The 72089-nt window shown below is 39.2% G+C and overlaps 4 protein-coding genes and 1 non-coding gene across 9 annotated transcripts in view; 1 reads left to right on the top strand and 4 right to left on the bottom strand.

Annotated features, from left to right (window-relative positions):
• Positions 1-249: 249 nt before the first annotated feature.
• LOC148854803 (AT-rich interactive domain protein) lies at positions 250-5219 on the bottom strand. Its single transcript, XM_088984617.1, has 2 exons — positions 4600-5219; positions 250-633 (listed from the first exon to the last, which is right to left on the bottom strand). The coding sequence occupies exons 1-2, from the start codon at positions 5023-5025 to the stop codon at positions 460-462; spliced, it is 600 nt and encodes a 199-aa protein (XP_088840743.1). The 5' UTR covers positions 5026-5219; the 3' UTR covers positions 250-459.
• Positions 5220-12405: 7186 nt separating this feature from the next.
• LOC148854804 (Glycolipid transfer protein (GLTP) family protein) lies at positions 12406-40938 on the bottom strand. 2 transcript variants are annotated; one of them, XM_088984395.1, is made up of 5 exons: positions 40446-40860; positions 39905-39995; positions 35139-35311; positions 14689-14834; positions 12406-12664 (listed from the first exon to the last, which is right to left on the bottom strand). In XM_088984395.1, exons 1-5 carry the CDS (start codon positions 40550-40552, stop codon positions 12558-12560), a joined length of 624 nt encoding a protein of 207 aa, XP_088840521.1. In that variant the 5' UTR covers positions 40553-40860; the 3' UTR covers positions 12406-12557. The 2 variants fall into 2 exon arrangements, with proteins under 2 accessions (XP_088840521.1, XP_088840520.1); XM_088984394.1 differs by lacking the exon at positions 39905-39995 and having other exon boundaries at positions 40446-40938.
• Positions 40939-41038: 100 nt separating this feature from the next.
• Positions 41039-41110, top strand: TRNAC-GCA (transfer RNA cysteine (anticodon GCA)). The gene has a single exon. It is a non-coding gene; the product is annotated as a tRNA-Cys (tRNA).
• A 530-nt stretch (positions 41111-41640) lies between these two features.
• LOC148854806 (protein NRT1/ PTR FAMILY 3.1-like) lies at positions 41641-46184 on the bottom strand. Of its 4 annotated transcripts, none has more exons than XM_088984391.1 (4): positions 46029-46184; positions 45676-45893; positions 44575-45095; positions 41641-42698 (listed from the first exon to the last, which is right to left on the bottom strand). In XM_088984391.1, the coding sequence occupies exons 1-4, from the start codon at positions 46093-46095 to the stop codon at positions 41810-41812; spliced, it is 1695 nt and encodes a 564-aa protein (XP_088840517.1). In that variant the 5' UTR covers positions 46096-46184; the 3' UTR covers positions 41641-41809. The 4 variants fall into 4 exon arrangements, with proteins under 4 accessions (XP_088840517.1, XP_088840516.1, XP_088840518.1 ...); XM_088984390.1 differs by having other exon boundaries at positions 44575-45134; XM_088984392.1 differs by having other exon boundaries at positions 44575-45134; positions 45566-45893; positions 46029-46124.
• A 25049-nt stretch (positions 46185-71233) lies between these two features.
• LOC148854807 (ubiquitin receptor RAD23c-like) overlaps positions 71234-72089 on the bottom strand; it is a 16951-nt gene continuing 16095 nt past the window's right edge. The window contains exon 12 of the mRNA XM_088984619.1: positions 71234-71573. Coding sequence (XP_088840745.1) covers positions 71457-71573 — 117 coding nt within the window. The 3' untranslated portion in view covers positions 71234-71456. The remainder of the gene's footprint in view (positions 71574-72089) is intronic.

Genomic DNA, 72089 nt, shown 5'->3' on the forward strand with positions numbered 1-72089 from the left:
CCCATAGGTAGTGGTATGAGCACCTTTGCATGTAAACCAAATATAGGGCACGATAGGTCAGATATCAGAGCCCTAGATGTAGGGGTGCAAGTTAGGTACTCAATTTTAAGAATTTTTACATTGCATTGGTCTCAGGCTTTTAGACCGCACCCCCTCAAATTGTAACAACTTCCCAACCCAAGCCCATCCAAGTTGCACCCCAACTTGGATGTCCTGATATACCTAACCACCTATTCTGAGATCCATCGCTACATTCAAATGCTCATAAAGAAATATATTCTGTATCGAGAACTCATACAATAAAATACAAATAACAAAAAAAAAGGAGAAAATTACAGTGTGAAACAGTGTAATTACCTTACTGAACGTGGGACACATTGCATGTCAATCTTCTGGTTTAAAAATATAGTCATGATCTGGTGGTAAACGCCCTGTTCTTGCCCAGACAACTTAAAGTGGCTATTCCAAACTAGGAGCCTCTTCAGTTGGATTGGCCTCAAATACATCTGAATTGGATGCTTCAGGTTCTTCCAACAATTCTCGAGACTGGATTGATTCCTTATACACGGGAGTCTGCTTAAAATCTGTTGCCCCTTCATTATATGTAGCCACGGCAATGCCACATGCAATTAGCTGAAAAGAAAAAAGGAAATTATTAATCACAAATCCATTCTGTAGGACACCATTTTTATATTGCCTGTTCAAATGTAAATTGATGGGATGAACCTAAAAAACATTCATGCAGCAATATACAGAATTGGAGCCTACCTTCAAGAATCTAAATTAAGAAAAATGTATAAACATATACCCATGAACATTATCCTTTTCAATACAAAAAGGCAAAAAGTTAAATTCATATAAGCCATGAGGGGCAATGATGGTAATCTAATAATACCTATTAAATTCATGGACGTTGGCCTGCAAAAAAAGTTTGATGTCATATTGACTTGGAAAAAAAATCAGCCTTGGTGAGTATCATGCCAGTGGGACTAAAAGGTGTCATGTTTTCTATCAAACAGTTTTGAATGAAGCACACTGCTTAAATATAAGGCACCAACATAGAGGCTCAAAGTGCAACATCAACTAGAAAATCTAGCACTAAATCAAGAAACTAGCAATAAAAGAGTCCTCCATGAGAATATATTGAATCCAAGGTGTTGAATAATCATTTTGTTCTTCGTGCTTCTTCCTTAGTCAGACAACCATCTTCTCATCCATTGTAGTTCCTCTCTCCCTCTTTATGGTGGCACTTCAAGTTCATTAGATGCTAATAGTTAGTCCTTATGATCTGGAGTCCTGTTCAAGCTTGGCCAGAAAAAGGTTACAACAGAGGAGGGAAAATTGCATGGAATTTGCTATTTTTTCTGTATGCTGGTGTATATGGAAAGAATAACATTTTTTATGGAATATAGCATGGGCCTCAGGTAATCACTGGAGTCAATGTGTCAATTTTTGGGGCTTTGAAAAGGCTCTGTTTTTCTCATTTTTGTGATAGGTGGAATGCCATCATCCTTGACATGTAGGGAGAAGTTGGTATTTGGAATGTGCTTCTTTTCTTTTACTCTTTGAATAAAATCTTTCTTTAATTATTAACAAATAAAATAAAATAAATTTTCAGAGTTACACTCTAGAACAAATGGAACCATGGAGGACCACCAATGCTTGGAAATAGGGAGTGCTACACTATGAATATTTTTGTTTTCATTTGTTTTTGAAATTGCCACATCAGCAAAAAACATGTTTTTGAACTTTTTCTTTTTGTTTTGAACATGTTATTGAATAACCAGATGAAAACATGTTCTTTAAACCAGAAAATGAAGAACACATTAAACAAAAAACACATACAACCAGGAACATGTTTTCTGTGTTTTTTTTAAGAACCAATTTGTTTCAAAACAGATGGTTTCGATTTGTTTTTTTTTTTTTGGAACTCACAACAAGAAAAACAATACACATTGGAGAACACCCCTGAACCCTGTTGTATATGCTGACATAGCCACCTAACCCCAGCCCCTACATCACTAGGTCATTACATGTCCCCAAAACAGTTGTTCTCTGTTTACTTCTTGTCTTGACAATGCATCAATTGTTGGCTGATCTGCATACCCATTTGCATTCTATGATTCTATGCCTCCCTAAATCCTGTATTTCTTTCATAGTGTTTCAGTGCTGCCAAAGGGATCTGATTTCCGCAATTCAGCCATCCCACCACAACTCTTGAATCATCTTCCACTACCAAATTGTTGAAGTTTAATGGTTTTTCTAGCCTTGACTCTTTAAGTACATCTTCCAGCCATGCTTTGGTAGAGTCATGTCCCATTAGGCCCAAGTAGAGACCAACTATTGTTCCATAACAGTCTCTAAATACCCTTTCAAAACCAAAAGGACCTGCATAATCTATGCTGCTTCCATCAAATTTCAGTTTGAAGTGATGTATTTCATGTGGCTTCCGTTGTGGAGCTGTGCTCTGTCTATGCATTGAGGATATGTGGGACTTCTGTTGTTAATGATATTCAGGCCACATCTCTTATCAAAGTCTACCCAGATCTACTATTTATGCTGCCTAATGACTTTATTTAATATGAAATTTTGTTCTGTTTTTCCTATCTTGTTTGCTCTTGCTATAATTTTTTATTTATATGGAATTTCCTAAAAATTTCTCATTGTCATATGGTAGTAGGTAATAAGTAGGATATTGCTCAAGTGATTTCATGTCTGTAGTGAGGACATGGTAGTGATGATCAAGGTTTATACAGAATCATGATAATGGGCATCTTGGTCATTAGGCATGTTTGGGAATTGGGATGGTTTCTGTCTTAAACCTTCTGCCCTAATCAATGCATGATCAGTCCCCTTACCTTGTGAGTCAGTAAATAGGAGAAACCATTGATGCTGCTGATGAGTGGTGATAACATCCAGCATTAAGTTGTCTCAGTGCGACCCTCTAAGCGAGGTTTGAAAGTCCATTGTGCTGAGATGGGTGCAGAGAAACCAAATAAGCACTTAACAGAACTGGAACCGAGCTATGTAATATCCAGCCCTGAACCCACTAGGATTTACCACCTTACTTTGAGACATATCTCCATCTCTCCAATCAAGCCTGTCTTCTCTAAATCCCCTAGTGAGGCTTGTGCAACAATAGCACACATTTAATAGGGCACTACTTGCAGCTGTTGTTGGAATTTGTCTTGTTTTGTTTAACTTCCAAAAAGGAAAATTGTGGTGTTATGGGGTTTCCAAAGGCAGTTTCCTACAATATTTAGAACAGGAATATAGTATCATATATATAGAAGGCTAAAACTAATGTGGTGGAGCAGTGGAGGTGGACAGTCTTGTAGGATGGTCATTGTTCAATGAAAGATTGAACCATTGAACTGTGCAAGGATATTTCATATAAGGTAGCAGGGATTAGTTTGCCTAAGTGGTATTATACGGTTTTGGGTTTTTGGAGGCATGTTTTTTGATGCTTGAGAGAGATAAGGGTTAGGAGTTGGTTTATGGATTAAAACCACATGGAATCTTGCACTATTCTCTATTCTCTGTGTTCCTCTACTTCTTGGTATTTTTCTTTGTTGTGGTTCTCTCAAGAGATAAAATTGAAGCTGGTGGGTTCCCACAATTGGTGTCAGAGCTCATTTCTGCACACAATATCCTTCATGGAACACCTTACGAACCACTTATATCATTGTTTTCTCTGTGCTTCTCTATTTTCTTGGTATTTTTCTTTGTTGTGGTTTTCTGCGGAGAAAATATACTCCCCACAATTGGTATCAGAGGTCATTGATGCATACAACATCCTTCATGGAACTCCTTACGAACCACTGAAATCACTGTTTTCTCTGTGCTTCTCTACTTTCTATTTGGTTCTCTGCAGTGATTTATTCGAAGCTGATAGACACCCAAGATTGGTATTAGAACTCATGGTTGCGCACGACAACCTTCATGGAACACCTTTTTAAGTAAAAGGAATATTTTCAGGATCACAATGCTCATACAATTCTCGGCACTGGCACGGGCTGGTGTACAGTTCAGCCACAGAGCTTTTGTTAACAATGGGGCTCTGCGATGCTCACATGACTGCTTATGTTGTCACGGCCCAAGAATGTAATTCCCAAACTGAAGAATCTTTCAACACCATAGCCTGCAATATTGACACGAAAGAAATATAATGGCCAAAATGACTCTTGTCATGGCCAAACCCACTAGGATGGACCTTGTGTAATTGGCAATCATACCGAAATGAATATCTATGGTTTCATTAAGAGGAGAATTATATTTTTAATTTTTATATGCATTAAGAAAGCTAGTGCTGACATTGTTCATTTATGTTTCTAAGATCATTCATTCAGTCCACATAAAGATTAACATCAACATCAAAATCGACAAGGTAGCAGAAGTAGAAATAGGAGAGACAGATTCAACTCATAAATTCTCAGACAGAACCATGCCAATTCAGTAAAACTCTCCGGAATCACAGCACCTAATGAGCTACTTTACAGAAAAACCATAAATCTATCAAGTTAGCTCTACTACAAACAGACAAATAAATCATTCATGAACTAATAAATTGAAAGAGGAAAACATATTGAAGAGAAATACCGCGAAAACGATACCGAAAGCCCACATATACTGAACGAAGAAGCCAAGAGCATCCCACTGAGGTCCCTCCCAGAAATCGGGCTTATCGCCCGGAAGCTCCGGCAAAAAGTACCCATCATCGACATCCACCGTACTGTTGCTGGTGGTATCGTCAACATCATCTTCAATCACCCCACCTTCTTTTTTCTGTCCAACGTCTTCTTCTCTAGTGGTGGTGAGTCCGCCGCTCTTCTTGTTTTTGCTATCGAACCTTCCCGTGCGGGAGGAGATCTTTCTGGCACAGACTATGTGAGCGTTTCTCTTCCTCCTAGAGGAGGAAGAGTATGAGATGTTAGACGGAAATGGGAGAAGCGTCTTACGCTGAAAAGGTAGGCCGGTAGTGGTGCCGCTGCGGCATACACCACCAGTGCCGATGCACAGAGCCATGGATGGATGGTACGCTTCGCTTTGCCTCAAAACACGCGCCGTCCCATCAAATCATTTAAAGATAAGGAGAGAGAGAGAGAGAGAGAGAGAGAGAGAGAGAGAGAGAATAGTACTGCCAATCGTTGTTGCCTTGTTGGTAAGCTGGTTGTGCGAAACGTGTAGTAACGAGCAAACCGGAGATACACGTACTGTCCAATTATTTACGGGTTTCGATCCGTTTATAATTGGATCGAATAGAGATCCACCCCTATCCGATCCGATAATGGTTTCAAGTTTTTACTTTGTAAGTTTCATGGAAGTTATTTTCAATTCATTTTCTTAATGAAATATGATATTAAAGTCAATTTATTTCATTTTATTGATGATATAGTATCTTAGTTATTTTTATTTTATTTTATTAATAATATTCAATATTCAATTATAATCCGAATTGGATTTCGTTTTGATATAAATTCAATGGATTATATCTGATTCGAATTTAAATATAAACAATGGAATTTGGATTTTCCTATATTTGATTTGATTCGATCCGTTTAAACCCTGACTTTGGTTTTAGAGGATATTTGTTTCTAAGGCCGAGTTTGGAAGGACTATAAATACAAATTTGTAGAGTGAAAAACTTTACATTTTGTATTATTTCATATGTATTTGTATAATATATATTTGTATTTACACTCCTTTCAAATTGAGCCCCTAGATTTGGAAGGAGTATAATATGTAGAATACAAAATCTTATATTGTGTATATATTTGCACTCTATATTTTTGTATTTGTATTCTTTCAAAACTGATTCTAAGGTTGAATTTGGAAGGAGTATAAATATAAATACATAGAATGCAAAACCTTGTAGTTTGTATTATTTTGTATGTATTTATACTGCAGATATTTGCATTTTACTCCTTGTAAACTCAGCTAAATGTTCAATTTGGAAGGAGTACAAATACAAATATGTACAGTGCAAAACCTTGTAATTTGAATTATTTTGTGTGTATTTACACTTTACATATTTGTATTTGTACTCTTTTCAAGCTCAGCTTAGAAGGAATACAAATACAAATTTGTAGAGTGCAAAACCTTGCATTTTGTATGTATTTGTATGGTACATATTTATATTTTACTCCTTCCAAACTAAGAGGCTAATATTAAAAAAATGTGTGTTATTCCTTAAGAAGGCTTTCATTTCACCAATTCTTCAAGAAAAGTCAAAGTAGGTTTCATGACAATGAAATTGGGCATGAAGCTTGTGTTTGGTTTGGAGGAAAAAGTAGGGAAAGGAAGGAAAACCTATACAAGGAAAAAGTATAGGTTTCCCTACCTTTTCCTTCAAACCAAACATAGCCTGAATGTCTAAGGCCTTAAATACATGGGCTTCTAATAATCTCTTGTGTAACAATATCGATTAGTGCATGGCTAGTTATGATCACGGCATTTGGCTTATAATAATCTCTGTTATGATCTAGCATGTGTTTGTTTTGTTTTTTTTTTTGTTTTTTTTTGTTTTTTTTTTTTTTCATAATTTGGACACAACATCAACCATGACTATTACTCAAGTAAGGCATCGACCTTACCGTATGTTCTAGCCTCACATTGGGAACATCTCCCGTACTTATGTTAATTAGTAATTAAGCACGTGCATTACATGTTTGATTTTTTTTTTCATATTAATTACTTGAATTTGAGATATATCATAGTTAAGATATAAATTGAAAATTAATAAAAATAACAATATTACTAAAAATAAACTTAAATACTTGTACTAAATGTGCACATGTAGAAAATTTAAATTACAATTACTACTACTACTACTACTACTACTACTACTACTAAATTTCGTGTTTCATTTTTGTCTTAAATAAAAATAATTTTTATTTTAACAATTATTTTTATTTAATATGATGATTATACAACATTAGAAATGCTCTGAAATGCCTTTAACAAAATTCTGTATTTTTTTTTTGTGTTCAATCTTTTTTTGAATATTTATTATTCAATTATGACATTATGAATTTATTTGAAAAGTTGGACCTTTGACCCATCATTTAGATAAGAAAGTAGTGCTTTCGGATTAGTTTTAAATTATATATATCATCAACATTATATAAATAATTTTTACTTGTCACACTTAATTTTTGTTTGACATAATTAATATATAATTTTTTATATATTCTTTTGATTACTTGTACATTTTTATTACTTTTTAAATATTTATTATTTAACTATCATATCATCAATTAATCCATTTGACCTATACCACTAACCCAAGACCCCAAAAAAGTTTGATTTCTAGGTTAGCATTAAATTTTATATTACATTTCCATTATTGATAAAATTATACCTTATATATAATATTTATTTTTCTTCAATATAATAAATGTATAATAGTATACATGTACCCCATATTTTATTTTTTATAAATATATAACATTATATCTTATGTACAAAATTTATTTTTGTGATTCTTTGTTTTTTCTGTCTTTACAAATTTAATTATTTGATTATGACATCATTTCATTTTTAGGTTGATTTTAATTTTGGCATTCCATTTTCATCATTTATAAAAGTACTTCTTACATATTATTTAATTATGGCAATATTAATTAATGCATTTGGCCCCAAATGGTTGAATTGCTTACCCACCACTGAGAGGGAAGAAAATGGTTTTGTTATCAAATTATTTTTCAAAATATTTATTTTTACATTATTAAAATTAATGTTATGGATTTAATTAGTTGAATTTAATAATGAGAAAAATATATCTTAAATATAGGATTTAATAAGAGAATATACCTTAGATATGCGATTTAATGAGAGATAATAGGAAAATAGTTTTACTTCCAATTGGTTTTAAATTTTACATTCCATTTCCATCATTAATAAAAAAACATTTATTATTTATCACCAATGTTTTTCAACCTATTGGTGACCTGGCTGATTGAACTGTTCAAATAGTCACTCGGCCTTGATCTTGGGTTTGGTTCTGTTGAAACTCCCCATTTCAGTTAAAAACCGTCTAACCCGAGCAATTCAACCATTGCCATGTTCAATCCAATATCTAGGTTGCAAGTTGCACACTTAATTATGTGCAAAATTTTGAAAGCCATAACTTTGCACTCTGATGTCTAATTGAGGTTATCTTTTTTTTTTTTTGAGTAATTTTCAAGATCTATACGTCCTAAGGGCCTTAGGCGTCTTGCCTTGCTATTTTCGCAAAAAAACCCCTTTTTTGGCTCCAAATTGCAATTCTAATATTTTTTATAAATAAAAAATTTTAAATTAAAATTAAAAAACATAAATAAATATTACATAATACATATATTATATGTAATATATGTAAAACATAATTATAAAATATACATACAACATAATTGTAAAATATATGTAAAACATAACTATAATATATATCAAACATATTATACTAATTATTGATAAAATATGTATTTTTACACACACACACACAGTGTTGATGCAGACATCGTAGAGTGGTTTGACTCATTTGACCTTGATATTCAAACCGGTTACCTATGACTCGAAGGCAAAAGTGGGTATACTTATTATTGTTTTATATGTCAAGTATATGATGTTAAAGATGTTCCCATTTTTTTTAATTTCTATACTTTTTGCATTTTATATATTTTTGAATTTTGTTATTTAATTGTGCAACATGGATTGGTCCATTTGACCCAAATGGTTTAATTTCTTACCACCACTTAGATGAAAACACTATTTTTTTTCTAGGTAGATATTAAAATTATAAGTGTTTATGTTATTGAAATTATTAATTTATTATGTATGGATTTAATTATAGAATTTAATGATGAGAAAAACAAAAAAAAAAAATCCTTAAATTAATGATTCAATGAAGGTGAATGCAAATTAATACCTTAAGGCTGCATTTAGAAACAATGCAAATAAGTGTGAATGCAAATATGTGAAGTGTAAAACAGTTCATATAAATTGCAAAGTTGGGTTAGTTTTGCACTAACAAATTTACCTTTTTACCAAACAGACTTTTAGCTGTAATGGAGGCAAACATGAATTTCAATAAAGCATATGCTTCTTTTTTTTTTTTTTATTAAAAGCCCACTTTAATGCAAATTTATTTCTTTTTTATTGATGTACTTTTACATCTAATTATCAATGTAAATATGCATTGGTCTGTCATTTGTCAATGCATAAATGTAATGTTGCCAAATACAAGCAAAAGTGAACTAGATTATAAATTTACCTTGAACCGGGATTTACACTCCATTTGCATCATTTCCAAACACAGCCTAAATGTTGCATTTAATGAGAGAGAATTGAATGTATTGAAAATCTTAAAATTAACTCTTTTTAACTCATTTAAAGTAGTACATATATGTTATTATTGAGGCTATTTATATTTTTTTAAAGTAGTATAGATATGTTATTATTGAAGGGACATGTTTTTAATACACAATGAGATGTGACTGTGAGGAACACAGATCCTAAATCCTAAATGAAGACTCTAGTCAGTAGCCTGCCAGTAGTCTTTGCGGCTGTAATGAGCAATCTCTCTCTCTCCTCTCTGTTCAGGTTCTTTTTGTTCTAGTTTTTGTAGATTGATGCAATATCAAGGACTCGACTAGTATCTATTAATCTGATGAAAAGTAAGAAACGGTTTAAATGTTCATAATTTAACAATTAATATGACACAAAATATGGTGAAACCGAATTTTTGTAACCAACCCCACATGGTTTTTAATGAACAGAACATAAGTAGGTCAGGCCTTAAATGATGATGATAATGTCCATGAATATTTGAATGTTAACTTTTATACAAGCTTTAATTTGATGTCCTTGAATAGAGAAGAGAGAAGGGTAAACTATATTCAATCAGAAAAAGTAAAGTCGAATTTTTGTAGGAAAACCGCTAGTTTTTGTTTATAGGTTTTCTTAGAGAAAAGGTAAGTAGGTAATATGAGTAATGTGTGAGATTATATCGATGATACATGCCACTCCAAAACTTGCTAGCCATTCGTCCCAGCAGATCCGACCTCTTATTATCACGTTAATATTTATATTGTCAACTATTAATTCAAAATACTTGTGATATTAGTTCTCATGAGTCAGGACTATCGTTTTTCACTTTGGCTCAGTTTGAGAAGTGTGTACTTTTTTTTATAAAGAGAAGAGTGTATTCTTTCCAAAGTGAGATTTTATAATTAGATATTAGTGGGGCCCGTGCAATGTATGGGGTGGGGCAGGTTCGGGGTAAGGCACTCATTTCTTGTTAGAAATGGGTAATTCTTAAATTTTTCTCACCCTAAGGCAATCATCTAAAAAAATCTAATTTATGGATATTTTACAAATAAGATTATAGGAATTTGGGGGTATTTTAGGAATTGGATTATGACAATTTGGGGGTATTTTACAAATGAAACTATGGGATCCTAGGATTATAAAAATATAAGAAAAATTTAGATATATTTTAAAAATCAATATTAAATCTATAGATATTTTACTAATTTACCATCGGGTTTGGGGAATTATATGCAAATCCCATCCCTAATTTGAGACAAAAATATTTTCCTTGTCCCCACCTTGTCTTTACCCCATCCCATTTAAGATTTGAGAAAACTTGCCCTGTTCAAGGTGGGAAAAGGAGACCTCAGTTTTATAGGGAAAATTGTCATCCTTACAATTCTAATAATTTTATATAACTAATTAATAACAATAAATTATACTATTTTATAATAATTTCTAAAAAATTATTGAAATTTCTATTGATTAGTAGTTATGTATAGTAAATTAATTATTTACAATAACAATAAATTAATGTAAATTATTTACTTTTAAGCCTAATTTACTATTAATAAAAGTAAATGTAATTATAGTAAATCAATGAAATTATGGTAAATTACATTATTTTTAATTAAAAGTAAACCATTTGTTATTAATTAATGTAAAACCAGGTATGATCTCAACCAAGTGGTCTAAATCGGTGTGGGTAGACTTAATAATTTTTCTAAATCATTTAATAATTATCTATTGAAATAATAATAATAATGGATTGTTATTCAACTAATTATGAAACAGTTTTTTATAGATTAATTTCCTAATTTAATTTTTCTAAATTTTTATAATTATTTAGTTGAATAATAATAGGTTATTATTTATATAGTTTTGGAGAATATTTTTTCAATGATTAACTTCTTAATTATTTGATAATTGTTAACTATAATTTTTTATTTTATAGAAATTAATAAATTACACTAATTAGTAATATCTTTTATCAAAAAATTATTATTGTAAAAAATTAATGAAAATTTATTAAATTACAATGATTAATGTAAAACGCTAAACGTTGAAATTTTGAACATTTATTAATAAAAAAATTATTAAATAATGGACTGCTTGTTAATTTTTTGTAGATTATTTAAATTATTTAATATTTGTTAAATAATTGATTATTTCTGAAATAATTATTTCACAATTTTTGGTAGAATATTTTCCATAAAAATTTAATGATTTTCATAACTAATAGATTATTTAACAATAAATTATTATTTTAGAATAGATTGTTTAACAATAATGGAAGTTGCCATGAATATATAGGAAACATAAAATTCCCCTTACTCCCCTCTATTTGAAATCACTCTATAACACACTCGATACGTCGCTAGGGGCGAATCGGGCAAATCGGTACCTTTTTTTTACTTTTTTTTTATACTTTTTTTTTTCAAAACTGGTTCAGGGGGGTGGTTTAAAACTCCTCCACCCCCTGAACCAATCAAACACCCAATACACCCACTGTAGGGGCCAATACATGTCGATACTTTGAACCTTGGATATAAGCATTTTTTGATTTGGAAAAGCAAATCTTAATAAAATATAGCCTACTTTTATGAGAAAGTGAAAAGAATAAAAGGTAATTAGAGATAGAAGTGAAAGAGAGGATAAAACATATATTAAGCTAATTAAGGAGAAAAGTTAGGTTAGAAAAAGTGAGAGACATGAGTTGGGGGGGGGGGGGGGGAACCCAATGGGAAAAGAGAGTTCTGAGAAGAAAAATTGAGAATAATGAGAAGGGGAGGAGAGAGAGTCAAGGAAAATGCAAAGTTGGGGTAATGGAGAAAGGAGAAGCAAGGTAACGTAGACCATTTTGCTATATATACATAGATATTCCTTTTTCTTTTCCTCATAATCACATCTATTGCTTATTAACGATTCACAATAACGGTTATAAATTGCGGGAACAAGACCTCGATTGGTTAGGCCAACTTCAGTTAATGGTGGGTCCTGCATCCTTGTCAATAAATTATATCAACCTAAGTTGGTCATGCCTCGACATGTAGTGTGATTTTCATTGTGGGCAATCAATAACGCAATTTAACATCTTTTGTACACATCTCTGGGGTGTTTCAGACGAACCAAAGAAAGTTGCTCAAGATTCACTAAAATAAGCGTTTCATATATACAACAAAACTAATTACAGAAAAGATGGAACAAGGCTTTGATAGCAACAAAACCTGTGTATGTATAGTGCTAGCTGACCATCTTAACAGATCATGCTACCAGTCTAAAGTGATATTCTTAGAAATGTAAAGGTTATCAATGTATTGTATGACTGGAAGTGAGGCATTAATGTACCTTCTCATTTCCTTCTCTACGGAGTGGTCTGCAACAATAGTAATGGGTATTATAAGTAATCAATGAGACTGCAAAATCAAAATCTAACAAAATACAGTAAAGGTGTGGATGTTAGATGATGTGGAGCAACCCATACTTGAAAACTCCAAGAAGGTAGCAAAGTAGACAAGAATGACGAGAAAAATAAAGGTGGGGCTCATTAAAGCGATGAAGAGTTCCAACGGTAATTAGTTACAACACTAAGTTGTAGGGACTTAGTATTATCTCCTTTTTTAGGTAAAAGAGTATTATCTCTTTTTTTAGGTAAAAGTGAAATAACATCTATACAGGATATGGTCGGAATTCTTTAGGGTACTTGTCAATACACCTCTCTTCGAGGTTCATACCTACCTTCATCCAAATAATAAACATGTTCAGGTCCAGAATTGACCAAATGCCAACTGCACCTATAGGCTGCCACTACGTACTACAGCCAACTGAAAAAGGAACTGCAGAGATCTTAAAAATAGGAATTCTAACGAGTAATGCTAACATCACTTCTGATTTCTGAATACCTACTATTATTATTTATTGCTTTCTGTTTACTATTAAACTTTCTTTGACAGGAGGAAAACTTTATTTTGGTGAAGTTCAAAGTTCGAACCTTATCTATTGATCACTCCCTAGATTTAGTTCACCTTATTAATTAAGTAAAAGAATATCTTATTATAAATGTTACCTATCATCATCATCATCATCTAAGCCTTGCCCAACTATATGGGGTTGGCTACATGAATCCAGTTCTTCCATTCCATTCAATTAGTGCCCCTCAAATCATTTTTTACTACTGTACTACAGCCTATGCCCTTTTCGGTCTTCCCCTACCTCTTCTAGCCACTTCAATTTTTAACAGATCACTTCTTCATCTTAGTATACTTCTCTCATTTGAACACCTATTGGAGATACTCCTACGTTTCTTGAAATAAGTCCATTTTTTACCAAATTCTTCTAGTTTTCCCCCCACATCCACCTCAACATTTGCATTTCCATCACTCATTTTTTGGACATGGGGTTTCTTGTTGTCCTTGTAGTTGTTTTATAAAGTTTTCCTCTCAGCTTAGGTGGTATTCTCTCAAGTCTCATCACATAAGACCCTGGATTACCCCTTCCACTTTGTCCACCTACTCTAATTCTATGAGCAACATTCTCATTAATCTCTCCTTTGCTATCAAAATTTTACTCTACCTTAATGGTAAATATTGGAATAGTAGCCAAATTGAATAATAAGAATATGAATACACATACACTGGGCATGCTAAAGAAAACCGTGAATTGTTAATATAGAAAAGTTGATGTTTCCAATTGTTCCCTACAAATTCACTTTTAAGCACTTGGTAATAAGATATGCATTGAGGAATCCATACCAAATACATATATAGATTACTGAAATGCATTAACATATTTCTGCCTATCAAAAGATGTTTTCACCTTTCTCCCCTATACTTATCATTTCCACTACCACACATTTATCTAGTTTTTTTTTTGAAGAAACACATTTATCTAGTTAAATGTCCTAAAGCATTATCATTATATAAACCTGTACAGATATGGTGGTGTTTCAGTACTTGGGGTTGTGTTCAGTTCATTAAATATGATTTCAAATAAAACCGCAACTTTAAATTAAAATATTCACACAGAAGTTTCTTATTAATATTTTTGAAACTTGACTAGATGGTGAACCCAACAGAAGCTTATGCAATTCAAATGCTGATTTAACCCAAGGTCAATCTGGTGATGTAGCAAAAAATAAAGGGAGAGAGAGAGAGAGAGGTATATATTTAGAATTGGACTTCTATTACCAGAAATCTGTATGGTTCTTGGCTAGGCTACTTATTTTGTCAATTCTTTCACATTTTCATAGTGTCCAACATGTAAACAGACCCATTAGGGGGAAATTCCTGGTCCAACAATCCTGTCTGGCCTTGTTCTTAAAAACATCAATACTCATTTAAAATAACCAACTAGATTGTATTTTTCTAAAAGGGACCTGTATACGCTAGATCACAAGCTTACCGGTTTCTTTTAGCTTGACTATAAGTTGTTCCCTTGTTGGGAGTGCATACATTCCAGCCCCAACTGCTGTCCTGACAGCCCATGTATGGTATGGTGCACATACCTGTGCATAAGCTGTTGAAGCTGCTTCCTTTAAGGAGTAGTCACTGAAAAGCAGAGATTTATATAATACATCATTATAAAAAATAAAAATACAGCAACAATATGCAAAAGTGTGAATTTTGGCATTGTTAGTGTGGTTGACATCCTAATAAAGTAACATACGTAGGAAAAGTAAGAGATCACCGTGAACTCTCCACATACAAGAGAACAAACATTGCTCTTAATTCTTACTTGTCTGTATCCATTTTAAGGGAAAGTCTAACACCTTTTGACCTTAATGCACCTTATTCAATGACCATTAAACGAGGAAAACAAAGAAATGATAATACAAGTAAATAACAAAACGTGGTCTTAAAATACTTAAACTTCACAAAACTGTGGAAAACAAGTTTGGTATAGCATATTGCTACTAGATTTTTATGTATCAGAAAAATTCATATTCATTGCATTAAACAGAATAGAACAAGGAAATAGGATTCAGTAGCTGATCCCTTATAGTTGGGATAAGGCTTGGATGATGATGATGAGAAAAACTCATATTCATTAGGAAAGGACTGTAGCACATCGAGTTGAAGTGTGATGCTAATGTAATCTCTTTCCAAGGTATATAACATTTGTTAAGTGGCCATCTAACTATGTTCTTTGTTCCACCTTATAACAGGAGGCTACTTCGAGGAGTTTTACAAGTGATATAATAGGAACCAACGACCACCCAATGATTTGTGCTTGGTTCAACCAAGTGATGCAATTAGCACAATAACAAAGATTTGTGCTTAAAACCATTGAACCTAATTGAAAGGAAAGGCCATCATATCTCTTTTCTTATTGGAAACGGTAACTTCACTAAAGATCATTTTAGAGTGCAACTGATCAAGGCTACAATCATGGGGTGAAAGGCATTGATTTGTCCTTTTTCTTTGTAGCAAATCCAAAATATTGATTTTTTAAGTGTCACATCCTAGCAAAGAGCCCGAACTTTTGGTGGTACAAGGCTGCACAATACCTCCTTTGTTGGAAAGTTCCCCGCAGAGTTAGAGGACTGAAGGAGGACATTGTAAAAAGAAGAGCAAGTGAAATAACCACAAGGGGAAGGTTTCCAAATTCTACTGTCCAAGCAAGATTGATCTAAGTAGATCACCCCTAAAAAACTAACAAATTCATGAACTATACCGATTTCTGACTCTTGTAACACTCTTCTCAAGCCCAAATCCCAATAGTTATCAGTGAAAACCGAGGATATCACTTTTTGTTTGTTCTTTGAAAGGGAATAAATAGCAGGGAATCTATCTTTTAAGGACAACTCATAAATCCAAACATCTTCCCAAAACAACATTTTGTTTCCAACATTGGCATCAAATTTGAAAAAAAGGAAGAAAGGAAGGCAAAATACCATGTATGGCTTTACAGGGAGAACACTGAAAAGCCCTAAGGTCAAGACCTGCATCCTAGCCATTGTCTACCAATCCATGTATACTAACAATCACTTTATACCGGAGCCTATCCTATTCCAATGGTAATTCTCCATAGCCATTTCCCCAACAAGGCTATATTCCTTAACTTAATATTCTTTATTCCTAGGCCTTCATCATCCTTACTTCTACATATCACCTCCCACTTCACTAGGTCATCCTTCTTGGTGTCCCCCGGTTCCCACAAAAAGTCCCCCATAAACTTCTCTATCTGGTTTGCCACCCTCACTGGTATTTTGAAGGTAGACAAGAAATAAACCGAAAAATTAGCCAGAGTGGACTTGATTAAAGTTATCCTACCCCCCAAGGAAATGTAGTTTCTCTTCTAATTTGCAAGCTTCTTCATAAATCTTTTGATCACTGGGTACCAAAAACTGCTCGCATTTGGATTCCCTCCCAGTAGTGGTCCCAAAAATGGCCATGCCCCTACATCACATCCCAACACTAGCTAAAGTATCCACCTCTTCCCCTTCACAAAAAAGTATGATATCATCTGCAAATTGTAAATGTGTGACCACCATTTCCTCCCAACCCTCCACCCTCCAATCAAATTGTTAGCATCAACCCATAAAATCATTTCACTCAACACATCAACTACTAAAGTAAAAAAGGAAGGGTGACAGAGGTCTCCTTGTTTAAGGCCCCTTTTAGTTGGTAAGAAATCCCTAGCTACTCCATTCACCAAGATAGAAAAATGACATGGAGAAATGAACCTCTGCACTCATCTCAGTGTTTTAAAAGCGCAAGGGCCAATTTGCGCCTAAGGTGCAAGGTGCAAGGCACAAGGTGAGGCATGCAACTTTTTAAGAAAGACACAAAACTACTACAAAAAAAACTAAAAAAAAAAATTCAGAAAATTCAAAAAAATGCCAAAAAAAAAATTAAAAAAGCAAAAAATATTAAACATGATGTTAATAAAAATATAAACATAAATTTTAAAATAAATGTTTTAAAAAACCAATTATCTAAAATTAAAACACATAAACATAACATGTAAAGCGTATTCAAATGAAATTTCAAAAATAAAAGCAAACATATAAAGTATTTTCAAGCATGTAAAACCCACAATCTCTTTTTTTCCTTAATTGCATTGTTTCAAGTGGCTAATGTGATGTAAAACATATTGCATTTTTTATTCTATGAGTCGCCTTTCTACCATGCCCCTCAAGGCAAGCCTGAATAAGTCTATGTTAGGTTTGAAATTCTTATTTCTCACATGAAAAATAATGATTTTATAACTTTAATTGCCTTTTAAGAAGATATTTTTTTGGAATGAATGAATGAACATTAGCAAATAGGGAGTTCTCGGGGCTAAGGCGCATGCCTAGGCGCACCAGGCGTGCGCCTTTTGAAAGGGGTGTGCCTAGGACCTATGCGCCTATGCACGCCTTTTAAATCATTGACCCATCTACACCATCTTTCTCCAATCCACTATATCATAAGCCTTTTTCCAAGTCCAACATACATACCAACCCTTTTTCCTTCTTCGTCCTTTTTGATCTCTACACATTTATTGTAAATGAATATTTGATCCATTATTTGTCTTCCAAAAATAAAGGCCCCTTGATTTGGAAAAATAAGCGAGGGAAGGACCTTTTTTATTCTTAATGCTAGCACTTTACAAATGATTTTATAAATGCTCCCCACTAGACTTATAGTTTTGAAATCTTTAGGTTGTATTGCATTCAACTTCTTTGGAATTAAGGCAATAAAAGTCGCATTTTCTCTTGAATTAAACTTGCCTCACTCAAAAAACTCTTTAAAAAACCTCCATTAAGTCCCTCCCAACTATATCCCAACAATTTTGATAGAAAGCCATAGTAAAAGCATCAAGCCATAGAGCTTTAGAAAAATCCATTGTGAAAATTATACTTTTTACTTCTTGGACCTCAAACCTTCTTTCCGAAGAGTCCAACAAATCTCTATTTCCCACTCTCCACTCCAAATCTTCTAAACTTTCTCTTTTTCTCCCTTGAGAATCATAGATTGATTTGAAATGATCTACAAAAGCTTGTGTTATTTCCTCTTCTCTCATCAACAATTGTCCACCCCAATCCAACATCAAAACAAAGTTCTTCATTTTTCTCCCATTTGCCATCAAATGAAAGAACCTAGTGTTACTATCTCCTTCCCTTAGCCACTTGCATCTAGATTTATGTCTCCAACTCATCTCCTCCTTCCTTAGTCTCTCTTGTAATTCCTACTTTAATCTCTATCTTTCCATCCTATCTTCTACCCTCATGCTTCTTTCAGCTTCGAGGCTATCTAACTCCCCCACCTTGCTAATAAACTCAGTTTTCCTTTCCTCAACTTTTCCAAAGACTTCCTATTCCAAATCTTGATTCTAGTTCACGAGTCAATTCAATTCGGTTGCACTTGATTTTGTCAACTGAACCCAAAAAGTCGGGTTGAATTTGAGACGAACCAAAACCAACCGATAAAGAGAGAACTGATTTTAAATTTAATTTTATTTAACATCGGTTTAATTGGTTTTAGTTAAACTGAACCGAAATTAATGCTTATAGCCTAAAACTGTACCTATATAATCCCTACATTTCTGACGAGTTGCAATTGGCTAGTTGAGTGTTAGTTAGTCCCTATATAGGTCCAGCCTGTACCTACAACTGTGTTTTCACTCCTATGAATAGACTCAACTTTTTACTTTTTTTTGTGTCAGTCCCTATATTTAGCTTTTGATAGTTAAATCATACATGGAGATGACTAGAAAGTAGTGGTTGTCAATCAAAAGTAAAAGAGATGAAAAATATATAAGATATATGAATTACAAAAGGCAAATATGTGTATGTATGCTCGGGTCGGTTTCACATTGGGTTACAAAAAGCATAACCGCAACCAAACCGGGACATCGGGTTTTGCCATTTTTTAAACCGAGGCCGACTAAACCATTTTAGAAACTGACCATCTCAGGTTGAGTCAGTCCGATTTGGTCAGTTTACAACATCTTCTGAACAACCTACTTGATTCTAGCTCTCAACACCTATAGCTTCTTGTAGAACCTATAACCCTTCCACCTGTAATCCACTTGGTCTTCCTTCCACCACTCTTTCACCATTGAAGCAAACTTAGGGTGAAGTAGTCACATGTTTGGCAATCTGAGCGGGCAAGGGCTCCTCCCCAACTTTCTCGGGACAAGCTAATAGGGCAATGGTTTGAAATAGGCCTTGGCAAGGCTTTTACTGCTAAAGCCCTCCATTTTGCCTCCCAATCAGCTATTTAAAAAAAAAATATCTAGTTTACAACAATTAAGGATCTCTTGAAAATTTGAGCAAGTATACTTTGCTTATAGAAGAGGGAGGCCACAACTCAAAAGTTTCCACAAAATTGTTGAACTTCCTCTTACTAGAGGTAATTCTATGACATAGGTTATTTGTTTCACTCAAGAACCTAATTACATTGAAGTCCCCACCCAAACACCAAGGGCCACCCCATAAACCTCTAATTGCTGATAGTTCTTCCTAGAGTCCTTCACTTTCCCTGTAAGAGGTTGGACCAAACACATTGGTTAATACCCATTCCCAACCATTTGCCTCTCTTTGATTTAATGGACACTGAACAATTTCCAATTAACTCGTCATTATCCCAATTTACATTTTTCCACAAAGTGATAATGCCCCCTGAAGCTCCCTAGGATTGTGCAAAGGCCCATCTCAGGTCTCTTGTTGATCAGATACTCCTCACCCATTTCCTGTCCACCTCAATCAGTTGGTTGTAAACATTTATGAAACAAGTTAAAAGGTGCTAGTATTAGTGAATTCAACTTCCATTTGGATCAAGTAAATTAAGAATACCTACGAAATTTTATTTTATTTATTTTATTTTTTGATTAGCAAAGAACATTATTCATAATTAAGATAACAAGTTATAATATTACAGTAAAAGAAAAGACAAAGACATTGCACCACATAGTATTACAATAAAGTCCAAAAAAAAAATTGTTGCATGTAGACTCCCTGTTTGGCTAATGAATCGACCACCCATTTGCAGTCCTCTTGATCCATGTAAAAGAAGCTTGAGTTCCCTTGTTAGGCTTCCAATCTCCCTTGGGAAATGTCTATAAATCCAAGGAGCATATCCCTGGTATTAGTCCATGATATCACTAGTTTTGAGTCCCCTTCAACCTCTAAGTTTTTAAAATCTGCCTGCTTTGCAAGTTTTAGCCTCTGTAGAAGTGCAAATACCTCAACCCTTATTGAGTCACCTACTCCTAAAGGTCATGCATACATTGCCAACGCTTTGCCTGAGGAGTCTCTAAACATACCACCAATCTTGGGTTTCCTATACAACTCTCATCAAAATTCAGCTTGATTTTATTAAGAGTTGGGGGCTTCCATTCCATCACCTTTCTTTCTTTCTTCTTAGAAGAGTGTGCCACTTCATTCCATGCCCTTATTAAATTAGTTGCCGGGAAGCTTTCGAAGAGCTCAAGTGTTTTGACCCAATGTGCAACTCTTATCTATATGGTTTCCGCAAGTTCTTCCTTTGACCTGTACTTCTCATTGAAAATTCTTGCATTACTTTCCTCCCATACACACCACTGCTGCCCTAACTGATTTCCACATAACTCCTCTTTTTGTTGGCTGCCTTAGAAAGTTTGGGTTGAAAAGGCTCACCACATCTTAAGGAGTACACCACTTGCAACCAAAGAGAGAACAAAAAGACTCCAAAATATAGAAAACAATAGGGCAGTGAATCAATAAATGGGGTAGGGATTCATCATTTGCAAGGCAAAGGGAACACACATGAGGGGAGAGGCATTTATGTGGCCACCTCTTTTGAAGCATGTCATAGGTGTTCACCTTTCAAAGAAAAACCTCCCACATAGAGCTTGAATTTTGGGTGGATGGACCTACACCATATCATCTCTTTCACTGAGAAATTTTCTCCCCCAATAGGAGATTGCACAAGAGTATTGGAGAAAGAAGCACATTTAAAGATGCCATCAGATGAGGTAGACCAAAGTCTAGTGTCCTCCATAGATTGAACCAGGAAGGCTGGCTAAAGTTTGTCTAGCAATCAAATAAGGGTCTCACACTCATTATCCCTCAACCCCCTCCTGAAACCAAACTCCCAAGTAGGCCAAAATGAGAAAAAAGACAAATTTTGATATAGGTTGTAACTTGTAGTCAGATGCTGAATAAAGTTTTAGGGAAAAGAGAACATAAAGGAGTATCATCCAACCAAAGATCTACCCAAAAGAGTACACTAGAACCACAACCCACATCAAATCTAATAAGATTAATAAAAATTGGGTATACCTCTTGTATTGCTTTCCAAGGAGAGCTCGAGGTTGAGGAAGGAGCTACCCTTGCACCCCAAACCTTGTTCATCAACATGTGAATACTTTCTATAATCTTGTGCCACAGCCTATCTCCCCAGGCTCCCAAAGAAAATCCCTCATAAATTTCTCTGTCCTGCTATCCTAGCTAGAATTTTAAAGGTGAATAGGACGTAGACTAGTAAGTTTGCTAAGGCTGCTCTAACCAGGGTTATTCTTCCACCTATAGATAAGTAGTTCCTCTTCCACAGGGCTAACTTCTTTGTGAACCTCTGCACCACTGGCTTCCAAAAAACTTTTGATCTTGGGTTCCCGCCCAGTAATAGCCCTAAATACTCCAACGGCCACTGCTTAACCTCACTCCAGAATCTCAGCTAGCACTCACATATTTTCATCTTCTAAATTAATCTCTGCTATACAACTCTTTCCCCAATTTATCTTCAATTTAGAGACCAGTCCAAAGGAACTAATGAGCTTTTTGCAGATTTCCGAAAAGCCACAAAATGGAGAGGGGAGCTACAGATCGAAGCCAAAATGTTTTAGTTTGAGGACTGCAGAAACAACGGGATGAGATCATTGAAGATCAGAGAAGAGAGGAAGGCAACGGTATTCCTCATTGGTGATGCAACAGAGTGGTTGAAAGGATTCCTAGATGGAGCAAGTTATTCTGTCAAGGAAGGTTGGAAGAGTCAACTAGCACTCAATAGGAAGAGCTACTCAACTGAACTAAAACGAAATGGAAAAGGATGGTTTGTTGTAGCCACAGAATGGCTCGCTAATGGTAAAAGCCAGATGCTCTGCATCCCAGAGGGGAAGGAAAACAGAGGCTGGAAATCCTTTACATCAAAGCTCCAAGAATATCTGGTCAAAACTGAAGCACAGCTCACAGTCAAGAAGGGGAAATTGGAAGGAGATACAGAGAAAAGTGGGGAAAAACAGAAGGTGGAAAATCTAGAGGATGAGACGAAACAGAAAGAAGACACAGAAAATGATGAAGACGTAATGTTTGCTGCAAGCAACAGAACTCTGAAGTTGTGGGTGGAAGGCTTTAAAGACAACCTGCAAAATTTCTAGGTGCTGACAGCACAGTGGAAGATACAAGATTGGCAAAGCCTAGGAGAAGAAGTAAAAGGAGTCTTGAAGGTCACAGGAGATGTAAAGGTTTTCCCGTTCGACAACAAAAAAGCCCTGATTGACTTTCAACAAAAACCTAAGGAGGTTGAAGCGATATCTCTAGAAACATCTCCCAGTTGTAACGAAAAGGTGGTGAAGCCACTAAGCAATATAAACATGAGGATTCTAGGGCTGCCGTTTCAACTCTGGTCAGAGGATATCCTCATTAAAATATCTAAACTGGGCGGGGGAGAAATGGAATCATATAGCTTCCCAGATCTCCGGGCGCCTAAGGTGCAACTGGTAGGAGCAGCACCAGAATTGATACCACGTTTAATAGAGATCCAATCTGCAGGTGTGTGGCACAAAGTTTGGATCGCCTCCTCCGTTGAAGCACAGTGGTGATCAGAGAGAGGAGAAGGTGGGGAAGATGATGCTGACGTGGAAAGAGGACAGATGTTAGCTTGAGAAGGAAGCAGTGGAAAAGCTGGCAGGTCATCACAGATTTGGAGAAACAATCACCTGAGCAACGAAAAGAAAAAGAAAGGCCCCCTCTAAAAGGTATCAATTCAAAGTCTGGGATCTAATCCTACAGCCAGCATCAAAAGCTTCGCACAAGTGGTTGCTTGCGGCAGTGAATAAAGGTCAATCCCTCAGCTGGTAGTACCTTCCGTAAAAAGCAATCTACAAAACTTTTTGGGGAAAAGTACGGAAATACATGATGTGGAATTCTGAATTCCAGCCCCCCCTACAACTAGCCCTCTCCCCCCTATAAACCACATCCTGCCCGTGAATTTGGCATCAATTCACGGTCAGGATGCATTCCCCCTGTACTTTGGGCCTAGTAAATTCTGATCTGGGCTGATTGGTACTTCTCCCAACTTTTTGAATGGAAAAGCAGGCCAAGCTGAACCAGGCCCAGTCTCAAAAGGAACGACCCAGGCCCATACTGGTTCACTAAGGGTGCTTTTGGGTGGTAGAAAGGACCCACCTTCTTGTGACTTTTCAAGTAATCACGTGACCTTAGAGAAGGACCTCGTCAGTGACATCTTCCAGTAGACGTCACGTGACCTAGGCTTTTTTTATGATGTATCAATTTTTTGGCTAAGTACCTCGTCAGTGACGTCTACTCCCAAGTGGCCTGTGACTCAGAGGCTGAAATGGAGCTCCCTAGTGGCAAGCTGTCTGGTGGCGAACTGCCTGGTGGTGAGTTGCCTGGTGGCAAACTGCCTTGTGGTGAGCTACCTTGATGAGCTACTTGGTGGTGAGCTAACTGGTGGCGAACTGCCTTGTGGCGAGCTGCCTAGGAGGTGCCGAACTGACCAGGTGCCAAACCGACTAGGTGCCGAGCTGGCCAGGTTAGGTGACGAGCTTCCTTGCTCTTTAGAGTCCTGCAAGGAACCAAATGTCAGAGGACCCAGGGTGGCTAACCCGGCGAGGTCGCTCTGATGCTTAAGTCAGTACTCTCATAGTAGGTTGTGAGCTAAAAATCATAAAGTATGTGAGTTAGAATATGCTTACTTGCTTACTTGCTCTCCTTCCTTTCCCTTGGGGTTGGTGCCTTTATATAGGCATTGTTTGGCGTGGGCTTCACACACCATATCCGAGATTTCTGCGAGGTCGTCTAAGTGGTTCGAGATTCCTGGAGGTAACCGCCATGCACATTGACCACCCTCCTGATCGTTTGACACGTGGGCCAACTTCCAAGGATCATGGGAGTGTTAGGATATGCATGCCGAATTTGTTAGTGAGCACGTCTCGCAGATCGCCAGGTCGGCGCCTGCGCCAGGCCGCCAGGTCACGCCTGGGCCAGGCTGCCAGCTCATGCCTGTGCCAGTTTGCCAGCTCGTGCATGTGCCAGGCTGCCAGCTCGTGCCTGTGCCAAGCTGCCAGCTCGCACTAGGGCCAGGCTGCCAGGTCGCGCCTGTGCTAGGCTACCAACTCGTGCCTATGCCAGGCCGCTAGGCCGTGCCTGTGCCAGGCTGCGCCCGGGCCACCAGGTGGGACACCATCAACTTGGTTAAGGCAAGTTGTTTCCAAAGCGGTTCCGGGTGTCACCTAGTTGTTCTTAGGTGCCACGTGTCACAATATCATTGGAGGGCCAAATCCACCCTCATCAGAAGTGTTGGCTATGAAGGCACTGTAGACCTGCAAGGAGAAGGAATAGCAGTAGGAGAGAAAACCTTTAACTTCAATAAAGGAAATCCAAACTTAAATCCACAACTCGAACAGGTGCTACATGAAGGAATCGACAAGTGGATCTGTAAGTCTGCTAAGACTACCCTAGTTAAGGAAGGGCGAAAAGAAATTCCCAACGGTCAAAGTAAACAAAATAGTGTTATAGCTCCCTTTAGCCACAATACGTCTGTGAGAGCAGGCTTAATCTTACACTTCGAGAAGGATTTTTTTGCTTCAGAAAAGCCTTTCACTACGTTGCAACCCTCCCACTCCCCCCAGGTATGGTAGTCAATTTGGTTTATGGTACTAATAAGGTGTCTGTGCCTTTAGCAGGTGTTCAAGCGTCCAACATTGAAATTGAGTCAAGAGCCTGTGTAAGCAAAGTTGGGACAATAGTGGATGGTGAGGCAATTGGAAATGGTGAAGGAGAAGATGATGAAGAGCAAGAGAGGCTAATTTGGAAGTAATTAAAGAGGAAGGAGGAACAATTGCTACTAGAGATAGGGGGGACAAAGGAAGTGGAGAGGTAGAAAAGGGGAAGGACTTACCAGAATCAGGAAGTTAGGAAGGAGACCCAAGATATAACAGGAGAAGAGATAGAAACTGTAGCAAGATTTGCGAAGAAGTTAGGCTGCAAGCTAAAAAATCCGAATGCTCTAAAGGTCCTCATTAGAAATCCAGATGGTCCTAAAAAAATTAGAAAGAAAAAGTTAAATGAAGTTGAGAGACTGAGACTAGATGTGAAGGGGGATAAGAAATTAGTGAGAGGGGGGAGAGAAGAAAAGGAGCAAGTAAGGTCTTCTAGTCCGGGCTTAATTCAAGGTGATTTCAGATGAAAATACTAAGCTGGAATGTTAGAGGCTTGGGGAGTGCAAGGAAAAGAGCAGTAATAGAGGAGGTTATAAGGAAAGAAAACCCTGACATAGTAATAATTCAGGAATCTAAGCTGGTAGAATTTGATAATAAATGGGCTAGAAGCCTTTGAAGATCTAGAGGTCTGAGCTGGGCTTGGTCACCCTCTTGGGGAGCTTTAGGAGGAATAATAATATTGTGGAGAAATGAGGTAGTTCTAGGCAAGGAGGAACTGATAGGTAGATTCACAATTTCAATTAAATTTTGGCAAGTGGAGGATGACTTTGAATGGGTCTTGACAAATGTTTATGAACCAAATGGTTACAGGGAAAGAAATGAGATGTTGGAAGAATTAGGTGACATAAGAGGTTTATGAGAAGGGCCTTGGTGTATTGGAGGAGATTTTAATGTAATAAGATTCACAGAAGAAACAAATAACCAGAGACAGAGAATTACTACTAGCATGAGGAAGTTTAACCATTTTATCAATACCTTTGAGCTTTAGGAAATTCCTTTAGTACACTATAATTTCACCTGGTCCAATATGCAACTAAACCCAATCTGTTCCAAACTAGATAGGTTCCTGTTTACCTTGGATTGGGAAGAACATTGGGGAGGATTAGTGTCCCAAGCATTACCTAGAGTCATCCCTGACCATTAGCTGATTACCATTTGTAGGGAAGGAAGCTTCAGCCTAGGACCTGCACCCTTTAGGTTTGAGAAAATGTGGTTGTCCCATCCAGGGTTCCTAAAAAAAGTGGAGGAGTGGTGGAGAGAAGGCAGACCTAGAGCCAAATGGAAAGGAGTGAGAGTCCATAGGAAGTTACAAATGCTAAAAGGAAAAATTAAGGAGTGGAACTTGACAGAGTTTGGGAGAATAGAACAGAAGAAACAGGAAGTGATTGACAAAATTGAAGGGCTAGATGTGAAGGAAACTCAAGGCACTTTGGAGTAGAGAGATAGAGGATAGAGAAGGGGATGGGAATACAAAATTTTTTCATGCCTTAGCTAATGGGAGAAGAAGCAAGAATTTTATTTCCAAATTGGAAATTGGAGGGGAAGCCATAGAGGACCAAAGAGAATTTGCAAGGATCTTTGCAGAGCACTTCAAAGTTGTGTTTCAAAGACCCCAAGGAGATAGAAGGTGGTTAGAAGGTTTGAGCTAGCCAACCATTTCAGATGATTGCAAGAGTTGGTTAGAAAGAAGGTTTGAGTTGGAAGAGATCAAGGGGGCAGTGTTCTCTATGGATAGATCAAAAGCATCGGGGTCAGATGGATTCACCATGGCATTCTATCAGGACTGTTGGGACATAGTAAAAGATGACTTAAAAGAAGTTTTTGACGAGTTTTTTGATAGAGAAGTAATAAATCCTGGTATGAATGCCACATTCATTGCCTTGGTGCCAAAAAGAGGTGAAGCGGTCCATTCAAAGAATTTCAGACCCATAAGCCTGGTGAATAGTCTGTATAAAATCTTAGCTAAGGTATTATCTTTGAGGATAAAAAAAGTGCTCCCTTCCATCATCTCACCTAACCAAGGGGCTTTTGTTCGGAATAAACAAATAACAGATCAAGTTCTGATAGCAAATGAGTGCCTTGAAGAAATGAAAAGATCTAGAAGAAAAGGCATAGTCTGTAAATTGGATCTGGAAAAAGCCTATGATATGGTGAATTGGTCATTTCTGATGAAGGTTTTAAGTCACTTTGGCTTTGAGGAATGGTGATGCAAATGGATTTGGGGTTGTATCCAATCATGTCATTATTCGGTGCTTGTAAATGGACCTGTGGTGGATTTTTTCAAAGTAGAGCATGGTATTAGACAAGGAGACCCCCTTTCTCCCTTTCTTTTCACCCTCATTGCAGATGCCTTGAGTAGATTAATAACAAAAGCTGATACAAGACAATTGCTAAGAGGTTGGAGAGTGGGGAGGGATAGGGTGTCGGTTACCCATTTACAATTTGCTGATGATACCCCATTGTTTTGTGAAGGGGATGATGTGATGTGGATTAGAAACCTAAAGCAGACAGTGCAACTCTTTGCAGATTTATCCAAATTAAAAGTCAATTTCGAGAAGAGTTGCATTGCAGGTGTAAACATGGAGGATAGAGAGTTAGAGTTTGTGCTGAAATCTTGGGTTGCAATGTCTCTCAATGGCCTTTAAGCTACCTAGGTTTACCCTTAGGAGCCAACCCGAAGGACTCAAGCTTTTGGAATCCAGTTATAGAAAAGGTGACAAAGAAACTAGCATGTTAGAAAAAGGGTTACATTTCCCTAGGAGGTAGGATAACACTAATAAAGTCGACCCTAGCAAACTTCCCTGTGTACTATATGCCAATCTTCGAAATGCCGACAAGAGTAAGCAAGAGCATTCAGAAATTAATAAGGGACTTCTTATGGGAGCCAGGAGAAGAGAAAAGAAATCACAAGGTGTGCTGGGAGATAGTCAGTAGAGATGCAAAGTTTGGGGGTATTGGAATAGGAAATATTCGAAAAAGAAATTTATCTCTACTAGGGAAGTGGCTATGGAGAATGCCAAAAGAAAGAGAGAAACTATGGGCAAGGGTGGTGGTGAGCATACACGGGCTGTTGGACAATGGATGGGATGCTGGATCACTGCAACGGGCTACCAGAGCTTCACCTTGGAAGGCCATACAAGCAATTCTACCTTGTTTCTTGCCTCTTGTAAGGTATGAACTCAATTCTGGCAACTTAATCAAATTTTGGAATCAAATCTGGTATGGGAACTCCCCCTTGAAAGACTTATACCCCTCTTTGTATTCTTTATCATGTTTCAAGAGTGAGCCCATTTCAACTTTCTTAGTCCCTTCAAACCCAATCAATAGTTTTGATTGGAACTTTGGCTTTAGAAGGGGATTAAGGGATTCAGAAATTGATAGTGTACTCTCTTTAATCCAATACCTTGAAGGAACTTCCTTTGATCCTGATAAGTCTGATGAAATAATTCGGACACCTTTCTCTTCGGGCCTGTTTTCCTGTAACTCCTTCAAAGTGTTAACCCAACCTCCCCTTAGTCCCCCTCAATCTTTTCCTGTTAAGGAGGTATGGTGCAAGCCTATCCCACCTAGGATTGCGGCTTTTTGTTGGGAAGTTGTACACTAAAGAATAAATACTTTTGACTGGCTACAAAGGAAGAGGAAAAAGTGGTGCCCTTCCCCACACTGGTGTGTTCTTTGTAAGGCTAATAGTGAGACTTGCTTTCATTTGTTTATTACTTGTCTGTTTGTTTCTGGTATTTGCGAATGGCTTTTTTCCTTATTTGAATGTAGGTGGACACCTCCGGCTGACATCAAAAGTCTCTTTGATCCAACTTCCTGTCCTTTGCCGAAGAAGATAGGTAACATCATGTGAAAGAGTGCTAGGGTGGCAATGATATGAGTAGTGTGGGAAGAAAGAAATGCCAGAATTTTTAGAGAAAGGGAGAGAACAAAAGAGGCCATGATTGAATCAATTCTGATTAGAGTGGCTCAATGGATGAAATCGTTAGGAAACTTCTCACATATATCCATTGATGATATCATCAGAAACTGGAAGATAGTGGCAGATTCAAATGTCAATAAAAAGCCAGTTATTCCTACCTAGACCCCTCCTGGAAGAGGATTTATAAAGCTTAATTTTGACGGTAGTAGCATGGGAAACCTAGGAAGGTTAGGAAATGGAGATGTATTCAAGGATGAGGAGGGTAAAGTGTGTGCATTATTCTCAAGCCCAGCAGGTGAAGGAGACTCACTAAGAGCGGAAGTAATGGCAGTTATGGAAGGAGTGCAAAGGACTACAACCATGAATGCTAGAAAGCTAATCATTGAAGGGGATTCCAAATTGGTAATGGCTTGGCTACTGGATGAGGAAAGTAGGATGTGGAATGTTAATAATGAGAAGAAAAAATTCAGATGGATCACAAAGGACATGGAGTTGGGAATTCAATGGGTGAAAAGAACAACTAATTCAATGGTCGACGCACTGGCCAAGCAAGGGGTTGGGAGAATTCAAACATTTTGGGCACAACTGTAATTGTAATTATAACTAATGTTAAAGGGGAGAGATAAGAGGGCTTGTCTCTCTCTCACTTTCTCTTGTACATGTTCCTTAAAATTCAATAAAGTAATCAGTTATTCATCAAAAAATAAAATAAAATGATGTTATCTACAAACTGTAGATGTATATTTTTTTTTTATCAATAACTCTGAAAATTTTCATTAATTAAGAAGCTTTTGTTAGACAGTGTATGCCCTTAGCTCCAATCAGATTGATGTACATTATGTCATTTATTGTAAATGAATAGAGTACATAATTGATTCATGTGATTTGGTGTATTTTTGTGTAATACCCTTAAACTGGACACTTATGAGACTCGTGTTAGTTTAGAAGCTTCACAGCCGTTGGATAGATCTGGGGAGATTTATCCTGCCAATGCTGACACTGATATACCGCCAAGTTGGTTGGGGTAGCTTGTCTCAGTTGCTAGGATGAGACCTGAGGTACATGCTGTGTGGGTTTTCTTGAAACCCTGAATTGGACCAAATTCCAGTATTGCCCTGGACCTTGGAGATAGATGGGCAAAACTGGAATGTTGCACTTGACCCCTAGACTCGATTATGATACTGCACTAGGTATCAGATTGGACTGTCTTTGATACGCCAATCAGTGGGATCCTTAAAGGGGGCCAAAACCCGAGTATGTTGGGACAATCCGAGAATTCACCTGAGTGGGTGATCATAGTGACAGGATCAACCCCTTTGTTGGACAAAGTGAATGATTGGGGAATGCACTCTCTCTGATGGAAACCTAAACTGCCGGCAGTTGATTTCAAACATTGAAATTTGTTTTTGCAATATATATATATATTATGATTTCAAAATGTTTGCAAAAGGTTTTAATTTCTAGGATCCATGTGAGTAGAGAGTGCAACATTATACCTTGCAGCTGAGGGAGAGGTTCTCTCTTGTCAGACAGTGTTTGATCATTATGGGTTAAGAGGTTAAGTGTAAGACCATTGAGAGTAATACCTGATGGACTAATCTTGCATCTGCCCACAGTTCTTGGGTTTTCATAAGGTGGCTGGTTCCAAGAACCATTTAGTGTAAATGTTGGGCCCATTAAGAGCCCATGGTGATGGACTCATGGGTTAATTGTCTCCTACAGTGAATTCGGCCAGGCCTTGTAACAAAAGCTGGGCTGAACCCATGTGGCTGATGTGTAGATCAATGTAAGGGTCCCACGCCATACAAAGAGAGTCAACTGGGCAACATGTTAAGGAGTAAGTAAGCACATAAGCTTAATGGGCCTAAAGCCCAATTCAAACTAGCTTAAGTTAGTTAATTAAAAGGGGCAAGATCTGATTTATAATCTGATTAGGATTAGCTGAAGGATAAGATAAGTCTTATCCATTTAAGAGTCCAAATCCAAATATCAAATTTGGATCAAGAAACTCTCTTGTAATTAGATTAGGAGGCTGATCCAAAGAAGACTATAAATAGGGGGCGAATTCCTCAATTTTATACACAACAATCTGCAGAGTTCTCTCATGTTCTTGCCATCCCTACCCTATTCGATCTCCACTTGTGGATTTGATCAAGAAAGGTTCTTGATATTATTTCTTGGCTGAAGAAACAATCTGAAGTCGTGCTCACCAGCCCTTGTTTCATTCTTGCTGAAGAGTCGTCCTGTTGATCATGCTTCACCACACATTGTGTCATCTTCAGTGGAAGGGGGTTTTGGTCTTCTCCTTGGGCGTGAACACTTTTATTGGGAGTTACTGTTACTTCGTATCAGGTATATCCCTCTCTTCCCTTTTGGTTTCAGATCTGGTCTAGTTTTGGATTCAAGAACGAACCTTGAAAATGCAGTTTTCTAAATCAGGGAATGCGATTCCCAGATGGGAGAAAAGAAATTTTTGAAATTTCACCCAACCTTCCTGTAGGGTTTGGCCATCCATATGATGGATCTCCCATCCCTTCAACTTTAATATACAACAAGAAGTTACAAAGAAATCAACATAAAAGCTGACCCAAGACAGAATTACAAAAGTGCCCAAAACATATATGTTCTTTGAATTCCTTTCTCTATGTTTTCGACACTGAAATACCCACATCCACCCTCACAGCATATTTGTGTCCCTCTCCACCAACATCCTACAATTCATTAGACTCAGGGTTAGCTCCCTTGGCAGAGGGGAGAGGAGCTTGCACAGCTTTAGGACCAATTTCTTCACCATTTCTAGTCTTCCCGCAACCTTCATCTTCGAACTCTTCCTTTATAAACAGCAGCTCTGTGTGCAAACTTTCTGTTTCAAGTAGATTATTGTTGCTTTTCAGAGTCACACTTCCCAAACATACAATTTCATCACTATCAGAGTTGTCACTACTATCTTGTTGACTCGACCAGTCTTCGATCTCTATTCTGTTAATCACTATGTTTCAGACATCTTGGATTGTGCCTATCAGGTGAGAGATGGTTCACTATGTTGGAAGGGACCCACTATAAAGAGCTTCGGGACTGAGAATCTTGAGACCTTGCGCCTGATATGTTTGATCGATAGGAGGGATTCGAAGTAGAAGAAGATAGACAATTGTTATCGCCCATCAACTCATCCCCCCTCCCAGTCACGTGAGTACTTAAAAGGGTCCCTTGGCTCATCTATCCTGGATTGGGCCTTGGGCTCGAGCCTTTTAAATGGAGCACCCGAGTTAGTGGACTTTACTTGGGCTGCCATTATCGGCCCAACAGGAATGGAATCCACTCGAATGGGCCCACTTCCTAATTCTTTTCCTCCCATGTGACTTTTTAAGAGGTCACGCCCCCCCTGTTTTAAAAGTCAAACCAGCAACCTTCCCTTTTGAACCAGTCTGAGGTTGTTGGTTCAACCCCCCAACTTTTACTAACTTGAAAATTTTTGTCTTTTTCCCCTGAAGCCAACTGCAAATATGATTTGCCAATTGTCAAAGGATTTCCTTGCTCTCTACGGGTTTGACCTCCCATCTGCTCCAATTCTTTTTGGCTTCCCAGAAGTAGTTGGCCCTTTTTAGTGAAACATTCCTTCCCATTTGAACTAGCCAATCTCGTAAATCCATGTAGAGATTCTTCTTCCTCCTTTTCACCGCCTTCCATGTGAGCCTCCTTCCACAACCTTGCTTCAATGGAGGATGCTAGCCACATAGAGACGGAACTCCCCTCTATTCGTACCTCTACCTTTCGTGGAATATCTTCTGGCTTCACACCACTTAGCAGAATTGCTGCTGAATGAAGCTCACCGCAGAATGCTCCTTCTAAGCGTCCTCCACACATCAATGCTATAGAATTTGCTACTTCTTGTTTCCACAGATGAAATGACAGGCCTACTACACGCACCACCACACAATCTTCAACAAAGAAGTCCTTGGAGTTAGATGTTGGACTCCATTTGAAAACTGTGAATGATCCGAACTCAGCCTAAATATTGAGAGCTGATATTTCCACTTCATTCTCTACTGGATCTAAGAGGGCTTTACAGTTATCGAAGGGGGTTACTATGAAGACTCTTTTCAGCTTTAGACTAGTTGTCAGTAAATCAGCTACCCTCCTCCTTCGTTGTGACCACATATATCTTCTTTCATTCTTCCTTGATTCCTTCCAGGCCTCCAGAGACAGTTTAGGCTCTGCAGACGAGAACCACACTGAGTCAATCAGGTCTGTTCCACTCAACCGTATCCCTGCAATGGCGTCTGAGTTGCAAACTTCTGCCTTCTCTTCCAATTTCTTTTCTAAGACTTCTACATTTCCCCCAGGCCCCTCATTTATCTTACTCAGTTCACCCTTTAAAGGCAGGAAGTGCTGAAAGGCTTCCACTACCTGTTTCCAGTCCACACTTTGTTTACCTTCTAGGATAAAGACCAGCCTTTTCCTTCCAGGATTGAAGAACTCAGTCAGTGTTACGTAGGCTTCACATCTATTCTCCATAACCTCCACCAAGTAAGTGGCATTACCCTCTTTGTAAGAGACTATACAGTTTACATGCCTTTGTGAGTGGATGGCTCCCTCTAGAAAACCTTTGAACCACAACACTTCTTTCCCCTTCAGCAATATTATTGCCTTCAAGTGTTCAATGAATTTCAAGATAACCCCTCTTCTGGTTTTAACCTCTTTGAGAACGATGGTATTGGCCTCAAACCCTGAATTTCTTTCTCCAAACGTTAGCATGAATAAAGCTCCTCTCTGTCTCCATTATCACAGGTCCAGTTTAAGAATGCCTACAAAGTTAACCACAGATTCTAGTGCAGAATTCTAGGGCTCTCAACTGCAGAAAAATTAAAAGACCAAAAAGGCACCAACGAATCAAATACATAGAAGTTCCAAGAATTAATTTTATTTCCACATCTCATTTGGTGGACGATATAACAAGCTTGACAAAAATCAGAATCATCATTGGGTGAAGACCAGGATGAAGCTTCCTAATTCCTATATTCTCTACAGATGACATCCTCAGGGACTGGTTTATATGGCCTTAATGTCCACGAGAAGGGATATAAACACACTGGATAGGTCACTCCCACCATATAACATGTGAAAGCTAACTTTTGATGAAAAGCAGCATTGAAATCCTGGACAATCAGGACTAGGAAGTGCTGTCAAAAATCATAAAAGATATCTTGCTGGATCATTCGGGTCTAACTGGAGAAGGAAACTCAATTAAAGTGGAATTTCTAGTGGTAACTCAAGGATTAAGACTGGCCGATTCAATGGCATGTAGAAATCTGATTGCGGAAGGCAATTGAAAATCAGTAATCAGTTGGCTGAAGGAAGAATCTGCAGGTCGAAGGCATCTACAATATCAGATCAGAGAAGCAAATAATCTTATGGGTGCCAAGGTCAGCAAATAATCTTGCTGATATACTGGCCAGGAAGGGAATTAATGGACAAGAATCAATTTGCGGGCATATCCTTTGAATGAAATTAAGTACTGCTTGTACCTCTGATTCTGTTTGGAGTTGTTGATTAGCTCTATACTGTTAATAACTCATTGTAATTATTTGTATATTATTACTTCTCTATTAATAAAGTTTTCAGTTACTGATGCAAGGTGCCAACCAGCTGGTTGGTAAGACCTGCTTGTCGTAGCGGAGACTTGGGATCGAATCCCGCCTGCACCTGGGTTGGGGGATGGGCTACCCCCCGTTGTGTAGCCCTTCAAAAGACAAAAAAAAATCAGTTACTGATCAAAAGTATTGCTTCTGCAACATTTTATTTGATGACTGAATGGGGTTTTCTCAATTATATGGATCAAGAACATAAGATGTATCACCATATGCAAATATACACACTAAATTCAATCAGTAGTTTATCCAAATTTCAGTTATACCAGTAATGATGGAAGGTGCAGAAACTACAATGATACTTTTAAAAATGAAAAGAAAGAAAACAACTTATAATAGAGAGTAAGACATACTTGGTTGACAAGAAGTTTTGAAATAGAACTCTGATGAGATCAAGACCCTGTCTAACTCTGCGTAAATTACGTGAAAGGCTCCCTGGCTTTTTCACAGTATCATTTTTAACATCGTGATCAAGTACATTCTTTAATGTATCATAAGTTTTTGATGCTTCTGTTAAATCATTTACCTGAATAATCAAAGCATTAGATCCTGCCAGGATGTTTGATTTAGAAATAGGAGAGATTATAAAGCAATGATCAAAACGTGTAGAGAAAAAAAAAATGAAAGAAAGCTTCCATATCATGAATTGCATTGAACTTATTAGTTTAGAAGACAAGCTCAACGAAGAATTCAATCAGAAAGTTTAAATTCCATTCATGTTACAAACTGTATAAAGATAATTGAAATTTCATATCTGCAAATAAGAATAAAAAATGGTCACATTACATGTCAAATATTGTATTTAAACTGGATGGCACTTAATAAAGAGGGATAATGCAAGGTCAAGTCATAAGATTCTCCACCCATAATCTAATCAGAATCTGATGGCAAAGAAAACTGACACATAAAGAGTGAACATAACTGTTCTGCACGGCTGCACCAAAGAATCAATGCTTAAGTGTCATAACAAAAAACAGAAGTACAAAAGTGCCCTTAGCATAATATAATAAAAACATAACTCAACACTCACCCTGGATATATATATATATATATAATAAGTGTGAATGTAATGTGGAACTTTTTTTGGACTAAAATTACCCTCTATTTCTTTGTTTGAGAAAGGGTATAAAAGTTATTTTATTAAAACTTTTTTTTATCAATATATTTTATTATAACTTTAATGTCAGCTTTAATAGCTACTAAGATGCCTATATTTGTGTATTTAATCCATTTCTAATTGTAAGAGTAGAAAATGCCACTTCAATTATTACTTGCCACCTCATTTAATCCCCTCTCCTTAAGTCTCATACTTAAGGTATTAAATCCCATTTCTCTTATTAAATCCTATATTTTTAAGTTATTTTTCACTAACAAATGCTACTAATTATATCTATATCAACATTTTTAACAATATAAACCCATATATTTTAAAACTGACTTAAAAACAAAACCATTTTTTATTCAAGTTGTGGCACAATTAAACCATCCAAATTAAATTAATCAACCTACGAAGTCATAGCAAGGTAATGAAATTTTTAAAATAAAAATAAATATAGAAAATTTCAAAAAAAATGTAGAAAAATAGATACATATAAGATATTTTTATTAACCAAATTAAAAATCAAGTGTAATAAACAAGAATTATTTTTATTGAAAATAAAAATCAAATACATAATTTAGAACTAAACAGAAATGAAAAATAAAAGTTGATAATAAATAGTTTAACTTTTGGGTTAAATGTGTTAACCTTTAATGTCATAAATAAATAATAAAAATTAATAAAATATCAAAACACAGAAATAAAAAATACATAAATTTTGCAAAAATGAATGCAAGCACATGTATAATATCATATATTTATCATATTAAATAAAAAATAAGTGTGATATATTAAATTATTTTTAGACACAAAAATACAAAAAAAAAAAATTGTAGAAAAAATGAACACATCTATAATTCTATATTTACACTACTATTAAAAATATGAACAAGATTGTGAAACTTTCTTTTAACTAAAATACTAATTTTTGAATTTAATCTGTATTTAATTATAAGGCATAAATTGTAAATTGAACTACTACTTTTCACCTCATTCAATTCCCTCTATTTAAATCTTACATTTTTTTGATAAATGAACAAAAGAAAAAATGACACACCAAAAAGATAAAATACTACAAAAAGAATAGTCTAACCAAGCAGGTAGGCCTATCAATGATACATGAAACTTCATAACTCAATCCGATTATCACATATTTGGATGAAGTATTTATGCAATCAGATTTGGCTTTCGCAATTCGCATCCGATTAATAATAAAAAAACATAAAATAAAAAATACATAAAATTTATAGAAAATTTTGGATATATTATTACTATCATTATCATCACCTAGAATTGCCACGTGCAAAGCACGTGCACACTTACTAGAGTGCCTATATTTGTGTATTTAATCCATCTCTAATTGTAAGAGTTGAAAATGTAACTTCAATTATTACTTGCCACTTCATTTAATCCCCTCTCATTAAATCTTATACTTAAGGTATTAAATCATATTTTCTCTTATTAATCCTATATTTTTAAGTTATTTTTCACTAATAAATGCAACTAATTAGATCTACGTCAATATTTTTAACAATATAAACCCATATGTTTTAAAATTGACTCGAAAATAAAACCATTTTTTATCCAAGTGGTGTGTTAAGCAATTCAACCATCTGAATCAAATTAATCAACCTATAAAGTCATAGTTAGGTAATAAAATTTTTAAATATTGTCTCTATGTCAATATTTTGGGTTAAATGTGTTAACCTTTAATGTCATTAATAAATAGTAAAGACTAATAAAATATAAAAATACATAAATTAAAAAAAAAAAACATTCAAGCACATGTACAATATCATATATTTATCATATTAAATAAAAGGTAAATGTGATATATTAGAATTATTTTTACACATAAAAATACAAAAAGAATTGTAGAAAAATTGAACGCATCAATAATTCTATATTTACACTACTATTAAAAATATAAATAAGATTGCGGAACTTTCTTTTGATTAAAATACTCATTTTTGAATTTAGTCCTTATTTAATTGTAAGGCTTAAATTGTAAAGTAAACTACAAGTTCTCACCTCATTCAATTCCCTCTATTTAAATCTTACTTTTTTTGATAAATGAACAAAAGAAAAAAGATATACAAAAAAAAAGACAAAACACTACAAAAAGAAGAGCCTAGCCAAGCAGGTAAGCCTCTCAATATTACTTGAAACTTCACAACTCGATCCGATTATCACATATTTGGATAAGGTGTATGTGTAATCAGATTTAGATTTTGCAATCTACATCTGATTAATAAAAAACAAAAAAAAAACATAAAGTTATAGAAAATTTTGGATATATTATTACTATCATTGTCATCATCTAGAATTTCCATGTGCACGCTTACTATATACATATATATATATATCAAGTCCATCTTGTCACAAAGTTCATTGTGCCACAAGTAGGGATGTCCCTTTTTGAGAACATCAGCAAGCTGTTTCTTTGAACTAACACAAGGAGCACAAACTTCACTCTTCTCAAGTTTCTCCCTTATAAAGTGCTTGTTAACTTCAATATGTTTCCTTATCATGGAGGACAGGATTGGTAGCAATATTTATGGCCGCCTTGTTGTCACAATATAGAGACATAGGGTTGTCAACCTTAAACCCAAGTTCCCCCAACAAATTCAAATTCTTTATCCAAAGCACATCAGCCACTCCATGGGCCATAGCCCTATATTCGGCCTCAACACTTGATCTCATAATAACATTCTGCTTCTTACTCCTCCATGTCATTAGGTTTCCTTGCCTAGTTAGCATCAGTGTAGACCTCCACCTTCAAATGATTGTGTTTCCTAAACAACAAGCCAGTTTGCTTTAAGTACTTGAGAACCTTCTCTACAACTTCTAGGTGAAGAACCTTGGGTGAAACTCCTCTACAGCTTAGTTAAGGGGAAGAGGAGCTTTGTCCTAAACAACATCTCAATAATGGATGTTCCTTTTAAGGGGCATCTCGTATTTGCATGCACAGATACAGATGTGGACCAATAACATGGATAGAGAAACAGGGATATGATTCTCCATTTCCTAAAATCCTGGACTCGGATATGGGTATGAGTATCCTATGTAATATGCTTATATCATGTGTTTATATCTAGTTTCTGAAGCTAGATGTCATTTTTAAAGACTTTGCCAAATTTGATCAAGTTTCTAACATGTGCAGATTGTTTTATAGTATAATTTGTAAAAACATACCATTTTACATATTTTATAAGTGTTAATGCTATAAAGTAGATCTAGAAGTATCCATTGTATCTGAAATGGGTACACTAGCCATGTACATCCAGGTATTATGGCATCTCATTTTTGGTATGCTAAAAAAAGTTTCACTGGTGAAAAACAAAGCTGGACCTGTACATGAGGGAACATAATTTCTATCCAAAGCATATCCTGAGTAAGACCTGAAATTAAATCTGCCATATTAGAAGAAACAAAGGTAGCTCAAGAAGGTAAAATATAAGATCATATCCAATCTTCATCTTCCAATGCATCTAATCCATGGAATCTGCTATGCGAAAAAGGAGAACACTAGACGCTTGGCCTCCCAATAGAGATCATATCTGAAAATTGCTTTGCTATTTAATTCAGACTGGCAGATAATCACTTTTTCACAAACGCTATAAGTAACAACCTCGAAACCAAAACCTGAGGTCTTTAATAATGTCGAAATCAATTTTTTGAATGTTGATGCGAGAAAACTGGAGGTTTTTTATGGGAATAAATATTACATACTTATGACCTATTGCATTTAACATCCGAATCAAAATCTCAATATTCTCAAAATATCACTTGGTCTATGAATCATATTGCAATTGATGAAATGATGGTATTGAATCCTGTACAAGCATCTAAGTCAAATAATCAATGTGCATTGGACATTTTGGGATTGACACCAAAATAATAATAAAAGTTGAAGTTGGATTAGATCTAAATATATTGATAGCAGCAACAAATGTGCAATGCATCATTCCTCATTGGCATCTATTGCTTCTTTTAGATGAGATAGCTTATTGTATGTACCTTCAACTGTGTACTCTTCTGTTTAAATACTGCAAACTCTTTTGCAATAGCAACTTCATCTGTGGATAGTCCTACCTGACTGTACCAAGCTCTGAAGAAGGATTTTAGTTGAAAAGAGATCTTATTTTGAAAATTATATAAAACTCTATAGCTTATTATAACTTAGAAGGGGAGCTAGCTATTTTAATTTCAAATCGATGTTTGCATAAATGAGAACGAACGCTTCTTTTATTGGATGGTACAAACTGCATCTCAGAGCTAGAGGGTAGTCAAGTTTTCCATCATGTTCAGTGTATTCAAGAATTCCTGATATAGGATAAAAAAAACGCGAAATAGGGATGCCTTTTACAAGAAAAATCAAATCAACAGAATACAGAACTGGAAAAGTGGTATACAAATGAAAAGATATAGACGTAGTTAAAATGAAGAAGGGGAAAAGAAGAGCTCTTATCTTTTATCTTTCGATTTCTTTTGGAAAGCAATCTAAATAAACAGTAGGAGATTAAAGAACCAAAATGAGACGGAGAGAAGGAAAGAGAACCTTAGAAACGTACTCCGACTCGGCAAATTTGAAAGCGAAACCAAGGCAGCCAAAGAGAACGGAAACGAGGGAGCAGGCGCTGCAGAAGGGTTCCAATCGAAGGTCATCGGAGCTGGTGGCGATAGACTTGGCGAGCTGTTCGAACGCCTCTGCTATCACGGATAGGGGCGTTTCTGCGGCATCTTCAAATGACTCTTCTTCTTCATCCATCATTTTGGTATTCTTGCTCATCCATCACCTTACTACTTGCTTTCTTTTGGGTTTTGATGGATCAGAAAGATAATGCTTGCAAGTATGGGAAAAGCCGAGAGAGAGAGAGAGAGAGAGAGGTGAAATTGTACAGAGATTCCGAACAAAGACATTACAGAAGGGAACACAGAAGCGAATGGTAACCATCTTCTTTCCTCTATCTCTCGTCGAAAGGGGAAGAAGAAGAAAGGGCGGGAACGAAGGGCCATAGATGGCTGAGTCTGCTACAGTTGCGGGGGGCTCTCTCAACCAAACAAGTGCCTGTGCCGCGAACCAGAATGGCAGTGTGTTTGAAATGCGATGTAAATTATTTTATTTAGTTATTTCGCCCTGTTAACGCCATTGGGTCCATAGCTCAGTGGTAGAGCATTTGACTGCAGATCAAGAGGTCACCGGTTCGAGCCCGGTTGGGCCCTACTTTTCTTTTTACTTCCCCGCAACGAGACTTTTACTCATATTTTTGAACTTTGGTTGCAAGACAATTTCATTTGCATCAATACAAATGCATGGGAATGCCTGGTTTATTTTTGTTTTGGATTTTACTTTATTCTGCTTCATGTCTGAATTTGCACCCAAATCCTTTGTACATTGCACCACCATAGTTTTGCATCGGTGCAAATTCATTGCACTGCAACCAAACGCAGCAAAAATTTCCTACAAAGACATGCTTTGATTTGCGAATTGCGATATAAAAGGGCTGCCTCGTTAATCACTTGGTTAATTCTCTCAAACTTTAATTGCTCACATATTGCATTTACACCTATAAACCACGCTGACATTCTTGGTTTATTTTTGTTTTGGATTTTACTTTATTCTGCTTCATGTCTGAATTTGCACCCAAATCCTTTGCACATTGCACCACCATAGTTTTGCATCGGTGCAAATTCATTGCACTGCAACCAAAGGCAGCAAAAATTTCCTACAAAGACATGCTTTGATTTGCGAATTGCGATATAAAAGGGCTGCCTCGTTAATCACTTGGTTAATTCTCTCAAACTTTAATTGCTCACATATTGCATTTACACCTATAAACCACGCTGACATTCTTGACTGCATTGATTCATTTACAGCCCAAGATCTCAACCTAATTCCATCTGTATAAGACAATCAATCAACTACACCCCACCGGCGAGTTCGACTCCCCCTTGAAACTCATCCTCCTTTCGACGGAGCTGGATTGGCTTGAATGTATATAACTTTGCACATAACAAGTAGTACACCAGATTCAAAGCCTGCAAGACTGTGATCAACCAGTAGAAATACTCCAGTTTTCCTCTGTTGATGTTTTTGTCTGGAAGCCAGTTTGATCCCCCTGGGCCTGCACTGAACTTGTGCACGACTGTGACCAGCAGCGTACTGATGTAATTCCCTGCCGATATCGACGTCCAAAAGAGAGCCGTGGCTGTGCTCCTCATGCTCTCTGGTGCCTGATCATAGAAGAACTCGAGGTGCCCGATAGACATGAAGGCTTCAGCTATCCCATGGAGGCTATACTGTGGGATGAGCCAACAGACTGTAATGGGAATGGTGGAATGCGGGCTGTCCATGAGGCCATGCACTGAAGCAACGTGTTTGCGTTTGATCTCAACGAACCCAGCAACAAGGGTGGCTAACAGTGAGATGATGAAACCGATGCCCATGCGCTGTAGGAAGGAGATGCCCCTGTCAAGGCCGGTGAAACGACGAGCAATAGGGACGAGTACGCGATCGTAGATGCTGATTGTTGTGAGCATGGAGACAATGGTAAAGACGGACATGGAGCCTGGGGGAATTTGGAAGGAACGGACGATGTGCCGATCCATGGTTCGAGCTTGCTGTAGGGAGAACGTGTTTTGCTGTGCGTAAGCTGTGATGAGCAGGATCCCAGCCGCCCATATTGGTCCCATTCGAATCAGTGATTTCAACTCTTCAACCCGGTGGACTGTACTTAGCCTCCACAGGTTGGGTGTTGATGAAGCTTTGACATTATCTTCTTCCGTCACGATTGCGGCCTTGTCTAGGAACCTGCGTTGAGTCTGCTTGCTCGTCAGGAAGCCAAGGTGGGTATGATATGAATTATTTCTGCCTAGCTAAAACTAAAAGCACTGTTTCTCAACTTATCTTTGTGAGTCTACTACTTGATTAATCCAATGAAGACCAAAAGAGAGTAAGTGGGTTCTGCCTAAAAAAAAACATTCATGTCAAGTCTTTAATACCATCGACTGATCAAATCACTAGATGGGTCAAGACTCAAGAGTTAAAAACCAAGCCAAGGTGGGTATGATATGAATTTCCATGCCTATCCAGTACTATATCAAATTAATTTACAAAAGGACTTATTCTTTTCTTTTCATTTTCTAATTTCATTTGGATGGGACCCATTCAATGATATGTCCCAATCCTCTGAAATCAAGACACATGGCAAAAGTACAACTCCCTACACGCTTCGACAGGTCTCCATAAGTGTGCTCTGCAACGCAAGGACTGAACCAAGAGGACTATAAGTGTAAAGTGTGCTCTGCAACGCAAGGACTGAACCAAGAGGACTATAGGTGTAAAGTGTGCTCTGCAACTGGCTCCAACTCTTGTCCAACAGGGAGCTAGAGTTCGACTGCTGGAGCACGAACGACATAGACTTCCCTTTGATCAGACCCATTAACGACCAAGATGGGGCCAACTCACCACTTGGATAACCAAATGGCAAGCATATAGGCCAATGCAGAGTTAACAAGTGACAAGTTTTCTTTTCGGTGAGGATAGGGCCCTTTCCTTGACAAAGGCAAACCGACACACACAAGCCTTTGTTGTTTTCCATGATAGTACTTTGGCACATCTCTTGATACATGGCTGATGACACGTGGCCTGAAAATCATACCAACTGGACTCAAAACATCTCATTGTCTTTTAGCCCCAACACCTCCTTGATCCGAAGGCTGAAATATTGGTGTCAATAAAATTAAATTTGTCTTATGTTTGATATAAAAGAATCTACCACCGACTGAATTTTCATTGGAATTTGGGAGGCGTGAGTTATCATCTAAAGGTGTGGGTTTATGGAATATGCACAGTTCAGGAAGATGCCAAACATCTTTATTATCTGAAGAAAAAATAAATTAATCACCCCAATTTTAAACTCAAATTTTACTAAAATGTTGAAGTAAAAGTTCATGATCCCAAATTATTTCTAGTACTGGCTTAGTGGCTTTAATTTGTTAATCTATTGCAAGTTATGGTATAATAAAGATTTAATAAAACGCAAATCATTTATGACTATGCAATTGGGAATTGAATTTGTTAAAATTTTTCAGAACATTTTAAATGAATTATGAAAGTGTTGGCAGTGGAAAGAAATTTCAAGGAATTAAAGGAATCTTTCTCTTATAAGAAAGATTGGTAGGGCAAGCGAAAGTTCAAAGAAAACTAAAACAAAATAATATGACTTTAGGCTAAATTTGAAAAAAATATAAATATAAATATATACAGTGCAAAGAAAAATAGTGGAGAGAGTAAGATGAATATAAAAACTGTCTTAATTCTATCTCTTTTGGTAAAAGAAAAAAATATATCTTTCTTTTTGTCACCTGAGACTCAGTTTGGGAGGAAAACAAATATAAATATGTAGAGTGCAAATCATTTGTATTCTTCCCAAACAGAGCCATAGCTTGCAACGGGATTAACATAATATAATTATCTAGAATTCTATACAGATGGCCTTCACATATTGTACTGTTTTGTTCAACGAGGGTCAAATGGGTATCTTTCTCAGTGTCTCCCTCAAATTATAATTGAACCTTCCCCTAAAAATGAGGTCTCTCTCTCTCTCTAAATTATTGCCGAAACCTCGACAAATAAATATATTAAAAGGAATAAAAAAATATGTATAAGAAAATGATTAACTCACGTGAATTGTTTACTGTGGAGAAGCTTCCCACTAGCAGAAATGGAGGCATCGAGCTCCTCGTTCTGGTAGAGCAATGCGGGATCAGAAACCTTTTGCAGCTTTCTTTTCCTAAAGGCTGCTACAACTACCTGCACCAAGCGGGCGAAGGGACTCCCGGCGGGATCCAAGTTCCGATAGAGAGGATAGCCAACGATGAACGTGATAATGGACAGAAACATGGCGATAGTAGGGATTCCAAACCCCCATCCCCACCCGATATTATCTTGAATGTACACAATCACTGTCACCGCCACAAGGATGGAGACGCCCATGCAGAAGTAGTACCAGTTGAAGAACTTCCATGTGCTAGTCTTTTGCTTGGGATCCGTCTCATCGAATTGGTCTGCACCAAATGCCACCACGCAGGGACGAATTCCGCCGGAGCCGATTGCCGTCAGTAAGAGAGACACATAGAGGATGGCTAGCTGGCCGGCGTCAGCCTCCTCGCACACCTCGTTCCCTTTGCATGGCGGTGGCCTTAGCTGTGGAAGGATTGCTGATACAGTCAGGCTTGTCATTCCCTAGACACACATATTAACAGTTACTACCATATACAAACAGATGTTTTTAGTTCTGATACATGGATGAGTTCTTCTCTTATCCATCGGCGAAACGTTAAGGTCAGAGTCAGACAGTGAGATGTGTTCTCTTATCTGCAACTTGTCTGTCTAAAACTTAATTACGTGATGGTGGATCTTCTCAATCTCACACGAATGCAAGTTTATGTCTGACCCGTTTTGTTTCTTTGCCATTAAATGCTATAAAGATTAATTGATTTTGCTACAAGACGAAACTTTGGACCTCTAACCCAGATGACACCAGGATCAAAAGCCAGTGCTTTTTAGCTCTTTTCCCTTGGCCGACAAAGGAAAAAAGAGACCCACGAAACATCTATCGATCAGAGGAAGGCAGTAAAAGAACTAAAAAAGTTGAATCATGTAAAGATGATTACTTGGGTTTCCTAAGTGATCATTTGGCTCTACTTTGTAATGGGTCTAAATCATTTTCTTCTGTTCTCCACACACACGAGAGAGAGATGAGGATTAATTGCTAGCTCTTAACTATTTGGTATATAATAGACGCCACCGTTATCGTCCAAAAGCGGCCGGCGAATGAATCTGCGATGAAGGCTCCGAGCAAGGGTGTCAAGCTTGCAGTTCCCCCAAAGTTGGTGAGAGTGTTGGCTGCCTTGGTCAGAGGCATGTGTAGCTGTTGTGTCAAGTAGCTAATCATATTGGCAGCAAAGCCGACCACAGCCAACTTCTCACAAATTTCATTAGCTACACCCATCAAAAACAAAACTTGCATCAGAATATTTGATGACCATCAAACCCCCCGCAATAAGCAAAACAACATCAAAACGATGGTGAAGATGATGAATTTTCATGAAAAAGCACTGTAAAAAGAAGGCTTACAGAAGATGAAGGGCATTGTTCTGATCCCTCCCTTTCTCCATTTGGCGAGACTGCTTGTCTCCTCCATTTCTCTTTTTTCTTTGCTTAACTCATCTCTCCATTACCACCCTCACCCTTTATTTATAGAACGTGTGAAGGTTATAAACAGTAAATGGCGGTGCTTGTATTTTTCTGTGTAGCGTACGGTACTGCCATTTCCACACTTCCATGTCCACAACTAATTCTTGGATTACATGATTCTTTTGTACAAATGTAATTAAGTAAGATTTGTTAACTACAATACAGGTAATGTTAGAGAATTAGAGTGATAAAATCCAATTAAATCAGGGGATTTGTGTTGGTTCAATCCTTTCTTTGCTTGTCTCTTTCAGTGAAAGTTTAGGGAGGTGGATTGAATTATTTTTATTTTTTCATAAATGCATTGTATTGTATATGTGTGGTCCTTATTGGTTGATCCATGGGAGAAGAATCTTTGGGACAATATGAAAAGTGATAACAGACGAGTAGACGTGCCTTGAAGAAGAACAGCACCAGGACCGTCCTATGGCTGGCATCAAAAGGGACAAGCCGGCCCGATGAGCACACATTCACACAGGCTGCTCCATCCCACTTCGGGATACTTTTGCTTGGTAAATGGACTGGGCTTGAGCCCATCTTGTAGGGCCTAGTCTCTATTAGTTCCATGAAAAACAAAAAAAGAAATACAAAAGAATGCAGTTCACTATTTGATGGTTGGTATATTTAATAAAACATAAAACATAATGGAGACTATGTGCAGAGATGTGGAGGGTGGGGCTTTATCCCCATGGCCTAGGACTATGGCCCATAACTGGTCTAGAATGGACTTGTAGATGTTATGGGCTGTTCTTTTATGGACCTTCAGTGAAGATTTTTGCTCTTCTTCTAATTTCTTACTTTCCAAGGACAGAGTGGTTTCTTTCATAGCTGGATAGGCAATGAAAGCGGAGCCTGAATAAAATAATCACCCCAGTCCCAGTACATACCCATGCTTCATCCTTCTGAAATGCCGTAGAGAGAGAATTTTGTATTTAAATAAAGAATCTTTTTTCACGCTATGCTCCCAACGCCTATTTCAGCACAGCAGTAACTGAGAAGCTGCATGTACCGTAATATTCACATTCACATGCAGTGGCAGGCAAGATTGGCGTAAAACTGTGCAATTTTGTATCAACTGCTGCACGTAAATGCACGATTAGCGTAAATCAGAGAAAAAAGACAACGAAAACGAGAGACAAAAAGGACACATCCTTTAAGGGCTCTACAGTTTGCATATAAATTAATGCAATTCATAGCGAGTAATTTTGTTCTGCTGCTATTCCTCTATACAAGCAAGCAAACCTAGAAAAGATGGTATTTTTCACAAATTTCTCCGTTTGGACTTGGGAGAAAATCCATTACAAGAGTTCTGTACTAGTTCGTGGAAATCTTGAGGGGGTGGTGAATTATCCCCAGAAAAGCTGAGTTTATGTAACGCCTGTGAACTGTACTCGGATGACGCCAGAGGTTACGCATGAGCTGCCACATGTTGACGGAGGGACCCGGACAACTAATTGTCATGTTTGTCTGATTCTAGGGTTCTACTTTCCTATCTCTCGAGCTGTCCATAGACGGAGAACCAGGACACATGTCGGGTTATCTTATTATTTAATTCACTATTGGATGTCATTTTGAATGTTTCTGTTCAGGATGAGATGATAACAAATTTGGAGGAAAAAAAGTCTCGGGAAAAGGGGGGGAAAGAGTTTTTCATCTCATTCAAATTAACCCTGTCACTGTGAATTTGAATTATACTGCCCATTCCAAGCGGGACTGAGTGAGAGGGTTGCATAGATTTGGCAGTGACATTAAAATTTTTGTCAAATTCTTGTGGCGATCATGGATTCTGAATGTCTTCATCTGAATAAAACGAAATGAATGGACAGGATTCACTTAGCCAAATCCCTATACTTGGGAACTTGGGATAAACTCAGGACCTCTTTGATTAATTTACAGGAACATGAGTGAGTTATTCGGATTCCAATTATTTGGTTCAGTGGAATTGAAATCATATTTCCATTCCTGTTGAATGATATATATTTCCCGTTTAAGTAAATTATCATTCCCTCTTTCTCCCTTGGAATGAAATCCCATTCCAGCTTATTCCAGTTCCGGTTTGGATTTTTTTAAATAGATCAGTCTGATTCTGATATCAAGAGATTTTAATTCTAATTAGATATTGATTCAAACCGCAAATCAAACCAAACAGACCCTTAAATGATGATAAACGATTAATGAATTTAGTAAAAAATGTATGCAAAGTTGTAAACGGAAGGACATTGGCAGAAGTGGGGTGGGGTGGGGTGGGGTTGGGTGGTAGATCATTAGATCACGGATGGGACACCATGGACAAGGGCGCCAGGCCGGAATGGACCCAGATAATTTTCATGCTTTTAACAGCCCAATTAGATACACGATCTCTTTTCCTACTTGGATACGCTACTCATTTAGGTACATACCCGTTTGGAGATCACATCTTCGCCCCACAACGCCCCACAACACATCCTCTTCGGGTTATGACTGAGCTGGCCCATAGAGACACGTGGCCACTCAGTCATTGCCTGACAACGTCGACATAGCTCGGCTATGTCAATTCAACAGGGCTACGTCAGCTCAGCTTGGCCATGTTGGCATAGCCTGACCGAGCTATGTTACTTTCATAGTCCCCCACCTTATCCCTTCAGCCACGTCAGCTACACACCACGCAGATAAGCCCGACTATGGATAAGGGTAGGAAGACAACTCCGTCGAGTGTCTACCCGGGGACAACTCCTCGAGCCTCTTGACTTCTTCTCTTGATCGCAGATTACATAGCGCGGCACCGTCCTTGTAAGCTCGGCGCCGCCTAGTCAGCAAGGACTATCTAGTTGCTCTCCTCAGGTCGTGCATTACCTCAGATTGAGCAGCATCAGCTTGGCACCGTCTGTGGGAACGCACAAAAAGCTTTCCCGAAAACAAAAAAAAAAAAATCCTTTGTCGCGCAGCCTCAAAACTGACCAAGATGCCTAAAAACCAGTCCAAACGATCAACAGGTAGTTCCTCATCTCGGGAGAACTGGCATCACAACTCATCTTATCAGGAAGCCCCGCAACCTTCGGTCGCAGTGGACCCAACGCAGTTCGAGCTATGCAAGAGAAGGTCGACAAGATCTTCGAGTTCATGCAGGCGCTGGGGTCTACCGCGCCACCCAATTGGGTTGTCCCCCCCCCCCCCGCCCTGACGTGCATGAAGGATGATCCTCGAACCGAGGACAACAAAGTACGTCAGTTTAATATAAGGGGAGCGCGGTCCGAGCGAGAGAGGTACTACACAACCCGAAGGCCCGCTTCTACTGCCCACTCCCGCAAACAAGATCACCACAGCCAAACTCGCCAGTCAGCTTGGATTCCCGCCAAAGAGAGGCTCGACAAGATGACGCTGCCCTTCATGGTCTCTGTTGCCCAGTCGAGCTTAGTAAAGGACCGCCTTGCGTAGCCTAAGAAGGAGAAGGCCACCCACACTGCAGCCCTGAGCAATAGAGACACTGAGATCAAAGAGCTCTGGTAACGATTAGAAGAACTAGAATGCACTCAGACCCATAAAAGCGTGACACCCGCCGTGGACCAGCCAGCACGGGCTTCCGCGCATACCTTCAAGGAGCCGCCCTTCGTCTAGGACATCATGAACGAGATGCCCCCGTTGGATGGTGAGCCCCCCCAGTTTGACAAATACGATGGGAACACCAACCCATTCGACCATGTCGCGGCACTCAAAGCTCAGATGATGTTGCACGATGCGTCGGAAAGACTAATGTGCAAAACCCTTGTAGCCACCCTACAAGGTCTAGCTTTGGCATGGTACTCCTCTTTGTCGCCGCGCTCCATAACATCATGGGACCAACTGGAGACACAGTTTCTGGCGCAGTTCATCGCTATCCAAAAGCATTGGAAAACTTCAGCCAGCCTCATGCAAATCCGACAGAGGAAGGTGAAGACCCTCAGAGATTACCTAGCAAAGTTCAACAAGGAGGCACTCCAGGTCAGAGACTTGAACCAATCAGTCACAGTTACAGCCATATAGCACGGGCTCCGCCCTTCCCCGTTCAACTTCTCCATCTCTAAAAATCCTCCCCAGACACTGGTTGTGCTAATGAGCCACGCACAAAAGTATATCAATGCGGAAGAGGCCCAAGCGCAATTCAAAGGCGAAGATGAGAAGCTCGACAAGAAGAGGAGGGACACCGACGAGCGAAAGTCTGAGAGGTCGGATAGAGATCACAAGAGACAGGATCGCCAATCGAACCATAGACCCCGGACCCCTCGACCGACCTACCGAAATTTCATGTCGTTCAATATTCCGCGGTCTGAAATTCTGATGCAAATTTGTGACCGCAACTACGTCAGGTAGCCCAAGAAGATGAAGACGCAAAGTAACAAGAGGAACTGAGACAAATACTATGAGTTCCACAAGGACCACGACCATGACACGGAGAACTATTTAGACCTGCGTAACCATATTAAAGATCTGATCAGACGTGGTTACCTCAGCGGCTTCATCGATAGAAGTGAGAAGTCAGCCCAAGAAGAATGGAGAATGGATGAAGATTGACAACCGCCACCCCAAGGCCCCCCAGTCGGCGTTATCCACATCATATCAAGGGGAACTGTTACCAAAGGGGAGAGCAACTCAGGTCAGAAGAGATATGCTCGATTGTGCGAGATCGACGACCGGGGTCACAGGAAGAAGCGCAACACATCTATCACCTTCACCGACGACGACTTCTGAGGGGTCCAGATGCCGCACAACAACGCCTTGATCATCACAGCCGAGGTGGCTAACTTCAAGTTGCAGTGGATCCTAGTCAACATAGGGAGCTCTGCCGACATATTGTTCGAAGATGCATTCGAAAAGCTCGGCATCGACAGAGAGCGGCTCACACCAATCAACACTCCCTTGATGGGATTCTAGGGAGAGTCCCTCCTACCCACTAGGAGAATAACCCTTCCCCTCTTGATCGGAGACGACGACATCACCGTGGTGGCCATGGTAGACTTCATCGTGGTGCATTGCCCTTCCTCTTACAGCGTGATCCTCGGAAGGTCGACCCTCAATGCCCTGCAGGCTGTAGTCTCGACATACCACCTTGCCATGAAATTTCCAACCAAGTACGACACTACTATTAGCTCTCTTGCTGAGGACCACGTCCAACCGTCGAGACACTGATGGCGGAGGCCTATGACTTATGCAATGAGGTAAAGGCACAGTGCGGCTAACCTGTGGAAGACCTCATCTAGGTCTCTCTCTTTGAAGAAGATCCCGAGAAGACAATCCAAGTCGGCTCCCTACTAGACGACCACCTTCAAGAAGAACTTGTGCAACTATTGAGGAACAACATCGACGTATTTGCTTGGTCGGCAGCGGACATGCCTGGGATCAACCCCGAAGTTATCATACATCGGCTGAACGTCGACCCATGCTACCAACCTATGAAACAGAAAAAGAGGAGCTTCGCCATAGAGTGGTGGCAAGTGATCTTTGACAAAGTATAGAAAATGCTTAACGCTAGATTTATTCGAGAAGTCAAGTACCCCGACTAGCTGGCCAACATAATAATGGTGAAGAAGGCCAACGAGAAGTGGAGGATCTGCATTGACTTCACCGACCTAAATAAGGACTGCCCCAAAGACAGTTTCCCCTCTGTCGAGGATCGACCAACTTGTCGACACAACAGCGGGGTACGAGCTATTGAGCTTCATGGATGCCTTCTCAGGTTACAACCAAATCCGGATGCACCGGGACGACCAGGAGCGGACAACTTTTATCATAGACCGAGGCCTATATTGATACAAGGTAATGCCCTTCGGCCTCAAGAATGCTGGTGCCACTTATCAGCGACTGGTGAATGAGGTATTTAAAGAACAACTCAGCCAGAATGTAGAGGTGTATGTTGACGATATGCTCATGAAGAGCAAGAAAGCCGAGCATCACTTGGCTGACCTTTACGAAGTATTCAACATCCTCAGAAAATACAAGATAAAGCTAAACCCAACCAAGTGCGCTTTTAGAGTCGGCTCCGGAAAGTTCTTGGGGTTCATGGTGACAGAGAGAGGGATCAAAACGAATCTGGAGAAGATAAAGGCCATCCTTGACATGCCATCTCCCTAGACCCATAAAGAGGTGCAATGACTCACCGGGAGAATAGCCGCCCTTAGTAGATTTATGTCCAAATCCGTGGATCGTTATCTCCCTATCTTCAAAGCCCTTAAGCGGCCAAAAGATTTTTGTTGGACTAAAGAATGTGAGCAGTCTTTCTAGGAGTTGAAGCAATACCTGAGCTCGCCACCCCTCCTAACCAAGCCTAACCCAGGGAATGAACTATTGCTCTACCTCTCAGCTGGAGACGAGGTCATCAGCTCGGTACTGATTAAGGAAGAAGATCGAGTATAGAGGTCGATCTACAACACTAGCAAAGTCCTTAGTGGCGTAGAGACTCGGTACTCCAACCGGGAGAAGTTAGCCTTAGCTCTCGTTACAGCCGCTAGAAAGCTCATACCCTACTTTCAGGCCTACAACATCCGAGTACTTACCAACAGCCACTTAAGTAGACACTACAGAGGCCGAAAGTATCTAGCTGCTTGGTCAAATGGAGCGTGGAACTAAGTGAGTTCGACATCGAGTATGCACCCCGACCGGTGATCAAATCCCAGTTCTTGGCAGAATTCATCGCAGAATGTACATACACCACCAAGGAACCGGCCCCGCCGCCCCAAGTATGGACTCTGCATGTAGATGGCATGTCAAACCAGTAGAGTAGCGATGCCGGCCTCATCCTCCTCGGCCCAAACGACGTAGTGTTGGAACATGCCCTTAGGTTCAAGTTCAAGGCGTCCAACAATGAGGCCAAGTATGAGGCCTTGATTGTTGGGCTCCGCCTTGCCTTGGACCTCGGGACCCAAAGAATCAAAGCCTTCAATGACTCACAGCTAGTGGTCAACCAAATCCATGGCCAGTTCGAGGCTTGGACCCCCTCCATGGCGAGTTATATACAAAAGGTGCAAGAGCTCATTCAAAAACTCCAGCATTTTAATATTTAGCAGATCCCTCAAGCCGAGAACACCCGAGCCAACACCCTTTCGAAGCTAGCCAGCTCGCCGCAGTCCAACCTTGACTTGACTGTACGACTGGATACACTAGCCCAGCTGAGCATCGCACCCTTCTCATCCTCCTAGTATAGCACGACCCATCTTGGATGGACCCCATAGCCAAGTATCTTCGAGAAGGTGCTCTCCCAGAAGACCAAGTAGAAGTGAAGAAGCTCCAACATAGAGTAGCCTGGTACTGCCTTATCCAAGGCCAACTCTACAGTTGCTCCCACACTCTCCCATACCTGGAGTGTCTCCCCTCAGCCGAAGCAAACTACGTCCTTATGGAGATACATGAGGGCATTTGCAGAGATCACCCCAGCACGCGCAAATTGGCCCATAAGGCACTCCGACAGGGCTACTTCTCGTTGACGATGAAGCAATACGCCGCCCAATTAGTTTGAAAGTGCGATAGCTGCTAGCAGCACTCCAATCTCCATCACCAGCCTGCGCCCACCCTTAAGCCGATCACCAGCCCGTGGCCGTTCGTCAAATGGGGAATGGACATCCTCGGCCCCTTCCCACCACGGTTGCACAGAAGAAATTCCTTCTTGTAGCAGTAGACTACTTCACCAAGTGGGTGGAAGCCAAAGCTTTGGCATGCATCACGCCCATAATACTCGAAATTTCTTTTGGCAGGGCATTATTTGCCGCTTCGACATCCCTCGCGTACTCATCATGGACAGTGTGACACAGTTTATCGACAAGAAGTTCAAAGCCCTTTGTGCCGACCTAAAGATCATCAGATTACCGTAGTGCACCGACCCCAAAGTAACGGGTAGACCAAGATAACCAACCGAGCCCTGCTATACGGCTTGAAAACGTGCCTAGACCAAGCCAGAGAAGGTGTGTTGAGGAGCTGCCGAGCATACTCTAGGCATACAGGGTGTTGAGGAGCTGCTGAGCATACTCTAGGCATATAGGACAACCCCGCGGACCACCACCAGAGAGACCCCTTTTAGTCTGACCTATGGGGCCGAGGCCATAGTCCCCGTGGAGATAGGTTCCCTAACTATCCAAACCAAGCTATTCAACGAGGGGCAGAATGATGTAGATTGCGCACAGAATTGGACCTAGTAGAAGAGGCCCGAGACTGAGCACATGAAAGAATGGTCGTACAACAGTAGAGGATGGCAAAGCACTACGACTCCAAGGCCAGAAGACGCGAGTTCAAGACAGGCGATTTCGTCCTACACAGAGTCATAGTCCCCACACCTAGAGAAGGCAAACTCGCACCAAACTGGGAAGGGCCGTATAGAATTACCAGGGTCCTCGGACCGAGCACTTATAGACTCGAAGATCTCGAAGACCGATCAATACCAAGGAGCTGAAACTCGGGAAATCTCATAATGTATTACCAGTAGATCTACAAGCAATAAAAGTCTCCTTTTTTCAAGCTACATCTCTGACCCCCAGGCACATACATGCTCACCGGACACACTACACATGCACAAGCCAAACCACACTATCGACCAAGGTGACTCCATCAACCCCGACTCAATTGACCATGGCTGAGCCTAAAATGTGGAGAAAAAATGCCCCCGTCCACCGAGGCCTAAGGGCGGTCGTGGAACTCTGCATAACCCCCGACTAACGACTGATCTAGCTAGGAAACGACTAACCCTAGAAGGGCCCCAAAGGCTCCTGAGACTAGAAACTAAGCATCCCTTGGCTGAGAGCTCGGGAACCGAAAGATCTCGGTCAACAACACCTCGGTCGATAGAAGGCCAAGGGCACTGAGGCATAGCCTAGCTCGGCAAGCGATAGCCTGGCCGGCCATGCCTCGGTTAGAAAAAAATGCACAAGTAAAAATAGCAACAACAACAAGATGCGTGTATATAGTCAACACAAAGAAGAGATGATATTCAACTTAAGATGGTCCATTACATCATTTAAGGCTCGACATACCGAGCCAATACAAAAAAAATAAGAATAAAAAAGAATACGACAAAGACAAAAAAGCATAACTTTGAAGAAACAGCTACTCAATCCTCGGTGGTAGAGTCAGCAGCCCCATCAATAGCTTCGGCCTCGTCCCCAGCCTCTTCATCAGCTTCCTCGATGGAGCCCTGTAGAGTATCCAGATCATAAACTCCCCAACCCCATGACTCCTCGGTTAGCTCCAGATGGCGGCGAAGGATCCTTCATCGGAAGATGTTAAATCCAGCTGCGAAGGAAGCCTCAATGTACTCATCCATGTGTAGCTTCATCTCCTTCGACGCCTTGTACTAGTCAATTGCCTCCTACCTTAACCTCTCTCGCTCTGCCTTAATCTTAGCAATTTCTTGCTTCAACCCCCGGATAATGCTGGCCTGCTCGGCCATCTACACCTTCAACTCGGCCACCTCCCTTTCTAGCGCAACCGACTGCTCCCCGGCAGCCTGAAGCTCAGTCAGCTATGCCTTTTGCCACAAATACTCGGAGTGTTCTCACTCGTACGTCGATTGGAGATCTTGGAGACTATTGACCAACGCGACTACCCCACAAGCATTCTGTAGAAGAGAATGATGAGTATATGCACAAAAAAAAAAAAAACTAACTAACAAAAACACAAGGGATAAGAAAGAAAGGAACTCACCTGGGTAGCAGACTGCAGAAGTGCACACTCTAAGGCTCTACTGCTGACCCGACCGATTCCCGAGCCATCGACATGGTCATGGTCCCTCGCAGCAACTGCTCGGGAACCCCAAGTGTCTCCAAGTTATCATCGACACAAACTGACCACCGCGACATGTGCAGACCCGAGCTACTGCCGCCCGCTTTTGTCCCTGACACACCCATAGGACGACGAACCCCTTCAGGGTCAACTATGACAACATCGTCCTCCTCAGACTCCCGTTGCCAAACTCTCCTTTGCTGACAAGCAGCCCTATCCGCGGATCGTGGCTGGTCCGTTGTCTTGGGCCGACCCTTTGGCTGCGTACTAGCTCACCCCTGCCTTTGCCAAAGTGCCCTCACCTGACGAACAATCTCTTCTTCGCTGGCCATCCTTATACCTGTAACACAGAATGCCCGAGATAAGTAGAAAGCAAACAAGGGAATAGTGACTCAGCAGACGAATAGTAAAAGAAACAGACCTGCCACCCTCTCCATCAACCCGACAAGCATCAACATCTCCAAGCATGTATACACCCTCACATCTATTTCGTGGATCATGCTCAGGGCTGACCTTTCCCCCCAAGTGAGCGATGTTCACTAGGGCTATGGCATATTTGTTCTCAGATCCCGTAGCTCGACCAAAAGGGGGAGACCCCCAGGAATGCGCACAAAGAAGAATGGCTCTTTCTAGTGCTTCACAGAAGGAGCCCCGACCAACGACTAGACATTCCGCCTACTAGAGAAATAGTAGTACCCTTGTTGGTGGTGCTTCAGTTGAAGCATAAAGCTCACCACCCCCAGGGTTAATTCGATATCATAGACCGCGTAGTAGGACATGAGGCCGAGCAAGAACCTGAAGGAGTTCGACATCAGATGCATCGGCATCACCCTGTACCAGCCCAATACCTCGGCGACCCCCTCGCTCAATGGGAACCTCAGCCCAGCCTCTAAGCTATGCTCATAAACGCATAGCTCACTGGGCTGAGCATTATTGGCCATCTTGCCGGGTAGAAGACACCTCATTTGGTATTCTGTGGGGATGACGTACATAGTTTGGATCCGAGCCATATCCCCGGGCATCAAGATGCAAGGCGTGGTGCCAAACCGGTGACCTGCCCGTAGAGGAAGCTCCGCCTCTGTCTCGAAGGGACTAACTTCAGCCTCCTCGAATTCGGCAGCCACAAAATCTCTCAGCTCAGGCTCATAGTTCGGGCCATGAGAAGATCTAGAACCGGAACTACTAGAGGACCCGAAAGAGGAAGAGGACCAACGAGATGAAAGAGACATATCAGGCAATCTACAGAGCTGAGGAACGAAAACCACCGAGCAACCTGTTGAGCAACCCATCGAGAAATCTCCCAAGCAACCTGTCGAGCAATTAACGCCGAACAATACCCGTTAGACAGTTTTGTATGCCCTTAGCTTCAATCCAATTTGATGTACTTTTTGACATTTAGTGTAAATAAACAAAGTACATGTTTCATTCATGTTGTTTGGTATATTTTTGTGTAAGACCCTAAAATTGGACACTTATAGAAACTTGTGTTAGTTTTAAATGTTCACAGCCATTGGATAAGTCTGGGGAGATTTATCCTACCAAGGCTAATATTGATGTGCCACCAAGTGTTAGGATGGCTTGTTTCGGCCATTAGGGTAAGACCCAAGGCACATGCAATATGGGATTGCTTGAACCCTTGAACTGGACCAGATTTCTAGCATTGCCCTAGACCTTGGAGACAGATGGGCAAAACTGGAAAGTTACAGCTGACCCCTGGACTCGATTATGACACTTCACTAGGTGTCGGATCGGGCTGTCTTTAATATATCAATCAATGAGATCCTTAGTGGGGGTCAAAACCTGGATATGTTGGGGCATTCTGAGAATTCATCTAAGTGAGTGATCATAGTGACAGGATCAGCCCCTTTGTCGGACAATGGTAATGATCGGGAATCCATTCTCTCTGATGGAAACCAAACTGCTGGCAGTTGATTTCAATCGTTGGAATTTTGTTTTGCAAAAAATTAATATATATATATATATATATATATATAGATAGATAGATAGATAGATAGATAGATAGATAGATAGATAGATATAAATATATAAATGTATATGTACAGTTTCAAAAGATTTGCAAAAGTTTTTAATTCCCGGGATCCATGTGAGTAGAGAGTGCGGCACTGTTCCTTGCAGCCGAGGGAGAGGTCTTCTCTTGTTGGGCAGTGCTTGATCATTAAGGGCTGAGAGGTTAAGTGTAAGACCATTTAGGATAATACCTGATGGGCTAATTTTGCACCTGCCCACAGTCCATGGGTTTTTATAAGATGGCTTGGCCCAGGGACCACTTAATGTAAGTGTTGGGCCCATAGGGTTCATGTGATGGGCTCAAGGGGTCACTGAGTTTTCAGTGAATTCGGCTGGGCCTTGTAATAAAGGCTGGGCCGAACCCATGTGGCTGGTGTGTAGATCAATGCTTGGGTCCCACGCCATACAAAGAAGCCCAACTGGGCAGCAGATTGGAAACTAGTTAAACATTGGACACTTAATGGGCCAAAAGCCCATTACGAGCTAGGCTGATATGATCACCTATCTAAGGGGCGAATCTGAGATTAATATTAGTAAAAAGGATTGGGCTTTTGACCTTATCCACTCTGGGAGACCAAATTCAAATCAGATTTGAATCTGGTAACCTCTTGATAAGATCAGGAGTAAACTAACTTAATCTGGAGATAGGATTAAGATTATCCCCTATCCAAATATTGATTTGGATTGGGATAACTCCTAATTAGGAGGATTTCTTAATCAAGAAGAAAGGAGGAGAAAGCTAATTCGAATATAACAGGTTTTGAACCAAGTTTTTCTCAAGAGAGAAGAAAGTCTTCCGCATACAGAGATTAGATCTCAAAACTCCAGAGAGAATAAAACTATTCAGCCATCTTCGTCCTAGGAGTTCTCTTCCAGCCGCCGCCAACCCCTCTTGCAAGATTCGATCTTTGTAGGAGAAAGAAGTCAAGAAATCAGTTCTTGACATCAGTCTTGCAGAAAAGACTGAAAAGGATTTAGTGTTCAGAGTTTCTAGTGGGTTCTTGCGAAGGATCCAGTGTGTAGGATGCACCCTGCTGGTTCCGTTCCATCAACAGCTATGTCATCTTCAGCAAGAGCGGATCTTGGTATCTTCTTTGGGCGTGAACACCAACTTTGGGAGATATTGTTTCTCCGGATCAGGTATAATCCTTCCTGTTCCCTTTGGGTTCAGATCTGGTTTGATTATGGTTCAAGTAGAATCCTTGAATATTGTATTCTAAATTTAGGGAATATGATTCACAGTTGGGAGAAGGTAGGAAAATTTTTGAAATTCGCCCACCCATTCCGCACTTTTCTTGGCATCCATTAGATGGATCCTACCATTCTTTCAATACCAGCCACCTTCTTGCAAATGACATAGAGGAGAGGGTCCCCCCTTTTCTTTTATAGCCACCACGAGCATGGACCGAGGAGAGATCAACGGTACAGATGAAGCACCTCTAACAACACCTTGGAAGACCAATCGATGCGACCAATAACGCATGCAAAAGCATCAAAAACCAAAGTGGCACCCTCGACAAGTAGCAATTACGACCATTAATTGCACCGGTTTGACCCTCATTGCCAGTCCTACCACCGACACGGATCCTCGACTGGGCCGCTCAAGAATGTCGGCCAACCGGAATGCCCAGTACTGACCTCAGTCGAACCCCAGCCCAGGCAAGGCTACATGACCATGCAATAGTTCGGCCGAGCATTCCCCCTCATCGACAGTAGAACTGTGGGAGTGGTTCGGGAACCGAAACTTTGGTTCTTATTTAAGTTTTGCAACCGACGATCGGAGGACTCCTCAGCAACGACCAACACGGCATAGACAAGGCAACGACTTGGAAGTCCCTTGGCAACAACCAATGCTACGCGGACAATACGCATGCCTAGAAGTTCCTCAGCCGAACAATGAACCAAGAGAACCTCATCCCTTGACTTCGGAACTGGGGGAGTGGTGTTGGGGTCATGGCTGAGTTGGCCTAGAGAGACACATAGACGCCCAATCATCGCCCGACCATGTCGGCATAGCTCGGCCAGGTCAGCTTAGCACGACCATGTCGTCTCAGCTCAACCATGTCGTTATAGCTCGATCGAGCTATGTTACTACCGTTTTCCCCTTCCTTATCCCTCCAACCACGTCGGCTACACACCACGTGGATAAGCCCGACTACAGATAAGGGTGGGAAGACAACTCCACTGAGGAGTAGGACTCTACCCTAGTAAACCCAATGGAGAGCTCTATTCCAATTATCCCGAAACCCTAATCTGACCAGGAGATAGACCCCTAGCTATAAAAAGGTACTCCATGCTCAAGGTAAGGGATCCCAACTGCTAGAACCCATACTTTGACTTTGCTAGGACTAGCACCTTCGTTGCTCGGCCTGACCATTCACTGCCCTCTCACTGATTTGAGCATCGGAATATCTACCCGGGGATAACTCCTTGGGCTTCTGACTTCTTCTCTTGATCGCAGAATACATAGCGCGGCACCATCCTTGTAAGTTCGGCACCGTCCAATCAACAATGACTATCCGGTTACTCTCCTCAGCTCATACATTACCTCGGATTAAACAATATACATCTCCACCATATATTAAAAACATCTAATGTTGACATCATCAAGACTAATCATCATCGGGTGTTTCTAATACACAGTAGGATATGCTCTGGGGCGTTGTGGGGCTGATCCTTGTGGGGCGGAGATGTGAACTCACCCGGTTTGTCCATTCAAAGTTTACAATGATAATAAATAAAAGCTTTTGTTTTAATGTTTCTTATATTCTGAAATCAATGAATATTGGGTACCCGATATATTATCTGCAGCTATAACCATATATTAATCATCTACAATTGTTTTATATTTCTATATCAAATTAGAGAAAAAGCTTTTTATACATTCGTCTCCAAACAAATTAAATATTGATTATTTAAGTCATGCTACTCCCTTGTACAGTACCATATGCACCAAATAGTTGTTGGCTTGTTCCCCACAAGATCAATTCTAACTTTCGACCATTTCATTTGTAAACTATTTGTGGTATTTTAATACTAACTAATTCATCATGGATTTTTATTTTTCAATGAGGGCCTATAATGGATGAGAGCTTCTTTACTTGTACAAGTGGCAGCTCGACCGAAAGGGCATCTCATTTTTGTCAGTCTGTCATGATGCTACTCCATGCCTGCTCTGACATTGCCGGTTGAAACTTCCATTAAAATGATGACTAACAACTAACAACTTACAAATGTAAGAAACACCAATATTGGTATCATCATCAGTCTTGGTTTGCCACATGTCTCCCAGCAAGGAGATTATAAGATGGTCTAACACCTTTCTATATAAGATAGAGAAATATTTGCTACATTTGCAGGTCTACCCAAATTTGAACAAGGTCCAGTACATGGTGAAATCTAGCATTTATTGCTTAAGTGAAAGCACAAATGGTAAATCAATAGTTTTGCTCCTTCAGCAGTTGCGATTGATGCTCAATATTAGGGACGTATCCTATCCATTTCCACTGACTTTGGATTGCAGTGCAAATCTGAACCATATATAAATTTTGCTTCCGGCCGCTTCAGTTTGTGTCTGTTTGTAATCAGGATTTTTATATGATACAAAATTATACTTTTTGTCTCATTTCTATTCAGTAGTAGCTAGTGTAGATTTTGCATCTAAAAAATGGGACTGTATCTAGTAGGCACAATATAATAAACACGTTCAATGAGCATTTGACAACTGTCAAAAGTGGTTTATAATCCTTTTCAAGGGTAGGCTTCAGGAGGCATTTTAAGGGACAGGTGTCAAATTTTTTTTTAAGTGCTCATTGAACATGCTTACAACATTATGCCTACCTGATCCGAACTGTTTTTACCTTCCTACTTCAATTCTCTCATATAAAATGGGGATCAATCAACTAGATCATCTTGATTCCTAACTCACTCTCAAACAAATAACCATCCTACTTCCATTCTTTTGCATAAAAAGGTAAGACCATACTATTTTATTTTTCACAAACAAACAAGACAAATTTTATCTTTGAATAATTGAAAAGAATTGGGAAAATTCAGCTCTATACCCTGAACTTTGGGGGTAATGTCAAGTTAGTACCAGAACTTTCAAACATGTCATTGCAGTACCCAAACTTTCAAAAAGTGTCAAGTTGGTTCAAAATTGTTAATGGACGTTAAGTATCATGTAAAAAGGACAAAAGTGCCCTTCACCTATCATCTAATTTCTCCCAGAATCTATTCCTCTAGTCAATCAAACAATTCTTGCTCTTAGATCACCGGTAAAGCAGGGTTTCAAAAGCTCTAAAATCAAAGAACATGATGAAACCCTAGCCAACGGCAAGATAGCAGAGGCAGTTTCATTTTCCGGCGGCTCTCTGACATTGTAATGGCTAGTGAATGTTGCTGCAGAGGCATCAACGACTACCAAATGTTGCCTTGGATCTAGAAAACCTGAGACCGCACTCCAGCTCTCCATCAAGCTGAAACATGCCCTGTAGTCTACTCCATAGTTGGCTTGCCAATGTTTACTCCTACATTGTTTAATTACCTAGGGCAGAGCAACCTGGCATTAAAAGACATTCTTGTATGGAAGAAAATCTGTTGTTGTAAATGAATCTAAAGTCTGAAATTGATGAAGCAAGAAAAATATAAACTTGAAAGAAAAGGAAATGGAGAAGAAGATGTTGCCAAGGATAAGACAACAAAAAACAGTGGGTTAAAATAGATTGAGATGAGATAGAAACCATACATCATTGGAAATCTAGTGGAATTATACAAGAAGACGACTACCTTCCCTTTGAATAGAAAGGAAACTTCCTCCATGAGCTTCTCCCGTTGAAGTTGGACTAATACATCACAGACTGAGAGCTTGAACAACTGAATAACTAAAATTAAGAAGCATGGCTGAATATGAATCGACTGATGATTGATCAACCATGAGTTGTCAGATCTGGATCCGTATGTTCTATCAACCCCCTTGCAAGCTGAGTGTGGTAACTCGAAGCTTGGACCTAAGAGTGGTAAATCGAGTAGAGGAGAGGGGCTTAGTAAAAATATCATCAATTTGATCTGTCGAAGGGATATATTTGATGAATAATCTCTTGCTGAGAGAGAGATCTTGAAGAAAATGAAAATCAACTTCGATGTGCTTCATTCGAGTGTGAAAGACAGGAGTAGAGATCGAAACTCTGACTTAGTACTTGAACAGGCAACTATTGGTTGTTTCTTGGAGCTCTAAGAGATGAGGTTGGAGCCTAGATAAATGGCATAACCGCTAGTGGAGCGCCGATCATTTGGGCAGCTGGCCTAATTAGCGCCGGTGTAACCCGTGAGCTGAAGTGATGATGATGAGGAGAAACAAAGACCATTGGTAATGGTGGACTTCAAGTACCGTAGGAGACGCTTAACAATGGACCAGTGTTCATTAGTTGGTGAATGTAAGAATTGGCAAGCCTTATTCACTACAAAGGAAATGTCGGGTCTCGTGATGGTGACATGCTATAGGGCGCCAACAATGCTCTATTATTCTAAGGGGTCAGACAAAGGAGTATCAGTGGTACGAGAGAGCTTCGAGAAGGGAGCCAAATTGGAGAGGATACTGGTTTAGCACCATCAAGCATAGTACGAGTGAGTAGATCCAAAATGTATTGTTCCTGAGAAAGGACTAAGCAGCCGGTAGTAAAACGAACTTCGATTCTGAAAAAATAATGAAGGAACCCCAATTCTTTGAGTGGAAAGATTGAGGACAAAGATGAAAGAAGTTGGTCAATAGCCGCCAAAGAGTTCCTGTTAACAGGATATCATCCACGTAGACGAGCATGTAGAGAGTCACTTTGTCATGTGTGAAGATGAAAAGAGATAGATCGATAGTCAAATTCCAAAAGCCAAGACCAAGAAGGCCAGTAGTAAGTTGTAAATACCAGGCCCAAGGAGCTTGGTGTAAGCCATATAGAGCCTTCCAGAGGTGACAAACATTATGAGGATGAGATGGGTCTTCAAAACCCTTGGGTTGTTTAACATATATATCTTCATCAATAGAACCATGAAGAAAGACGTTGCTGATGTCGAGTTGCCGAATGGACCAAGATTGAGAGACTGCTAAGGCAAGAATAGTGCGAATGGTCACAAGTTTGATAACAGAACTGTAAGTGCCAAAGAAGTCCAACCCAAGTATTTGATGAAAACCTTGTGCAACCAATCGCGCCTTGTAATAGTCTAGAGTACCATCGGCCTTGGTTTTGACTTTGTATACCCATTTCATCCCAATGACATTCATGGTGGGGTCATAGGGTACCAACTCCCAGGTGTCGTTAGTAATCAAAGCATTAAACTCTCGTTGCATGGCTTCTCTCCAAGGAACAGACTTAAAAGCTTCAGTGAACGTACAAGATTCTGTCTTGTTATTAGAGAGCAAAGAGATAAGAGCATATGGGTGAGGATACCGAGTTGCAGTAAGTGACCTTGGAGGAAGAGTACTGTCCATGGATCTGGTTTGCATGGAATGTGTACGAATAGTCAAAGGTGGAAATAGCCGGTGTATGAGCAAGAATATCTTGAATACTGCAGTATCATGTCGGTGGTGGGGACAAGTCAGCAGAGGAAGTGGATGATGTATCTGATGCATGAATCAATGGTTCACAAGTGGAGGGAACCAAAGGAAGAGGTGGGGATGGTGTGGATACCTATGGTTGTGATGACTCAAAGATGGAGATCCCCGACTGGGTTGGTATGGACACACAAACCCTAGTGGATGGCGGTGATTCAGCTAATGAGGGTGTGGGAATCCCAAGAAATAGTCCTTCATCAAACACAACATGTCAAGCAATGAAGATTCTGTTGGTGGGAACATGAAGACATTTGTATCCTTTGTGCTTGTTGTACCCAATGAATATGCACCGAGACAAATGAAACATGAGCTTACTCTTGTATAGCCGAAGCAGTGGATAACAATCACAGTCGAAATAGCAGAGCATGGAGTAGTCAGGAACTCTGTGAAATAGCTTCTCATAAGGTGAAATAGCGGAGCATGGAATCCGATTAACTAAATATACCGCAGCTTCTGCTGCCTCCATCTAGAAGGATAGGGGGAAATTCGAGCTGGGTAGTAGAGATAAAACTGATTGGATAATGTGCCTATGCTTCTGTTCAATGGAATCATTCTGTTCATGTGTGTGAGGGCATGCAAGACAATGAGTAATGCCCTAAGAGTCCAAGTAGCTTGAGAGTTTCCGATATTCGCCTCCCCAATCAAATTGGAAACAATGGATTTTGGCATTAAATAGAACTTCAAAATGTCTCTTAAATTTTAGAAAAATATCAAAGACTTTTGATTTTTGTGTCATAGGGTACAACCAAGAAAATTTTGAAAAATCATCCATAAATAAAACATAATAATAATGACCACCACTAGACTTAACTGGGGTGGGGCTGGACCCCAAACATCAGAATAAATTAACTCTAGAGGACTCTTTAACTGAAAAGAAGAAGATAATGACAATCTATGACTTTTTCCCATTTGACACAACTCACAAACTAATTGACTAGACTTATCAGAAGTATAGGGGAGACCATAAGACCATACTGAGAGAGAGCTTGTTGCACAATGCGAAGTGCCGCATGACCAAGATGCCAATGCCAACCATTAATGGAAGTTCGTTCGCTAACAAGAGCTTTCGGAATTGAAGATACTTAAGTTGAAGACGGGAAGCAATTTGGGCCGTCTCTATTAACCCCTCGTAGAACTATTCTCCCCGAGTAATCCTTCACAAAGCAACAATCCCGATGGAATTCAAAAAACACATCACTATCATGTGTAAAACAACTGATGGATAATAAATTCTTGCAAATAGATGGAACATGGCAGATATCTTTTAATGTAAAAGCATGCTGATCAAATAAAAGAGAAGATGAACCAATATGATGTATGTACAAACCTTGCCCGTTACCGATTTTAACTTGATCTAATCCTCCGTACTCATATCGATTTTGTAAATTGTCCAATTCTGGAGTCATGTTATGAGTGGCACTTGAGTCCAAATACCATGTTGGACCAAATGAGGGAGTAATGCAAAAATTTGAATTCGCAAATTGCATTGAAGGAGAACTAACTCCTCCATGAAAAGCTGCTGGTTCGCTATAAGAATCATTTTGAGAATTGAAAACATAACGTGCACAATGACATTGAAGTGCACTATGTCCTACCTTGTTGCAGATTTGACAAATAATTACAAAATTTTTACCTCCACGACCTCCTCCATTAAACTACTATTGCTGATTAGGAAAGTTATTCTGAAAGAATTGAGGACTGTACTAAGCATTGCCGCATCCGTGACCACGTCCACAACCCCCATTATTAGACATAGGATAAAACTATTGCTGTCGTTGTTTATTGTGTTGAAAATTGTTGTTTCCTTTGCCTTTGGCCCTGGCAAAGTTAGCATTAGGAGGTTCAGAAAATCGGGCCTGATATTCAAGTCACGATTCATGATTGAGTAAGGATCCGAGTACCTATGAGATCGTGAGATCTACTGCATCTGGACAGTTGGTGAGAGCGGTCACTACTGATTCATACTCATTTCCCAAGCCAGCAAGGATGTAGAGAACAAGTTTAGATCTCGAAACTGGTTTTGAAATAGTGAAGAGGCTATCCACAATTGATTTTGCGCATTGGACGTAGGTTGAGATAGACAACGATCCTTTCTTGATATTTTGAAGTTGCCTCTTTAGTTGAAGCACCCTTGCCCGAGAGTGTGTTGAGTATCTCTGAGCCAAGGCACTCCAGACTTCAACTAATGATGTCAAACCTACTATTTGTCCAATTACACTTTTGATGAGGGATGAGATCAACCAGCTGAGAACAAGCTGATCAAGGTCCATCCATTTGTTGAACTCTAGGTCCCGAATGCTCCCTGATCCAGTGGGATTGAGAATCTCTTCTGGTGGTGGTTTCTTTTTGCCTCCCACGAACTCAACTAGATGGTGATGACGAAGGATAGATAGGAATTGTGCCTTCCATAGTAGATAGTTGTTTAAAGTCAACTTGATTGGCAGATAGTGCATCACTTTCTGTATAGTTGGTATGAAACTTGTAGTAGTCGAAAATTTGAATTCACCACTGATGATTAAGAAGCAAGGATGAATATGAATCAATTGATGATTGATCAACCGTCAGTTCCTTTGTATTTATAGAAGTGCATAAGTTTGAGCCATACAATGATGCAAATACAGAGTTAAAGATAAACAAAAACACTGCCATGATAATCTACAAGGATAAGCCTATCATGATAAGCTTATCGAGTGGAACTCGAAACTCTTATCACAATCCATATCTAATAGAGTTAGATCTGGATACGTATGTTTTGTCACTGGGCCAATGACTTGGAGACTCAATTTACTCCAGTAGATAGGGTTGTTCATAAGAATGCCCAACCCGACCAAACCGACCAACCCAGACCGACTGAACCCGAATCGGTCGGGTTTTCATCCGTACTGGTCGGTTTCGGGTTGGGCACATACATAAACCGAAATCTCGGGTCCGAACCGAACTAGTATTCTACTAGTTTTGTAGTTCCTACTTCCTAGTTTGAGTAGTTTCCTAATTCCTACTAGTCTTCTACTTTTAGACTTCTACTAGAACTAGAACTCTAGAAGGCCCATTAGGCAATTACAATTAGAATTCAATTAGGTGTCCTTTTTTAGTTTTTTACCTAGATTAGAATTTAGAAGGTTTATAAATATTTATTTTATTGATTTACCTACCTAGATTTACCTAGTTTTTTACTCTAGAAGGCCCATTATTAACACTTGTTTTTACATGAAGAACTTATTGATTTTATTCTTTACCTGAATTAAATTTAGATTTATCTTGGACTTTTGAATATCAAATTATCAACTAATTCAGATTTTATTTAGCTTTGTACAGGAGCAAAACCGAAACCGACCCAACTCGACTCAAATCAACTAGGTCGGTTTGGCCCGTCAGTGGGTCGGTTTCGGTTCCCACCTTAGCTAACCCGACCAGGTCGGGTCGGTTAGGAAAATCCCAAAAAAACGACCCAACCCGACCCGTGAACACCCCTACCAGTCAAGTAAGGCTTGGTTGAACTCAATTTCATTGCGAGAAGTATGTACAAATGCTCCAAAACACATGCCACTGTTATATAAATTCACAGAGTGAGTCGTGAAAAATCTACTAGAGAGAGAGAGACCCAATTCCTTGGGTTCCTCTAGTGATGAGTGTTGTCATTCCTTGGAGAGACCATCTCATCCTCCCGGTTACGATTCTCCCAATCTCAAGGTAGAAGACAATAAACAATTTATTCTTTTGAATGATAGTTTTGATATTTTCAAAAATTTTAAGCTGCACATACCAACACGTTATCAGATAACTGACAGTCAAATTGGTTAACGATAAGAACTAACTTGACACTTTGGATAATGCAGTGACACATTTGAAAGTTTGGGCACTAACTTGACACTACCTCTAAAGTTTAGGGTACTAAAGTGGATTTTTCCCAAAAAAAAAATTAAAATCAACCTATTTGCATTCCCATATATATACATCACCAATGTAAAAATGTAAATGAAATTTGTATTGCAACCAACACACAACCTCAATAAATTTGCAATGGTGGTCAGAAAGGAATACAACCAGAATATACAACCAAAATGCTTGCTTTCTTGCAATGCTGAAATTAAATTCTCCAACAGTGAGATTTGTAGGCTGGACATAGCAGCATTTCAACCCAAGAATTTCTTTAGAAATATGGGTTGAAATGCTGGTAGGGGTGGAATGAATCCTGCTCCACCCTTAGAAATCTTAACTCCACCCTAGGGGTGGAATGAATCCTAAACATGCATTGATGCTAAATCCACGGGCAGAATGTGGTTTATAAGGGGGCTACTACTAGACTAAGACTAGGAGGTGGCAATGGATCATAACGGCTTAAATAGGGATGGACATGAACGTACATACACCGCTTTCCACATAACTAAGAAATGGCCACATATGTTTTCCAATGCTACGCTTCATTTAAAAAATAAAAGATAAAGAAAATGTGCTAGGTTTGACTGTTTGGGCATATGATCGATGCAAATGCATTGTAGCCCATGAAAGCTAAAAAAGTACTGTAACCTACACATCCAGAATATTATGTGGGAAATCCATTTCAAATTGGGTTCAATTTGGGCGAACTCAGATTGTGGTTGTTGTTAAGGGTGTCAATGGATCGGTTTTGGATTGGATTTTGCCTAAATCAAAATCTATTTGTACATATTGGATGGGTGTCAATGGATTGACGGGTTGACGGATCAACCGCTGACCAATTCAACGATTTTTAGCCAAAAACTAGGTTTGGGATAAAATGGAACCAGTTGCTTAGACAGCTCCCAGGCCAAACAATCCAACCATCCAGGTCAACGACTATTCAAAAACATTGTTAACAATCCAATATGGGCAATGTTGATTGTTCGAAGACATTGTTGACAATCCAATCTGGGCAATCGAAAAGATAAAGACCCCATTGGGCTAGCTTGTGAATAGCGATGTTTCAACTTATGTTAATAAAATTAGAGTAGTTTAGGTTTGCTACAACACAAGAAATGTCTTTCACCAAAAGCCCCATTTTGTAGGTAAATATGCATGAGAAAGTTGGTCAATGGGTAATTCTTTCCTATGATCTTTTTTGCATTAAGTAGGGGGCCCCACGATAAAGTTACCTTTATTTTCCTGAGTTGAACTTACCCATCTCGACGTGAACAAGTAAATTTCCCACTTAAGAGAAACTTTTACAAAACATGACAGGACCATTTTATCCATTTTAATACTTATTTTTTTGTGAATAGAAATGTCATTTTATTATTTATTTAAGAATCCTGAAAATCAGAAGAACATGGGTAAGTACACTTACTTACCCAAGCCTTACCCAAATAAACTGCACTGTTACAAATGAAGAAGGCCAAAAGATAAATGCCAACTGCAAAGCGAACAAGAGCTAATGATTGGCAGTCAATTTCGATCATATATCTCACAATTCCAGCAAACCAAGCTAGATCCACACCTTGTCTAATTGCTAAGGCCTCTGCTTGAAAGGCCGAGGAAACAAAAATGAACCAAAGTACGCTGCGATGCTAAAACCAGTGCTGACTCTGATTATCACACCAAAACTACCTTTGTCATCTTTAAAGCCTCCATCTATACTGGCATTATATACTCCAGCATCTGGAGGTTACCGAAAAGAGAATGGATCCTGACGAGAGTCAGATGCATTTGTATCTCTTGAGCAGGGTCAGATTCATTCTTATCAAATGCTAGAAAAACTGAATCAGAGTGCTAATATGCACTGAAGGGGCATTTGCACATTGCACTCTTTCCAAATGGAGCCTAAAGGAAATCTAAAATGCCAACGCATTTGGTGTGGAAAGTGGAAACTAAAGTCTCAGTTTGTGTGCAATGATTTGGTATACACGCATGGAAGTACAAATAGTGTGAAAATTTGACCTACTTTTGCCTCAGATCCGACTTTGTTTTATTTGCTTGTAAGAGAAAATAAAGTGGAAGTTAAATGATGTAGCTCCTTCAAAATAAGAGGAAGGTGATACAAATGGACCGTCAGTGAACAGAAATGAGACAAAAAATTACAAATTTTGTATCAACCAAAAGCCTCATAAAATGTTTCAGATATATCAAATTATCAAGCAATAGACTTCAGACCAAAAACACATTATTGCTTGTTCAGTTAAATACCTATTTGAATGAAATTTCAAAAAATTTCCCATACCATTCAGCCTGAAATCAAGTAATTTCGATTTTATTTACTTCATTAAATGAATTCAAATTTCTGCAAACGTTGGAAAAACGACCTAAAATCCCTTCTTAATATGCTTATTGATAAATGGCCATTCTTAACAAAAAACCCCAGATGCCATTGTTATCTCTTCCTCTACTAAAACCAAACATTTGATAGATATGCAAATTAAACATTATTAACATTATTTCTTTCCAAAAGCTTGATATGAACTGCTAGGGCACTTTGAGAATAAAAAAAACCATTTTCGCTTTCCAGACAGGTGTAGTAAATACGTGAAGCTATAGCCTATAGGGGATGTTTTACTAAATGACCCAAAATAAAAAGCAGTATGGTAAGGCCAGGCGCGCCAAAGTCATTACAAATTCACAAGTCCTACAGTGAATGTCAAATCACGAATTCTTGAAGAGTTTAAATTTTCCTGTTCCTCTTTTAGCAAAAAAAATATTCCTGTTCCTCAACATTTTTCCAATGATTCTTGAATTGAATCATATGCAAACAAGTGCCAAAATGATCCAAATGCAACATTACCCGACGAACTTTTGTGAAAACATTATGCACAGTTACTCATTCCCATCCATGTATATAAATATTGTAATAACTCTTCAAATGGAGAAAAAAAAAAGAAATACCAAAGAAAAGAAAAACTACCACATTCTCCACATTACAGACTTGTACCACCAGGGACACAGGAAGAAAAGGGGAAAAAAGTTTAAAAGAAAAAAAAAAATGAAGGAAAAACCCATTTTTATTTACCCTTGCCTCATTCCTCAAACTCATGGATATGATCTAAAAGATAGTTGGCAGCCAGCTCCTCGTTCTTGTTGCAAGCAAAGAATACCTCCAGTACAAGTGCTCGATCAAAGCCCATTGCCTCAAGCTGACAAAGATACAGCATCAACACTAACATACTAATATAAACAAGTGTTCTCACAACCATTTGAAAAATCATTTTATCTTTTAGAGCTTAAAATTGATAAGCAAGGAAGGACATGTTACCAAGTTGAATTTACCAATCTAGAAAATCTACAAAGTTGAAAGTGTAAAGCAAACTACTGAAAATGGAACCAAGAAACAACTTGACACAAGGGATTTATCAGGAAAAAAAAAAAAAAACCCATCTTTCGGGATTGGCGGATGACAGATCTTTCAATGGTTATTTCTAATCAGCATTTCCTTGATGACAACCCACCTGTAACTACAATGGGTACTGAATTTTTTGCTTAACACGGTAATTCAAAGGTGCTCCCTCAAAGGGCAAAAGGATGGAATGAAATCATCACTGCTGAAAATGGCACCGGGACCTCACAGTACATTCGAGGTTCAGTTTAGGAATAGCACAACCCTTAAATAGTGATTTATCAAAAAAAAAAAAAAAACTTAAATAGTGGGTCTA

The sequence above is a fragment of the Nelumbo lutea genome, chromosome 4 (assembly GCF_056320005.1).
Source record: "Nelumbo lutea isolate HS-2025 chromosome 4, American lotus-T2T, whole genome shotgun sequence".
In the NCBI taxonomy this organism is placed as follows: domain Eukaryota; kingdom Viridiplantae; phylum Streptophyta; class Magnoliopsida; order Proteales; family Nelumbonaceae; genus Nelumbo; species Nelumbo lutea.

Excerpts from the sequence above, each read along its gene's own strand:
- LOC148854803 (XM_088984617.1), bottom strand. The coding sequence starts at position 5,025 with ATGGCTCTGTGCATCGGCACTGGTGGTGTATGCCGCAGCGGCACCACT. Across the intron at positions 634-4,599 it reads CTTTCGGTATCGTTTTCGCG|CTAATTGCATGTGGCATTGC; the intron begins GTATTTCTCTTC and ends TTTTCTTTTCAG.
- LOC148854804 (XM_088984394.1), bottom strand. The coding sequence starts at position 40,676 with ATGAGCAAGAATACCAAAATGATGGATGAAGAAGAAGAGTCATTTGAA. Across the intron at positions 35,312-40,445 it reads AGTCGGAGTACGTTTCTAAG|GTAAATGATTTAACAGAAGC; the intron begins GTTCTCTTTCCT and ends TTGATTATTCAG. Across the intron at positions 14,835-35,138 it reads CAAAACTTCTTGTCAACCAA|TGACTACTCCTTAAAGGAAG; the intron begins GTATGTCTTACT and ends TCTGCTTTTCAG.
- LOC148854806 (XM_088984390.1), bottom strand. The coding sequence starts at position 46,095 with ATGGAGGAGACAAGCAGTCTCGCCAAATGGAGAAAGGGAGGGATCAGA. Across the intron at positions 45,894-46,028 it reads AACAATGCCCTTCATCTTCT|CTAATGAAATTTGTGAGAAG; the intron begins GTAAGCCTTCTT and ends TGATGGGTGTAG. Across the intron at positions 45,135-45,675 it reads CGTCTATTATATACCAAATA|GGAATGACAAGCCTGACTGT; the intron begins GTTAAGAGCTAG and ends ATGTGTGTCTAG.